This window comes from Manacus vitellinus, unplaced genomic scaffold (assembly GCF_001715985.3).
Source record: "Manacus vitellinus isolate BGI_N305 unplaced genomic scaffold, ASM171598v3 scaffold_51_pilon, whole genome shotgun sequence".
Taxonomy (NCBI): Eukaryota; Metazoa; Chordata; class Aves; order Passeriformes; family Pipridae; genus Manacus; species Manacus vitellinus.
Window position 1 is genome coordinate 2,384,660 of NW_021940620.1, and position 52,497 is coordinate 2,437,156.

At 40.6% G+C, this 52,497-nt stretch overlaps 3 protein-coding genes and 1 long non-coding RNA gene across 7 annotated transcripts; 3 read left to right on the forward strand and 1 right to left on the reverse strand.

Annotated features, from left to right (window-relative positions):
• Positions 1–4,398: 4,398 nt before the first annotated feature.
• Positions 4,399–22,977, forward strand: SEC24A (SEC24 homolog A, COPII coat complex component). Its single transcript, XM_008922182.4, has 23 exons — positions 4,399–4,918; positions 6,313–6,471; positions 8,037–8,114; positions 8,419–8,585; positions 9,140–9,312; positions 10,301–10,403; positions 11,164–11,290; positions 11,633–11,742; positions 12,142–12,254; positions 12,904–13,022; positions 13,656–13,711; positions 14,026–14,232; positions 14,511–14,631; positions 15,197–15,355; positions 15,855–16,028; positions 16,382–16,492; positions 16,890–17,065; positions 17,782–17,919; positions 18,590–18,694; positions 18,807–18,899; positions 19,418–19,521; positions 19,923–20,294; positions 20,444–22,977. The coding sequence occupies exons 1-22, from the start codon at positions 4,414–4,416 to the stop codon at positions 20,035–20,037; spliced, it is 3,213 nt and encodes a 1,070-aa protein (XP_008920430.3). The 5' UTR covers positions 4,399–4,413; the 3' UTR covers positions 20,038–20,294; positions 20,444–22,977.
• On the reverse strand, positions 16,095–23,996 carry LOC108641113. The gene is made up of 4 exons (XR_001921764.3): positions 23,046–23,996; positions 19,036–19,126; positions 16,697–17,118; positions 16,095–16,559 (listed from the first exon to the last, which is right to left on the reverse strand). It is a non-coding gene; the product is annotated as an uncharacterized LOC108641113 (long non-coding RNA).
• Positions 23,997–24,202: 206 nt separating this feature from the next.
• Positions 24,203–30,948, forward strand: CAMLG (calcium modulating ligand). Its single transcript, XM_008922174.3, is given in 6 exon segments — positions 24,203–24,301; positions 24,304–24,331; positions 24,334–24,375; positions 26,133–26,587; positions 27,417–27,482; positions 29,200–30,948. Coding segments are annotated over 6 exon segments (882 nt in total). The 3' UTR covers positions 29,392–30,948.
• A 309-nt stretch (positions 30,949–31,257) lies between these two features.
• On the forward strand, positions 31,258–48,973 carry DDX46 (DEAD-box helicase 46). Of its 4 annotated transcripts, none has more exons than XM_018081060.2 (24): positions 31,258–31,319; positions 32,219–32,404; positions 32,680–32,820; positions 33,712–33,829; positions 33,996–34,161; positions 34,464–34,615; positions 34,915–35,028; positions 35,238–35,403; positions 35,765–35,885; positions 36,227–36,402; positions 36,778–36,899; positions 37,653–37,731; positions 39,528–39,610; positions 40,453–40,617; positions 40,962–41,124; positions 41,954–42,147; positions 42,658–42,795; positions 43,435–43,584; positions 44,204–44,401; positions 44,973–45,191; positions 45,731–45,875; positions 46,510–46,583; positions 47,047–47,125; positions 48,042–48,973. In XM_018081060.2, the coding sequence occupies exons 1-23, from the start codon at positions 31,303–31,305 to the stop codon at positions 47,092–47,094; spliced, it is 3,135 nt and encodes a 1,044-aa protein (XP_017936549.2). In that variant the 5' UTR covers positions 31,258–31,302; the 3' UTR covers positions 47,095–47,125; positions 48,042–48,973. The 4 variants fall into 4 exon arrangements, with proteins under 4 accessions (XP_017936549.2, XP_017936547.2, XP_017936548.2 ...); XM_018081058.2 differs by lacking the exon at positions 48,042–48,973 and adding an exon at positions 47,215–48,033; XM_018081059.2 differs by lacking the exon at positions 48,042–48,973 and adding an exon at positions 47,230–48,033.
• The last annotated feature ends 3,524 nt before the right edge of the window (positions 48,974–52,497 follow it).

Sequence of the window (52,497 nt, forward strand, 5' to 3'; positions counted from 1 at the left end):
CGGTGCCGCGCGGGGTCCCCGCGGTGACAGCCCGGGGTTTGACCCTTGGAGCGGCGCTGTACGTGTGGCACCGCGGGTATCGCTGAGCTCAGCCTGCGCCACGGCCGGGCTCCCTTATCTTGTCCTTCCCGTAAAACCGGCGTTATCTGCTCCCCTGTGCTGCGAACTGGGAAGGTGCTAGTGACTTTCTTCCTCGCGAAATATACCTTTATAAAATTAAGATACTCAAGGTGAAACCGAACAGCTTATAGCCAGTGTTTTAAGCTAGAAATAAAGACGTACAAGGCCAGCCTTCTGTCTGTATCTGTTTTCGTTGTATGTGTGCAAATCTGTGCTGCTGTGTCTCCTGATTTCACACACACCCCCCACATCCTCTGCACTTGCTTCCTTAATTATACACTTGTGTGTCTCAGTAGCTCTGCTGCAGCATAAGCAACTCAGTTATAATGAGATCTTTTGATTTTTCTTTCCCCCCCCCCTTCCCAGCACGTTTATTGCTTTTCCTCAAAGTCATCAGCAAAATGACATTTCACAAATAACTGTGGAGTTGCCTCTGGGGCCAAGGCAGTGGGAAGTGTGGGAGAGCAGTGTGGGGAGAGAGGCTCTGTTCTGAGAGCTGATGGTCTGAGCAGAGCCTGCACAAAGGGAGCCTTAGCTAATGGAGTGACTGAGTGGGATGATTTACAGGCTGGCAGTGCTTTATGTTTGCTGATTTCCCTGGTGTCAGATTAAGCACATAATGAAAGTTCTGGAGAGGCAGTCGGAGAAAGAAGAATTTCAGGCTACTCAGCTGTCAGGTGCATGAAAAACAAAGAACTGAAATGTAGAGCTATGCAAATGCTAGGTAAAAGAGTCAGACAGTTGTTAGAGTATGTTAGAGGTAAGGTTTGGGTTGCTGGTCTTTCAAATAAATCAGATTGCTCAAGCATGGACGGCTCTTAGCACTGTTTAAGATACATATTGAGAAGGTGCTGTGATCCTTGACAGCTTTGTAAAACAGCGTTGAGAGTGCTGTAGTGGGGCTGGTCTGTGAGGAAAGAAGACTGTCAGCAGAATGATGGATTGTTATATGGCTGTCAGCCCTTCCTCTCAGCTTGTTGCTTGCTGAGCTGTTTGCAGGTAACTCCCTGCCTGTCCACCAAGGCAGTGAATTATCAGAGCAGCACCATGTGCTGACCAGGAAATTGTTTAGCAGGAGCATCGGGTTGCTTGGCAACAACCTTCCTCTCCTTCATTCCTGTTTGGCTTTTAACAGGGCCAGGATTCTGCTCTCATTTAACTGCAGGTTTCTAGCTTGCTTTCCAGTTGACAGATCTGAAGTGCAAACAAGAAGGAGGAACAATTCTTTTAGAACTGCTTTGCTCTTCTTATGTGGTATCTTAACATGGCATTTAATGAGGTGCTTTAGGAGGGTTTGGAAACCAGTGGGTTGGAGTCACTGGTGGTGACTGATCCCGTGGCATCTGTTGGGATGTAACTTTTCAGAGTGTTTATCCTTGCATCTCCCTGGAGGTTGGAAAGCTTGTGGCTGGTGAAAGTGATGTGCTAAAGAACTGGCTTGGAGTAGGGGGCAGTGAAATTGTGTGTGGCAGAAAATATGACTTGGATCCTGGCCTTCTTCATTAGTACTTTGACCATTTTATAAAACCACCAGCCAACATTCATATATGTTCTGGTGCCATTCCTGAGCTCTTAGAAATGTTAAATGACCTTCTGTTGCTCTAGAGGTGTCTTGTGCTGTTAAGTAGGTGGCCTTTCTTCTGTTACTAACTCATCTCTCTGGTCTCTTGAGTGTCTAGTGCAGGTGAAGTAGCTCTTCAGCCTACACAGAATTCCTTGTTTGTTCTTGGCTTCACAAAAACCAGCAGCACTTGAGGAAAGCTGGGGGGCCCAGATGCTCTTTGATGGGCCTCAGTAAAGAGGTCAGGTCAAGATGGGAGCCTGGCAGCAACAAACCAGCGAGTCCTGAGCAGTTTTTGTGTGCTGTGAAACCCTCTGTAGAGCAGTTTTGCCCCTCAGTGCTATTTCTTTAGCTTTGTTGGCAGCTTTATGCAGGCTTGTCTTGGAAACATGAACTACACGAGGGTATCGAGACATTTTGCCATCCTTCTGATTTTAAAAATTGAAATTTGAAACATTGTGCTGTGGTGAATTATATTTTTTTAGTAGTAGTAGTGGTAAGGTGCCATAGAAAATATCAAGTTGGTCAGCTTTGGGTATCACCTCACTTCTGTTTTATCCTCAAGCAGGAAAACAGTGCATAAGAGAGCAATCCAAGTACTCTTGATTCCTGTCTGGGCTACAGAGTTGTGCCTGAAGGTGAATAATCAAGTTAGGAAATTAATTAGTATTTGTTCTGTATTTTTCATACAGCTTATGGTAATGCTGTTGCATCAGTGTGTGTGAATGCAGACAGAAGGTTTGGCATCACATAAGAATTCTCCATCATTTTTAAAGTTAGTGAGTTTCATTGACAGTGGGGTTTGTAAATTGATTGTTGCAAACCCATCTGATACACTGCAGGGTAATTTTTGGAGGTGAGTCACAACAGCATTTTCATCTTTGTGAGCCACCACTGATTGTAGAGAATGACTGATTGCAAAGATTCGTGAGCAGCATTGTAAGGACAGTAGGTTATAACTGGATTTCCTAACTGAATCACAAATTGCATGTTGAAATTAATGGGTGGGGAATGGACGGTGTGTACTTTTGATGCACAAATAACAGAGGAGTGAGGATGAGATCATTAGCACTGTAGTAGTTAGTGTGGATCTGTGCAATATTCCCTGAATTACCACCTGTCTGTGACCCAGAGCCCAAGGCTTCCTAGGGATTGAGGAGCTGAATGACCAGTGCAGTGTTTGTCCTAACTGAGAATTTCAATGTATTCTGCATTTAGCTTAATTTATTGTTAGAATAGCCCGAGTTCAAAGTTGTTTTAACATGGAAATGTGAACTTGCTCACTTTTCAGAACTTAACTGGAATGTTTCAGTAGGAAACCAGCTGTCTTTGGTTTAATGTTAAATGAAATTCTGTGACTTCATTCTGGTGGCAGCTGTTTCCAGTACTCATATGATAGATATCTATATATCTATATATCTATATTCACTGTCCAAGCTAATATCTCTGACGTGTTTTTTTAAAATTTAAGAGTTGAATCCTGCAGGCATTTCTGGTCTGGAGAATTAAGTGCTTTTGTTTATCTAGGTTCAAAAAAATTGTTCAAATATTAACTAAATCTGGAAATCTGGAAAACATTACAGGGTTGCAAAGAAAAGAATCTTAACTCTGAGCCATAAAGAGGTTCTTTTCTGCTCTCACATGTATAACTGTGTGTGTGGAATGTCTCCAGTATTCAAGCTGTGTGTTTAGAGGACAAGGAGAGCCACAATGTGACTGGCTAAACAGAAAAATACAACATTGGGAAGAGTTTTGGTAATTTTGAAGGAGTCGTGGCTGGCTGGGCATGCAGTATCTAGTGCATTGTGCTCAGAAGGATTTCAGAGAATTTATAGCCTCTCTTCAGGATGTTTTTTTTGTGGCAATGGTATGGACAACCTGTAGTAGTACCTTTCTTGATGGAGCTCTTATTGCAGTGGAAATCTCGTGGGATTCTGTATCTCCGTGTTCCCCGGTAAAGCAGAAATCAGATGATGCCCTTGCCGGTGTTGGTTACTATTTGGAGAGTTATTAACCCTTTTTTCAATTTTTTTTCTTCAAATGAGTAAAACTCAGCAGAGCTATACCAACCCACAAATGCATAAAGAGCATCATTAACCTATCAAGTTTTATTTTCCTGACTGGTGAATTATTTTATGATAAACTTACCCTTCATTCCAAGTTGGTGACAGTAGGCCGCTCGCATGCGTATGAACAGTTCTCTTACTAAAATTAACTGCAGAAACTTTCATAGATTAACTCTGTCACTTGAGAAGTAGCGTGGTGACCTATGCTGGAGCTGGCTGGTGGTGTCTTTGTGGTAAGCTGAAGTTTAAGTAGATGTCAATCGTCATGTGAAATGGAGTTATTACGCAATGGATCTTCCGCTTTCGGTCTACTCATGTGCTGCTACCAGCTGTGTGAGAGTGCTCCTCTGTGGTCAGCTTGCTTTTGGGTGTTTCTGAAGATTCAAATGGTATCCTGGGTGAATTTCAGTCCAGGAGCACGAAATGCCTAGTGGTTGCAAGGCTACTGTAGAACAAAACAAAGATCTAAGTGTTGATAGCAAAATACTGCCAAATTCATGTCCCCTGTAGCAATACTTCTGTCACACCTGACTGTTTAAAGGAAAAATGGCCTGGAGACTCATAAAATCCCAAGGAAAACATCTCTTATTTTCAGAAGTGATGCACCACACTGACTTCCTAAAGAGTGTAGTTTTCTTTCTTGCAGGCCCTGTTCAGAACCAGCTGATGCATTCACCCGATGGCCAGGGATACAACCCTGCGGTTCCAGGACCGTACCCCCATCAGGCGCCGGTGAAGGTTCCTCCACATCAGTCTCCTGGACAGTATAACTATAGTGGCTCTCAGAATGTTCCTCAGTTAAACAATTATCAAGGACCTGGCCAGACTCTGAACAGACCCCCAGTGCCAGCTTTCTCCGGGTCACCAGTACCACAGACAGGTCCTGCTCCGCAAGTGCTGCCGCCGCCCGCGTTACAGAACTCAGCTGCTCTATCTTCTGCTGGAAGCTTTCCCCCTGGAGCCAGCCCACCGGTGCTTTCAAACTGGCAGTACAGCCAGCCTCCTGTGAGTCAGCCACTTGGGGCTCAAACAAGCCATTTGGCTCATGGGACAGGGACAGGGTCAGCTCAGCCACCGTCGTCGTTGTCAGGAAGTACAAATCCCCCAGGGAGTTACCAATATGCTGCTTCTCCGGGAGGTCCCCAGCTTCAGAACAGCTACATGAAGCCAGGTAACCATCCCCTCTGGATGTCTTAGCAATGTCCATTTCTCAGTGTCCTTTTAAAACAGAGGATAGAATTGACTCTGCAGTGGCACTTAGCTTGTGGAACAAGACTCAAAGCAGATACGCCCACTGGAAATACTGGGGTGCTTTCTTTGGTGTACAAATGGAAGTTCTGTGCACAGGTTGGGTGTTTCAATTGGCTGAAGCAGGTAACTCCTGAATGGTGTCTCATTGTTTTGGTACACTCTGTTTCTGTGACCTTCACCATTCCTTGGGGTGGCTCTTGGAGCATTAACATGTTTCAGTCCAGGACTTCACAGTTAAAAACTATAGTTCTGTTTAGTGAGCATGGTCTCCTTTTAGCATGGTTAGCTTTTCTGTAATCACTTGATTCAGGTTGTTTTCTGAGCAGCCTAAGTCAGGTTGATGCAAAAAATTGGAGCACAGCCTGGAAAGAAAACTGAAAAGCATTCTGTGCTGTCGAAATGAAAAGTTCAATGTAAAACTTCCTCCCTCCAAACTTGCAATTTTCACATTTGATGATAATTGTCAGTCTTTAGAAAGTACTCTAAAAGTATGAGACTTATTCCTGCTGCTTGACTGCTGGTATATGCAGTGGTAAAAGCTTTTCTAACACTAAATAGCTGTATTATGCAACTTGTGATTATTGTGGAAACATGGTTAATACTCAAGTTTCTCTTTGCCAAACTTCTGTCTGTTGTTACGGAGGTTTTTCTGACTGAGCATGCGAACAGGAATTAAGTACAGAAATATTTTCCATGTAAAAGCTAATAATTTTTCTTGTGAATTGTTTTTAGCCTCATTAGAGACTTTTCTTGATGCTAGTTTTTTTGTTATATGCCTGACTAATTTTGTTATGCTGTTCAAAATGTCCTAAGCTCACAAAATTTATGAAACTTTTTCTGGCACTGAATTGGAATAACCAGTTAGTACTCTGGAGTTAGTGAGGAAAATGGTGGGAGATTTTGGAAAGTGGCATATGAAATGAGAGCAAGTGTTTGGAATAATATCCATTCAGTGGTGAATCCTCCTCAGCGATTTCCCTGGTATTTTTTTGTAGAACAATGATCACTTTTAATTTAGCTCATTTGGTGATCACTCCAGACTCAGTTATGAAGTTTGAATGCTTTCTGTACCTCTTGAAATTCTTACCAACAATAGCAACAAAAAGCTGACAGATCAACAGCTACAGGAACCCAGCCTAAGAAACAACCTGAAGTTGTGAGACCTTCTACACACATTAAGGTTTATGTCTCTCATGCTGTTTATCCTCTGAATAAGAGGAATATTTAGAGTTCAGCCCGTGTGTTTTCCTAACAAAACTTAGGTGACTTTTTTCAACTGGGTTAAACTCTTCCTAAAGGTTAATTTCTTTACAGGATCTGCACCTCCACCAGTGACTCAGCCTTTAACTCCACTCCACCCTCCAAGGCCACCTTTAGGACCCCCACCAGTTGGAGGTCCACCAAGGCCACCAACAGCAGTAGCAGGACCCCCTAATGCACAGTCTCTGCTAAATTCAGCTGCAAATAGAGAAGGTAAGAAATCATCTGCTCTTTATGTTGAATTCCAACATGGCAATTTGCTGTAATAGGCAACCTTTGAAGTCAAGCACATTGTTCTATTAGGACTCAAATTGTAAAATTGGTACTAATACAGCTAATAATTCAATGTGAAAGGAGCAGGTAAGGACCTGGAAGGAAGTAAAATACTTCTTGTAGACAGATGTTAATAAAATTTTAAGAACTAAGTAATTTTCAAGTGCTGTTTAACATGGCCATGTCTCCCATGGTTAGTATTGTGTTTTTTCTTTGTTGTGTTCTAAAATGATAGTGAAATTCTGATTTCTCTGCACTCCTGACTGCTGTGGGGACAAAGTCTATGCATAATTTGCCATATTGTTTTTTCTGCAGGGAGAGCTAAAATGTGGACCCTGCAATCTCTTGGTAGCTGTATCTTATTCTTCCCCTCTGTGTAAAACCACTGAAACGCACATCTTGGATTTGTTCATTTTCTGAAGGAAGTTACTGCAGGCTGTTAAGTGTCAGCTGTTGAAGACAGATACCTGACTTTCTGTGTCTCCTGTGGGCCTTGCACAAACATGCCATTGTTTAGGAACTCCTCAGGGCTCTGTATCAGACAGACTGCAGCTGGATGGTATTTAGTGCCCATTCTAGATAGGGCCACGTGCTAGTCAGCAGCTTTATTTTTACATATATAGTTTGTTCTGTCAGAGCCGTTGGTTCCTTGCATGTTCAGATTGACAGTTTCTTGTGTGTGGTAGCTCTGTGAGTACAAGAATAGTAGATTCAGATTTAGCTTAATTTAGAATGTATTAAATGCATTAGAAACAGCTTTTGCTTAGAAAATATTTTCTTCATAATTAAGAAACATTTTCGTAGCCCTGGAGAAATAAAAATGTTTAGTCTAGGAAGCAGGTTGACTGCTGCATTCCTGCAAGATTCAGTGTATGATGTGAGTTCTTTTTATTGGGTCATCTTTGAAGATTTTAATGATAATAAAAATAATTTGAGAACCTACTTCTCCTTAGCGATAGATAATTGTGTTTGTATATTTAGACATGGTTAGCTTACCAAAAACTGTCCTTTAGGAGCACTCTCTCAATTTCAAGGTTTTCTTATCTCAGATGGAATTTCTGTCTTGACTGATATGTGACCATATCAGAACTGTTGCTGTTTGGTGACCAGTACTGGACCAAGTGTGTAAGTGAAGGGAATTTGGTGTTTCTGTGAATTATCAGTGGAAAAAGTTTGCAAGGGAACTCAGGACCTAAGCTGTCCCCTGACCCTTTACTGCATGGAAAGTTATGGCAAACACCTGATGGAAAGGAATCGCAGAAGGTGGTTGAACCTTGAAAAAAGATTGTGAGGTTTTATATATGTCCTTTGTTGAGGTCACAAAGGAAGGGTGAGAAAGAGGCCAAAGTGTTTATTTAATTCAGTTTTGTCCTGGGACAAAACCAAAGTAGATCCAAATTATGCTCACTTAAATATTCATCCAGCAAGTAAAATTGTTTTGCAGTTAACTCATTAAAACATCTTCATAACTTGTGAATTTTTTTTCTGATCCTTTTCCTTCAAAGGTGATGCTGCATCTGCTGCCAGTGATGGGTCTGTGGTGCAAAACAGCTACGATGCAATAGAAGGTGGTGGCCTCATGGGTAAGGCTTGGGGAGTAAAAAACAGTTGCTATTATCATGTAACTTCTAAGAGTCTGGGAAAGATAGAAGTTTAAGCATTTATGTATTTGGTTCAATGCCTGTGTTGAAGCTAAATATGAAATTTGAAGCATTGACAGTTAGCATGTCTTTGCCTGTAACACACAAAGCAGGTGAGAGCACTTTGCAAAATTGACAGTAGTTGTAATATTTACACTTAGAAACTAAAGCAGCTCTCCAGCTGTACTAATGCCCTGAGTAAGATACAGTTCCTCAACAATTAAGTCTTTGTCTGCTCTGCTTTCAGCAACTCCACATCATTCTCCTGCTGCCCCGAATCTTAAGATGAATAGAAGTGTTGGGTATTCTTACCCTGCCTTACCCCCAGGCTACCAACATCCTTCTCCTCCTGGAGCACCAGGAATGCACGGAGCTGCTTTGCAATATCCAGATGGATCAAAACATTTCCACCAGGTAAAGACTGTCTGGTTTTTATCTCAGTACTACCTGTGGGGTGTGTGTGGGTAAAGAAAAGGGATGATTGGTGTGTGTTGTACATCTCTAAGGTGCTGCTTCTGTGGTTCCCTGTTTAAGCACCATTTGTTCTAAGAGGATGGATGTAGCCTGAATTAATGCTTTTGCCAGTGCCTTTCTGAAGTGCCAGCTCTATATGAAGTGTTCTATCCTCACATCTGTTCAGGATGTTTCTTTCAGCTGCTTTTGGCTTGTTTCTCTTCCCTTGTGTTCTCATTGTCAGCTGAAGTATTTGGGGTTTTTTTGCTGAACTTTGAAAGCGACCTGAGCAACATTTCAAGAGCTTTGTAGCAAATGTAACAAATTTTTACCTCTGCTGTGTTACATGCCTAAGTCCAAGTTTGTGTAACAAGTAATATTCTAAATATATCAATACAATGGCAGTTAATACATGAACAAAACAAACTGAAAGGGAAATATGTTTACTTTTGAAATGAACTGTGGGTTTCAGCCAAATAATTGGTGTTAATTTCTGAATTTTTATTTGACTCTAGCCTGCCCTGGGCACTAATCACTTAACTGCATCAATGGGTGGCCTGAGTCTGCAGCAAGAAGGGTTAAGACCTGTGAATCTTCTTCAAGAAAGGAATATTCTTCCTACGACCCTCCTGAAGGCTCCTGTCCCAAACTTGCAAGAAGACATCCAGAAGCTCAACTGTAATCCTGAGTAAGATTGTCTGTTTGCTATAATTCATCAAAATAAATAGAAGTATAAATTTCTGCTTATAAACATAACTTTACAAACTATTTCCTTAACTCTGTGAGTAGGAAATATTGAAGTTGGGCTTCATTGTGTTAAGATAAAGGCAGTAAGTGGGTTTAACTTTGAAGTTGGGAAAATTATTTGTGTAGAAAGTATGAGGGAAAATATGTTGCTTGCAAGGCAGCTGTAGATAGGTGGAGTACAAAAACTTTATAGCTGGTAGTATGATTGAGAAAAGATATAAAATAGGAATTAAGTCATTCAAGCGAGGTACACCAAAAAGATTGTGAATGCAGAAATATGGGTGAGCTCTGTATTGAAAGTAACCTTTTAAAACAACAGAATAAATGAAATATCAGACAAAAGGCTGGCAGTTGGTTATTCAAGTCATGTCTCTGAGGAGACCAACCAAACTGTGTGTAGCCAGGTAGTCCTGCTTTGCAAATCTTTTTATGACAGAGGAAACAACAGTGCCTTTGGGACGCTGTTCATGCAAACAAGCTGGACTGGATTTGCAAACCTGCCATGCACATCTGCTCTTTGCAGAAACACCCGAGTGCTGAACCCTCAGAAAATGACTGTGGGGTTCTTTTTAGTTACTAAGTTTTAAAACAACTTTTTAAACTTTGCTGGTTCTGATTTATTCCAAAATGACACTTCATATATAAAGATTTGGTGCAACTTTGAACGTTGTTAGGCTTAACTTTGACTTGAGTGACTAAAATAACACTCAACTCGGTGTAAAGAGCATTTGTATAAAATAACATGAGAACTCAAAAGATGGTTTATGGGTCAAGCTCAGAGAAACAAAATGGTGTGACAGAGATAGAGAAGATCCTTTATCTGGAAATGGAAATTCACCATCACCACCTCTAGAAAAATATACTGTACTACTGAAATAATAATTTATTTTCTGAAAGCCTCTGAAAATAACCCTTTGTCCTCCATGTAGGTTGTTCCGCTGTACCCTGACTAACATTCCTCAAACTCAGGCCTTATTGAATAAAGCCAAACTTCCTTTGGGGCTCCTGCTTCATCCTTTCAAAGACTTATCGGTATGACAAATATTCAAAACTTTTAACTGCTGAAATATCAACTGTGCCTTTACCAGAGTCCAGAGTTGGACAGTGAATTATAAAACAAGGGCAGGTATCTTGGCCCAGAAAAATTACCATAGTAACTGACATTTCCCTGTTCCATCCAGATCACTGTAAATTTTCTAAATTATTTCTCCCTACCACTTCTTAATGAAAAAAACCAACTCTCAAACCTTAAAAAACCAAAAGTATAGAGACAGCACAGCCCTGGAACTGTGACAGAAGACAACACATCTAAATTCCAGTTTATCTTGTCACATATCAGTTGTAGTTATTGATTTCCTATACCAAACCTAGTACTAATCCTAAACTCAATTAAGACTTGACAAAGTTGAAGGGGTTTGGATGTCCTTGGATAGACAGAAGACTGTGAATTCAACAGTGCCTCTTTCAAACACTGTTGGGTTTTTTTACAATTTAATTAATTAGCTTTTCTGCCCCTGATTTTTGATCTATAGTGGGTGTAGGACTTGGTCTTAAACCATCATAAAATTCAAGACTTTAGAGGCTTGGAAAGGAAACCTACCCAATCAAATATGTTAGAGCTCAGTTCCTACCTGTTACACTAAGGAACTGTAGGGATGCTGTGAGGATGCAGAAGTGCTCCTTCCTTCCACAAGAGTGCTTTGAGCAGCTAGCCAGGAAGCAGAGTGTTGTTGGTGTAGATGAATAGCTGCAGTGTGGTGATGCTTTAAAACAGGAAGCTTCTCTCTTCCAGCAATTGCCAGTGGTCACTTCCAGTATTATCGTGAGATGCCGTTCCTGCCGGACCTACATTAACCCTTTTGTCAGCTTTCTAGACCAAAGGAGGTGGAAATGCAATTTGTGCTATAGAGTGAATGATGGTAGGTTTTAAATGTGCTTATTGATTTAAAGGGTTACAGTTCACCTTTCCCACCTTGGCCTTTGAGACTGTTACTTGTTGGCCAAGTCAGTGCTGGGGTTGTTGGAGTCCTGCTGGGGCTGTGAGTCCTGAGAAGTGTTTCCCAATGGCAGTGGTGTCACTAGAGAAGCACAGTAAGCCCAAGTGGTCCCCCAGAGTATCCTTTCAGGTGACAAAATAGCTGCCCTGCCTAGTGTAGTTCTCCAAGAAGTGTTGCCCAACAGCTACAAAAGATATATGTGTTTTAAAATGCAGCACAGCCAGTACCAGTGTGAAATACTAACATATAAACTTACCTGCATAGTTCCCGAAGAATTCCTGTATAATCCCGTGACAAGAGTTTATGGAGAACCTCATAAAAGACCCGAAGTCCAGAATGCTACTATTGAGTTTATGGCTCCATCTGAATACATGGTAAGGCTTTATTTATTTTTAGTTACTTTTAGTTAGTCTCTCCCTTTGCTTTGTTTTCAGAGGGAAGTCAGAAAAAACTTTGTTACAGAAGATGCTTTCCAGCTCAGTAGAACAGTTTTTGCTTCAAGTAGTGTATTAGAGAACTCTTAGGGTGAACTTCAGATAGTTCACTTCTAAACATTTATGATGTCAGAGTTGTTCTGTATTTAAATATGTAGGTATTTGTAGGTCTTCTGGAAGAAAACTGGAATTCTGTATTACCAAATGAGAGGCAGATGCATTCAGAAGTTCTAGCTGTCATCTGTGTGCTGTTTTAAGAGTTTAAACTTGCAGTGGAATGAACAAACCTAACGTAGTGAGTGTTATTTGAAAATTAAAGGTCATCTTTTCTTTGCTCAGCTGCGTCCACCTCAGCCACCCGTGTACCTCTTTGTGTTTGATGTCTCTCACAATGCAATTGAGACAGGATACTTGAATACAGTCTGCCAGACCTTGTTAGACAATCTTGACTTGTAAGTACTTTTTTTCTTAAAATCTCCTATTTTCATTCCTCTTAAGAAATTTGTAATAGACACCAACATGCCAGTCCTTCCTGTCTAGAAGAGATATATCCTGGTGTTGGCCAGTGGTGTGTTAAAATGGACCATAAAGCTGCAGTCTTTTTTCCCATCACAGCTGCACCAGTATAAAAGATAATTCTGAGGTGTGTTTTTCAGTCTGACTCTCCTATCTGCTTCAGCAATCCCCAAAAGAATATAAACGTCATGTTTATGAGATCTTTTGAACTGTATTTTTTAAAAGCTGAAATTTAGATAAGCATTTGCTGAAAGAAGTCATACAGCTAATAAACTTTTCATAAAATACATGCTCTTTGAACATATCTAAATGCTGCTTGGTATTTTGCAGTTTATTTCTCCCTTTTCCATTTCTGATTGCCCTCTTAAGGTTCCTGCATGTCTGCTAGGTGACTCTGCTATGAGCTACTTTTTTGTTGTTTGGTTTTTTTTTTAATCTCCACAATGACTTAGTCAAGCTTTTGCAGTGTAGCTGTGAAGCTACTTTGTAATAACCATGGAGAGATGCAGTGGATGTTTAAAAATAAAAAAAAAGCCTGCAGAAATGAAATTTCATCTTGTTGAACACCATATGTCTCATTTTCAGGCTTCCTGGGAACACTAGAACAAAAATAGGCTTCATAACATTTGACAGCACAATCCATTTCTACAGCCTTCAGGAAGGTCTCTCTCAGCCTCAGATGCTTATAGTTTCAGATATTGAAGGTATGCAGAAATAAATTCTGTGATTAGTATCTACTAATGACTGCCTGTTATGACAGCCTTTAAAAATATGTATATCTTGTGAGAGTTTGTAGGTCAGATCATTAATCTCTCTGGTAATGCCTTTAGGAGTAGCACATGTGTGTGTTCCTTTATGAAGTCATCTCCCTGATGTCTCCCTGAGCAGTGCTGGGGCTGCTCATGACTTGAAACGTGCAGCCAGCCTTCCTAACTCCTGGTTTAATTTGGACAATTATCTGGATTCCTCTTGAGGTCCCAAATACTGATGCTGGGTACATTTCTATAGATTTCCTGGTGACTGGTGCTTAGTGCTTGTCCTGCTGCCTTTCGTTTCGAGTCACCTTTCAGCATGTTGTGGGGCAGGGTGGAATGAACACTGGAATTATTTGCTCTGTGGTTTTACTTAATAGTCTTGATTATCCTTCAGCCCAGTTGATTGCTACTCTAACACAGCATTCTAGCCACAGGAATGTTTATGAGAAAAAAAAAGAAATCCACATAATTATGTTTACATGGGTTTATACACTGACACCTTGTGCTTTATTCAATGGTTGGCAAATACAGTCAGGGAAGTGTTCTTTAAAGATAACTGAAATACTTTTTTTTCCCTTCCAGATGTATTTATACCAATGCCAGAAAACTTATTAGTAAATTTAAATGAAAATAAAGAGGTAAGAGCTAAGAACTATCTTAAGTAACTAGTGACATAGTTTGGGATATGTTTGGTAATTCTTGGATTACTTAATGCTCTTGAACACCTACTGTTCAAATGCCAGGTTTGAGACAGAAAAGAGAGGTTTTATCTGTGTGACTGTAAACTTTGGCCAACTTCAAACAAGGCAGTACTTCAATTTTCTAGGACTTTTTCTTTACTACCTTAATATTAGAAGTGTTAATACACAGTTAGGTAGTTCAGCAATCAGCTCTAGAAAGAAGAAAACTCTAAAGACTCCAAAACTTAATATTTGTGTTTCCTCACTTGTAGCTAATTCAAGATCTGTTGAAGACCTTGCCACAGATGTTTACCAAGTCCCTGGAAACTCAGAGTGCTCTGGGGCCTGCATTACAGGCTGCCTTTAAACTGATGTCCCCCACTGGAGGTAGAATCACTGTCTTCCAGACACAGCTTCCCACTGTGGGAATGGGAGCACTGAAGCCACGAGAAGAGCCAAACCAAAGAGCAACTGCAAAGGTTAGGAAGGCAAAAAAGGTTGAGGGAACTGGCAGCCCTGTTCTGTGCATGTGGGTGGTTCTGGGATTGCCTGTTCCAGGTTAATTTTGTGGTTTTCTTGGTAGAAAGAACAAAAAAGCCAACGAGGCAATATAAACACATTAATTATCTGATTTTTTTTTTTTTTTAAGATATTGCTGTAATCAGTGATGGAGAATCAGTTATTTGTGCCCCTGAAAACAGGCAATAAATCTGTTTGATTTTCCTTTGTATTTTTTAATTCTGCCCTGTATTTACAGGACATACACCTGACACCATCGACTGATTTTTACAAGAAGTTAGCCTTGGACTGCTCAGGGCAACAGGTTGCAGTGGATTTATTTCTTCTTAGTGGGCAGTATTCTGACTTGGCTTCTCTAGGTAAGTCATATAAAGTTGTTGAGGGGTGTGTAACTCTTGTACTTTTGGCAAATGTTTAGTGTATATTAAAGTTTAGTGTATGAACCTGATTTGAACTAATCTAATGTGTCAAGATGCAAATTCATCCTTGCTGAGCAGTGACAGTGAATAGAATGATGTTTAGTTAGAATAGAAGTTACTTTCATATCCTCCCTTAGTGAGTCAGGATTTTTGTGATACTGCTATAAGTGGCTGAAATACTTTCCTCCTTTTTATGCCTTTTAACCATCAGTGTAATTGTCTTTAGAGTAAGTTTTATTATAATTATTTTCTTCTCCATTTAACTAAACTATCAAGTGACCAAGTACCTGCAATTTCAGGTCAGTGGAAAATTATTTCCCACCTGAAACTGCACACATACTTAAAGATATAGTTGTGTTATATCTGTGTCTCTGTATGCAGGTCTATAACTGTGCATCAGAGTGATTTGCAGTTTAATAATTAAAGGGAATATTGCATTCAGCTGGTATATTTAAAGGCTGCAGCAACTGTCTGCACTCTCCAATGTGTGCTGGTTTTGTTTCAGGTTGTATATCCAGGTATTCTGCAGGTAGTGTCTATTACTACCAGTCTTACCATCATAAACACAACCCTGTCCAGGTGGAGAAGTTGCAAAAGGAGCTGAAACGATATCTAACTAGAAAAATTGGGTTTGAGGCTGTCATGAGGATAAGATGCACAAAAGGTTTGAATTCACTTTCTTAGATTTTTGGGGCGGAGAGGGAAGTGGGTGTTTGCTGTTTTTTGGGAATGTTTTGATTGGTATTTTAGCTGATTTGTAAGCTTAAATGCTTAAAAGGTAGAGATTAGAAAAGTAAAATTCAATACCAGAGATCAGACAATTTATTAAAGACTGTATATTTTCTGGCATCTAAGTTCCATTTTACAATGGTTAAAACTGGAAATTTTGTTGGACTGCTATTTCAGCAAGGGACCTTTTATAATCTAGAGACTTTCTACTATGTGCATTGATTTGCCTTGCTAATTCCTGCTTTCTCTTAGGCTGTGTGGATTCTTTAGATTACTTGTGTGTTTGGGATATTTGCCTTTTCTGCAGATACTGTATTTCATTGAGAGGGAACATTCTGACACAGAGCCATCTACACTGGTGGCACGTGTGTAAACAGTGTCTGTATTTCACAGCTATGAAACCCAAACTGATTTAATACTTGCTTATCTTGCAGGGCTTTCCATCCATACTTTCCATGGGAACTTCTTTGTAAGATCCACAGACTTGTTGTCGTTACCCAATGTGAACCCAGACGCGGGATACGCCGTGCAAATGTCCGTGGAAGAGAGTCTGACTGATATGCAAGTTGTTTCTTTCCAGTCAGCTCTCCTGTACACGTCCAGCAAGGGTAAGATGTACAGGTGGTGTCACCTGCAGTGTTCACATGAGTCTTTGTGTCCATCTATCAGCTGCAGTTCAGCTGCAGTAACTTACTCAAACTGCTTAATTTAATATCAGGATCACAGCTTGGGTATGTCGTTGATATTGTTGCTTTTTTCAGACCGAGAAGTTTCTTGGGAAACATAGTTTTGGTCTGAAAATAAGTAGGCTTAACCCAGAAACTGAGAACTAATCATTTTAAGGGCTATTGAAAATGGCCTGATTCACCATCTGTATGATAAACTAGGTTGGGCAAACAGTGGCATTTTAGTATTTCATAAAACAAGTATGTTGGGAGACAACAGTTTTCTTTTCCTGCAGGTGAAAGACGAATTCGTGTGCACACCATGTGCTTACCTGTGGTGACCACACTGAGTGATGTGTACCTGGGGGCAGACGTGCAGGCCATCACTGGGCTCTTGGCCAACATGGGTAAGTGTGCTCAGAGCCTGTGTGGGTATGCATGGATCCCATCCTTAAACCTCTGAGCAATAATCCTCTAGGAGAAGAAAAAAAAAAAGAAAAATCTTTTAGAAGAAAATATTCCCACTTTCTAAGAGTACTTTCTAAGTAGAAAGCCTAAGAGTATTGTTTTTAATGCTTAGCTTAAGTATCAGTAGAGCTGTGTGTAGTCACCTGGACTTAGGCTTAGTCTGGTGCATCATCACAGGCCCCTGGCTTTTTTTCTGAATCACTTCCTCTGGAATGCAGTGAAAGCTTGTTGGGATGCATCAAAGTATACAATAAAGTGAGAAGAGTTAACGTACGTGACTGTATTCCTGCCAAGGGAGGAAAAGGCTCTTACTTGAGCTCTGTGCTCTGTTTTTAGCTGTGGACAGATCAGTGTCTGCCACGCTGAGCGATGCTCGGGACGCCCTGGTGAACGCCGTGATCGACTCCTTGTCCGCTTACCGGTCATCGGTGCTGAGCATCCAGCAGCCCGGGCTCACTGCCCCCCACTCCCTGCGCCTCTTCCCACTGTACATCCTGGCACTCTTGAAACAGGTAAGAGGGTGATTGTTTGGCAGGTCAGCTCCAAGTAGAAGGACAGTTCTTCGCTGGAGAATGATTCAGTTCAGAAGTGTATGTAAAACCAAAAGTATAAATGTATTTGTTAATTGAATTTCTGTGAACTCATACTAGAAGTAATTTTAAATGTTGGACAAACTGGCTTTCTCTTTTAGAGAGAACTTTTGGATTCATACCTCTTGATTAGGAATTAACCAGCATGTTCACACCGAGCTTGTTCATTTAAAAGACTTTATAAGTATGTTACCCAATCAAGTGGGAGGAGTGAGCCCTTGTTTAATTTATAGCTGTTGTTTTGTCCCAAGAGACCAGGACTATCTCTTTCTTGTAAATCCAGACCTAAGATTCTGAACATTGGAGCCAATTGTTACCTGCTCCAATGTTAATTAAGTTCCATCAAGTAGCATTTTTAAGGTGTATGTTAGAGAGACACGTTGCAGGATGATTTCATCTCAGCTGTAGTGGATTGATGGTGCTGGGTCATGGTTAATTCTAGAATCCAGAAATGAGAATTGTATGATTTGTATGTGAAACATTGAAGAGAATATAAAATAGCAGCAGTAAAATACCATAAGAAAATACTTGCTGCACATCTCTACGACTTAAGCTGGAAATAAGCAATAGATGGTGTGTGAAATTCAGCTTCTCTGGCTTTGCTTTAATGGTTAAACTAAATGCCTGACTGTTTGCAGAAAGCATTTCAAACTGGGACGAACACACGTCTGGATGAACGGATCTTCACCATGTGTCAAGTGAAAAACCAGCCCCTTGTTTACCTCATGCTCATGACACATCCCAGTCTGTACAGAGTCGATACCCTCACAGATGAGGTGAGTCTTTGCACTGCTACGTGATCTGTCTGTTTGATGGCAAAGACTTGTATGATGTGAAAATAAATTTGTGTTAAGAAGCTCCCAAGTTTCCCACATTAAAGCTGCGTAGCTAAAATGTAATGTTTCATATTCTCCCACTTGTTGCATTTATGCATTTGTTGTTTGGGACTGGATTGATGAATTCTGGAGAGAAGCTGTGCTCTGGCTATGGATGGATGAGGAAGGTTTTTCCCTAACTTTTTTAACTTTTTGCCTTGTGTCATTATCTTGCACTATAAATCACATGCATATAAAGACATCATAACATGCTTTAACCTTTTGTTGCTCTGTAGCTTCCTTTATTTAAAAATGTCAAGCACTTCTGTGAACAGTGAATGTTTATGTAAAACCCTGAATAATTTTAGAAATCACATCTTTCATAGATAACAAATCTGACATTCCAGTTCTAGAACTAATTAACCAAGATGTTGATTAAATACCCCCTCTCTAAATAAAACATTGGGATTTATTAGTAAATTATGCACTTGAAGTATGACTTAAGTTAAACTGAGAAAAAGGGCCCAGCTTCAGTATTCAGTGTAATACATCCTACTGTCATTTAACCTTCTGTTCTGTTTTGTTGCATCAAGATGTGAACTGCTGGTTTTCTTCTTGCTTCTTCTTTTAGGGGGCTCTTAACATAAATGACAGAACTATACCTCAGCCACCCCTTCTCCAGCTGTCAGTGGAGAAGCTGAGCAGGGATGGTGCTTACCTTATGGATGCTGGCTCTGTAAGTTGGGTAGAGATGGAGATTTTAAAAAGTATCCAAAGTTACTTTATGAGAACACTGCTGGGGTGTGTTTTGTGCTGGACTAATGTTGCTATTGATGGGTATCTTTCAGGTGATGTTTCTGTGGGTCGGGAAGAACTGTGGGCAGGGTTTTATCAGCCAAGTCCTTGGAGTTCCAAATTATGGCTCAATACCACAGAATATGGTACGTGCTTGCTTTGCTGAACACCAGCCTTACAGTGCTGCCAGAATGTTTTCATGAGAACTAAAATACCACTACTCAAATATTAGCCCTCTAGTTACATAAATCCAGATTCAAGGAAAGAAATAATTGCTGTTACCTCTTGGGGTTTCTCCAGGCTGAAACTTTATAGAATATATTCCCATGAAAACGCAGTAAGAAGAGGCTGACAGTGATTGAGTTTCTCAGACCTGTGGGAGCAGATCAAGAACACTTGCAAACAGTGAGCACAGTGGGTTAGTGGGTATCCTTATCTGCAGTAAAACAGGCATCAATCACAGCTCAGTCATCATCATTCTGATAGCTAATTGCTGATAGCAGTTTAGTGCTCTTCACTGTTTGAAGCCCTTTCAAAGAAGACAGAACTGAAACTATACATCACAAAACCTATCTGTCTGGGTTTTCTTTATGCCCAATTAGTTCATTCTGCTGTTTTTCTGAAAAATATCCTGTTTGTTTTAATGAAACCCTTTGCCTTTTAGACACATCTCCCAGAACTTGAAACTGCAGAATCCATCAGAACACGAGCTTTTGTTTCTTGGCTGAGAGAACAGAGACCTTTCTTTCCTATACTATATATAATAAAGTAAGTGGGGTTTAAGTTGTTGTGCTTCTTCAGGAACCTGTTAACAATACATATTTGGATATCATATACTGAACTTCCTTAATGGAAGTTTTAATGATGGTGTGTGCTGTTCCTGACAGATTTGACAACAGATATGACTTGTTGTGAGTTGTCTTAAATTAGAATTTCCACAGACTATAAAAGACTAAATGTCACAGAACAATCTTTAGGTAATGTCATATAAATGAAGTAAATGCTGGTAAGTGCTCTTACTAGGATTAATCACTATTAGGGGCTCTTTGGGATGCACTTTTCATATGTCCTTAAGCTCTTGAAATGTTTTGCCTGTAACTTTATCAATGTATTGCACTGTAGCTCTTGGCAAATGTTTATTTCACTCAAACACTATTTTCATTTTTAAGGGATGAGAGTCCATTGAAATCAAGTTTTCTGCAAAATATGATTGAAGACAGAACAGAATCAGCCTTATCATACTATGAATTCCTCCTTCATATACAGCAGCAAGTGAATAAATGAAACACTGGCCTTTGGCTCACTTCTTTAAGGAAAGATTTTGCAGTAAAGAATGATTGTGCTTGTAATATCTTCATTAATTCTGTGGCCTGAGGCAGTTGATGAGAAGTTCTCACTGTGATTTCAACGAACTAAAGCAAATAAAGGACCACATCTGAGAATCAAATGTGCAACTACATAAATATTGTACCTTAAAAAAAAAAATCAAACTGTTGGAACCGGTTGAGCACCTTTAATTTGCTGCAAATCGTGTTTTTACTGTAAGTAGTTGCAGCATGAAGTACATTTACAAAGGCAATACTGAAAAGGTGAAATACATTTTGTAAAATAAAGAGTTCTTTGTTGTTCAAAATGTATATTTCTGTAACTTTTTGCCTTTTTTTTTTTTTTTTTTTTTTTTTGCTGCTAGATATAAAACCTCACAATACTGATCATGATTTGCAGGGAAATTCTTTCTAAGTGCATCCAGTGATTACAGACAGAGCATCTCAATGTTCAACTTAATGCTTAAAGTAGCAATGAAACAAGTGTTCATTGTGAAATGAACAAATACTTACGGAGTGTAGAATCCAGTGCTTGGATTTGGATTATGGCTAATAGGACTAAAGGTAAGCTTAACCTGGACGAGATGGCTGAATTCATAAAGCTTTTAATAAGTCAGTATTCTAATTTAAAAACTGGGGAGGAGTGGGCCCTACATGAGGTGGCTGAGTCAGCAGCAAGAGTAGACTTGGTAGATGGCAAGCTTTGCTTTTCTTCAGTAGAAGGAATAATTTTAATTTCAGTTTGTGGGAGGGGAAGGGCAAGGAAGGTTATCTCAGATTTATTGTTTGGGTTTACGTTCAGTAGACTTTTGGCTGTTGTTTACGGGAACTGAATGTTGGGCCCCTCAGATCTGGTGTTTGTGTGGCAGCGCTTGGGGCCGAATGTTTAGAGACAACACTGAACGTTCTGATGTTAAAACAGGAAATTATTTCTCCAAGAACAAAATTATTATATCGCATTTGAAGATTCGTGTATCATTGCAGACATGCCTGAGGTTGTCAAAGAAGGGGTTTTTTACTGTAGCTGTGTGATGAGCCCAGGTCCAAAGCCAGTGTGCACCAAACAAAAGCTTTAAATATACTCTCAGATCCTGCCAGAGCTGCAGATTGAAGCTGACATCAGACTTGAATCGAAAATTTATATACAAAAAGTATTTAAATAACTTTATAGAAGTGTATTGATAGTTGTTCTGTTTTGAAGATTAGGCTATCATTGATAGCTGCCAACATAGAGTATTTAACTTGCTGTATCTCTATGCCTATGGAAGTGTTGTCTATGGAGAAATCTTGGTTTGCTTTTTTGTTTAAGAGTGTAAACTTAAAGGTCTTGCAAAACCAGCTTCCTGGGGCAAGTAACTTGAAGAGGTTGTACACTTGTAAGTGGTCAAACGTACTGTGCTTAGTTCACTTACATTTGGTGACACAAATGTCAGTGGGGTCAACATTTGGGTCAGCATTTGCTCCCATTTCAGGCTGTAGCTGCACGTGATTGTCAGGAGTTGCCTTACTTCAGGGGAGGAGTTCCTTGGGGGAAATTGTCCTTGTGGCTTGAGCACAAGAAGCTAAAGTTCAGAACAATGACTAAAATAGCATGGAAAGCCTATTATAGAACCAATTTAAGCTTCCCTGTCTGCTGCCTCCGTAGCAAACAGGAATATATTTACTTGAACAGCTTTTCAGAGAATTGCACAGTTTCTAGTCATAGTGAAGAGGTTTTTTAAGTTTTGACAGTCTGATTTTTTTTTTCCAGGGGGGAAAGGGTTCTCTTCATTTAAATCATAAATGGAACCTCTGCACTTGCATAGGTTCTGACTGAAACCTTGTGTTTTGGGTATATTATCACCCAGATGTTGAAAACCATCCTTACATCTAACAGCCCACCCGAAGTCTGTTTGTTACTATGACTGTATTTTGCTACTATATCCCTTATTTTTTTTAAGAAACATAAATGTTGGAGGTGGCCTCATTGCTTTATGTACACCAGACTAATGGCTGAAGATGTCTGTCTTTGTGGCAATTAACAACTTTGAATTGCAGTCCCTAAGTTTGACAGAGCAAAACATGATAAATGAGTCCGATGAACCCTCTTGGAGTTCTCTTCTCTTTGGAAGAAATTCTGTATTAATTTATTCCCTAGCAGTGGGGAAGGCCTGCTGGTTCACTTGTACTGCTGTAAGGGCAACACAGGGCAGATGGACACACACTACCTAGGATTTCTCATTTTTACATAACGTTGAAAAATGAGAACACTGAAGATGAACTGCAAAAGTAGGCAAGAGTGGCTCTGGTACTTAGATCTCAGCATGACAACTCTCCCACTGCAAATGTGTGGTAGAGGTGTGTCTGTTTTTCTAGTTGAACACTTTTGTTTAAGCTATTTCTGTATTTGACACATTAGTGTTCAGCGAACAACATTGTTACCATCCATTTTACTTTGCTTTCATTATCGTTTTTAATTTAATATATTTGAGTCTAAGTCCACATAGACTGTGTTGCAATAACTAGAATGATTCACTTTTATTTAGAATTAATTTCTTAACAGATTTTAATCAAAGATGCAGAATGGCTTTTAAGTTAAGGGACCATTAAATGTGATTTTAAGGTTCTGTTTACTATTATGGATGTAATCCTTATAGTAAATTTTATTTTGTAAAGTAGTGTATAATATTGTAATATTAAACCTTTGTTTTCTGAACTCAAACATTTGATCTTCAGTATGAAGTTATAAATCTCCCCCCTTCTGAATTTGAGACAGGATTTACTTGTCCTCCTTTTTACAGTTTGTAATTTTCACTGTTTTATTCCTGTAAAAAGTCATTTGTAACACATGCAAATGCTTATTTTATCTGTGCTAATTTATCAGATTTGGCTACTCAATAAAATTAATTGAAAGAACTCATGCAAGTCCATCACTCCTTTCTTATAAATAAAAATAGAGTAATGTATTTGATTAAGTGAGATAAATACCATGCATCAATCAAGAAGTTGGTCTCAGGAGCTGACAGTGATGGTTGGAATTTAGCCTTCAGCAGCATTCCAAGATGGTGATCAATTTTCTTGTAGGTGATCCTGTATCTTCATTTAACATCCCATTCTTTCAGCACCTTTTTGTAAAAGTCATTTCCATTTTACGCTTGCCAATTCTTTTATGGGCTGTTGTCACCGCTGCTTCTGGTTCATCGTGGATGAGTTAATGCATGAGCTTGGTAGTCAGATCTCTGTATTAAACTCTGTTTGAATACAGAATTCTGTCATTCAGTGTTGTTGAAATATTAATTGGACTTGTCAGCACTGGGTTTTTTTTCCCCAGTACACATCCCCCTGTCCTGCTGCTGCTGAGCTCCACCACTCCGGCTGTGGCTCTGGGCTTTGGAACCCTCAGTGTGGGATCTCCTCTTCCTACTTGAGGTGTCTGGGCCGTTAAGGAGCAAAGTCGTTTGGTGTCGAGGATGTGGAGGGCAATTATGTGAAGTACCGATGGAAATGATCCCTGTCCCCGCTCCTTCAGTTTGGCTCTCGGGTGCTGTCGCCCAGTGGTTGTCTGTGGCAGTGTTCAGGGAGAGGAAGAATTAATGTGGTACAGCTTTATCACCTGTCACACAAGAAGAGGTGTGATGGACTTTTAGTGTGCATAAACATGAATATTATGCGTCTTGCTAGAAAAAACTGAATGCACTCCGAGTCCTGTAATGTCACAGCAATTCTGGAATCCTGGAGCGTTCCTCGTGTGTTGGTTTTTGCTCAGTGTGCACAGTCAGTCCGCAGCGGTGCGGCGGCAGATTGGGGTGTTCCCCTGAGTGTGCTGCACGCTTGTGTGCGCTGCACAGCCCCTGCCCAGCCTGAGGGTGCCCCGTCATCCCGTCCCCTCAGCGCCGCCATCGCCCCTTCCCGCCCTCACAGCCCTGTGACGTCACCTCCGAGGCCGCGCCCGCCATCTTTAGTGCAGGCGCCGCGCCGTTAGAGAGCGCGGGGAGCGGGACTGTCCCCCAGCGCGTCCCGCCTTTCTTCTTTGCCCTTACCTAAATGGCGGGCTCGCTTCAGAGGGCGGGCAGGGCGGTTGCCCGCGCCTGCGCGGGCGCGGGATGCGAGGGGCGGGCGCGGTGCCGGGCCCTGGAGGAGCGGGGATGGCGGACAGCGGGTGCGGGCGCCGGCTTGCCACACCGCAGGGTCCCCCCGCGGGGCATCTCGGCGTCCCAGCGCCGCCGCCGAGGCTGCGCCGCAGGGGAAGCTGCTCATGAACTCAGAGCACGAGCGCATAACCGCATCATGGGCTTCCACCGGCCCGCGGCCGGCAAGGGTGAGCTGGGTGGCGGGGGTGGTGTGAGGGCTCCGCGCGGGGCTGCGGGGACGCCTCGGTCTCCTCTCGCCCTGAGCGCTGCCCGCGCTCCCCTCGCGGGCAGGAGCGGTGGCGACAGGGCCCGCTGGCTCCCCAGGGTCCCTCAGTGCCGCCTGCCCTCGCAGGGATGCCCTGAGAGCAGCGCGACCTCCGAGGGACCCGCCCTCGGGTAAGATCCGTGTGTCACCGGAACCTCGGGTCTTGGGGCTGTCCCTGGTCATTTTACTGCAAGTGGGTTTTCTTAGCTAAAGAAAGGGTGACCCTCCCCTGCAAGTGGTTTTTTTTTTAGTTAGAGAAAGGATGAGCCTCCCCCAGGTTTCCAGTCACTTACTCCTGGCTTTCGTAGCTGGGTTTTTATAGCTGTCAGTTGTCTCCTGTTTGGGTAATGACCAGGCGTTGGGCATTTGTGGTTGGCATGCAGAATTTTCTTGCAGAATCATAGGTAGGTCGTTTATATTTCTCCACATGCTTCAAGAGGGCTGACCATCTTGTCAGGAAAGAATCAATGTGATTTAACACTGAGAAGTTCTTCTTAAGCTCTCTGGTAGGACCAGACCTGTTGTGTCTCTTGGTTTGGCTTTTGTTCTCTGCCATCACCTCTCTTGCTCTAAGATGGGTCTTGAGGTTTCATACAGAGCAGATTAACACTGCTCTGCCGCTGGCAATAGAAGACAAGCCAAATTGTTGGAAATGATACAACTTTTCTAATTTTTAATAGCTTTAATTAGCCTTTTGTTAGTTTTTTTAATTAATCATACATGCTGTGTTAGGCCTTAAATCACTTTTAGCCAGCGTTTAGCAGAAAGTTGTCATAAGCTACTTTTGTGGGAACGCAGCTTGGGAAAAGTACCAAAACTGTAAGTTTTGTTAAAAGTTAACCTTGAAATACTTCAATGAACAAAGCCTGGGAGAGAGAAAGATGTATTGTTGAAGCTGGACATCTGGAACCCAAGATTTATGAACTGCAAGGGCGTTTTGCAGAAATCAGCAGATGAAGAAGAGTAACAAAGACGCCATAGATGTGATACAAAGTCCCTTCTGAGAGAAAAAGATACTAGAAAGACTGAAGATATGAACTAATTATCATAAAAAGCGAGAAATTAATGCCCAATAGAAGGCAGAATATTAACTAAAGAGAATTATGTAATTAAGAACCAATGAGCATTGATTTGTTTGCTAAAAATGTAAAAATAGGTAGAAAAATTATTTATTGGGTCTGTGTGGGGACTGAAATCTGTCTTACACCTCTGGCTAGAAATGAAGTAATACCTTGCTTTCTAACACTAAAAAGACAGTGTTAGAGAGTTTTATGTATCCTGGCAATTTTGGAGTATTTGGCAGCAGAGATACACTTCTGTTGCCTGCTCATTTGTCAGGTTTCAATGCTCTCCTGGGTGATTCACCTTCTGCAGATCTTTGTCTTTTGTTTTATGTTGCTCTGTGCATTTGGAACAAGGTCTTTCCTCCTGTGCAGGCAGTGCTGTTGCTTAGGGAAGTGCAGTGTTTTAATTTCTCCACTGCTGACCAACAGCTTCACCTTGTGGCCTGCGTTGCCCAGCTGCCTGTCCCGTGTCTGTCTGTGAAGCAGTGCCCTCTTTAGTCCTTTCTTTTCACTTGGGAAGCAGAGACATCAAACCAGGACGCCAATCCAGTTTGGCCAAAGTGTTGTTCCACGTACCTGCTGTGTGTAACTGCGTGTTTCTGTTTCTCTCCTTCAGATGACGACAGTCACACAGAGTCAAAGCTGCAGCACGAGCAGGATAAATCCAACTCCCTCCCCATTCCTTCGGTTTCCAAGCGAATCGTGCTTGGAGATTCCGTGTGCAGTGTGCCAGGCTCTGCTGACCACGCAGGGAGCCTGGCAGAGCTCCGGGGGGACAAGGACTTGTTCAGCAAAGCCCCCGAGCTGGTCACCGAGGGCACAGGGGAGCTCCGCCACCGGCACCGGGGTGATCTGCCCCCTGAGGCTGCACCACGGCCACCCAGACACGGGCTGGAGCAGTACCTGTCCAGATTTGACGAGGCTCTGAAGCTGAGGAACCAGCTGATGAGTGAGAAGCCGAGCCAGGAGAACGGGAGTGCCGGGGAGGAGTTTGACTCTTTCCGCATTTTCCGATTGGTGGGATGTGCTCTGCTCGCCGTCGTGGTCAGGGCTTTTGTGTGCAAGTACCTGGTGAGTTCAGGGGAACAGTCCTGCTCTGCAAATTTATTGTGAAATACCCTTCATCTGGGGCTGAAGTCTGTTGGTAGTGACCCAGTTGGGAACTTCAGACACACTACATTTCCACACAGCCACTGTGTAACCACTGAGAGCAGCACGTGTTTGGTCTGTAGTGGTTGAGCACAGATGCACTGGAGTAGTTGTTGCAGTTTAAGTCTCTTGCAAATTTATTCCCTTCTTTGTGAGCATATGAGTCAGCTGCTCCCCTAGTTTGGAGTGTACAAAAGAATAATAGAGTAAGAATAGTGTCCCCGTCCCTGGAAATATTTGATGCCAGGTTGGACAGGGCTTGGAGCAACCTAGTCTAGTGGAAGGTGTCCCTGCCCTTCAGGGGGTTGGAATGAGATGGTCTTTAAGGTCCTTCCAACCCCAATCATTCTGTGATTCTAGGAACAGTAAAGTTGTCCCAAGATAAGTAGATCCTACTCATTTATCAGTCTGAGAAAAGTAATTCTCAGTATTCCTGGTGCCTGCCAGAACAGCACAGAGATGTGTGGCAGGCACAACCTGCCACCTCCTGGATCCCTGGGCTCAGTTTCACTCACTGCTGCTCCCTTCTGTGATTTCAGGGTTTTAGGCTCAAAATAGGGCAGAACCTTATTTTTGTCATGTAACTTGTCTCCTGAGGTTTGTAGTATTCAAGAATACTGTTGCTGTGTTCCACAAATTATTTTTTACCTACTAGTTTTCTTTTATGACTTAGGAAGCATTACATTTCTGTGTTTCTTAGCTGTTACTTCTGACCAAGTTAATTTTTGTATATTCTGTTCTGTTTCTTCAGTCAATATTTGCACCATTTCTTACTCTACAACTCGCTTACATGGGACTGTCCAAGTACTTTCCAAAGGTAATTTTCTTTTTTTCAGAATTAGATTAATTTGAAGTGTTTTAAATTTAAATTTGTGTTTAGATTGTATTAGGACCAACACATGTGAAGTATTCTTCTCTTGTTTTAACCTGTAGAGTTGTATTACCAATGCTGATAGTTTATACTAATTTTTAATCTTTCCAGATTTAGTCCAAATCTTTTTTTACAGTTTCTGTGAAAACACGGACTAGCAGCTTGTTTAGCTGTAGCCTAATTAAAAGCATCTGACCAGGAAATCCAGGTAGTTCTTTCATGTCTTCAGGAAATTTGCTTTTCTCCTAGACCACGCTCTTCTCTGGTTACTGTTTGCTCTGTCAGCAGCTGTTCTGCATGTAATAGCTGGATGAAATTTGTGAGTGTGTTTGCTAAAGAATGAGGCAGAACATGGGTTTTAAGAGCTCTGCATTCCCTTGCTGGTATCAGGTTGAATGGCAGCTTGAAATGAGACATTTATTTGTGTGTGAAACTTGCTGCTCATTAGCTAGATTTGCTCTATCACTTGATTCGTATATTTACACCAGGCAATTGTGCTGAAGTATTTGTTAGGTTGATGATTTTGTCAGGTTTGTGCTGCAAAGTGGGATTGAATGATGTTCAATCTATAGTTAAAAGGGAAAATTTACATTTTAAAAGGAATAATACATTACCTGTAGGAAATCAGAATAAATCAGCAGTTCTTTTGTAGTTAAGTATATCGTAATAGTCACTCTAAGCTGATGTGTCACAACACAAAACAGTAGAATTAGCCTTAGATTTGCACCAGCTCATCAGCTACATCTTCTTGATCTTGTTTCTGCTGTATTTAAAATCAGCTCTTCAGTTTCAGAATTTAAAGAGGTGTTTCCTTTCCACAACGTGCTTTTACTGCACTTCATTGCATGAGGTCAATCTGTTAGTTAGCCTTCATTTTTCTCTCAAGAAACATAGAAATGTTCTTGAAAGCTTAATTTAGATTGGATTAAATTAAGATATCCAGCCAATATCATCAAATTACCAGAATTTTCAGCCACTGTCACCTTTTCCTGCCTGTCAGACTTCGTATTCTTGGGATTCCTCATCTCAAGGATGGAACATCTTTCAGAAGGTTTTGGGAGATTTTTGAGTTCAGAGGATGAAACTTCCAAATTAAGTTGTACTAAAATAGAAACAGTTGGGTTTTCAATTCTAAATAATTTTTCTGTTAGAAAACTAACAGTATTTATGGGGCTTGGAGCAACCTGGTCTAGTGGAAGGTGTCCCTGCCCATGGCAGGGGGTTGGAATGAGATGAGCTTTAAGGTCCCTTCCAACCCAAAGCTTTCTGTGTTCTATTTTTTGCCAAGTAGTGTAATGAGATTAATCCAGTTCTGCCAGTGGACCTGCCAGGCTTGGCTTCTTACACCCAGATTGCCCCTGTCTGGGAATCTTCCCAGTCCTGCACAGCCCCACCTCTCAGCCTGCTTGGAGGCAGAATATCCAGGATCAATTTTCTCTGCTGTTCTCCAGCCTCTCACTCAGCTCCGGGGGATCCAGCACAGCAGGAATCTGTGTCTGGGATAAGTGCTGTGAATCCTCCAGTGTGTCTGGAGAGAATCAATCCAAACCTGCTGCTCTTACCAATGAATTTGGAATGTGTGAAATAGGCACAACATTGGTGACATGTAAAGCAGAACTGGATTAGGAGGACTAACATGATACTGTGTTTTTATCCCTTTTAGTGTGAGAAGAAGGTGAAAACGACAGTCCTGACTGCTGCTCTCCTGCTGTCTGGGATCCCTGCAGAAGTGATCAGTCGCTCCATGGACACCTACAGCAAAATGGGAGATGTTTTCACAGACCTCTGTGTCTATTTCTTTACTTTTATCTTTTGCCATGAACTTACTTTGGTTTTTGGCTCTGAAGTACCATAATGGCTGTACAATTCCACACAGCAGCTACACTAAACCTCTCTGGACTGTGTTTCTTAAATGTCTGACACTGTGCAGACAGGTCTAAACCTTCACTAAAATTCCTACCTGTTGAAATGCTTGAAAGGAGCCTTAAATCCAGTCATTTTGGGAAAGGAAGAGCAGGGTCCCAGACTGCCAGTTGTATTGGTTCAGTTTATTTAAATACTGTGTCTGCATATTACAAATGTGAAGACTAGGGTGCAAGTGTCAGTGGATGATTTATTTGCTTTAGTTAGATGATGCCCCTCTCAACTTCCTTCATAAATATTTACAAAGCTGCCTTTGTTCTTTTCAGTGAGAACAAGAAGAGAGTTCCCTTCAGCAGAAGCATATATATGTGTATATCCTGTATGACTGTATCTAACCAGACCTGCTCATTTTGTGGTGTTCCCATTTTTTTAAAGAAAGCTCTAAATAAAAGAAATCCCTGTACTCTGTTCAAATGTTCAAGGTCAGAATGTTGAACCAAGTAGCTGCTTCTGGAGAATGTTGGTGAAACTTGCCACTTTGTTGTTATGATCCTTGCCTTGCTATACCTTATTTGTTGTGATTGTAATTAATTTCATTTGATGATGATTGTGGAAAAGAGCTAAGCAAAATCAATAACAAGAAAATCCTGGTGCTTACAAATGTCATTAATCAAAAAAAATAAGAAGAAACAAAATTAATCTCACCTGTTTATGAGTTTTCAGCAACCTAATCCTAGTGCAGCTCATCCTTGTGCTTTCTGATGCCTTTTCTTTATATTAACAGTTCATCTCATGAGGGAGTTGTATATATTGGCACCCAACCTGCAGTATCAAATCTTTGCTCTAGTGTTTGTAAAACTTACCAGGGAAACTGTTTTATTTTCAATCTCTTATGAATTTTGCACAGTGGGAGGAAGGAAGTGTCATTCCAAATAGTCCACTTAAATGGTGATAATCTCTAAAAATCTTTATTGAAGGTAAATTTGGTAGTTTCTTCATCTTGTAGTTTTCTGTTTAGAATCTGGACTTTTAGGAGATCTAGGCCGATGTCTTTTTTAGCACAGTAAAACACCTATTTAACTTGGTATTTGTCTGCAGAAATTTTTTTAGGGAGCAGAAGTGTTTGATTATAACCCCTCTAAAGCGAATGCCCTGCACTCTGCCTGTCATTTTCTGTTAAAGCTGTAATTCTAGTGCCTCGTTTCTGACTCCTGAATTAGATACATGTTTGTTTGTGGCCTGAAAACAAGAATCTTACATTTTGATTTGACTATTTTTGTGTTTGTTTTTTTTTTTTTTAACATTATGTTACAGTGAGTATTATGTTACAGATGTACAGGGCTGCAGAAGATTCTGACTTTTGTCTATGAGCACAGATACTGATTCAGAAGCTTTAAATTTGTTTATACTAGACAGGAATTTCAGCAAATGGAAATTAAGGTTGAGATATGTAAATAACGAGTTTGCTCCGAAGTTACACGTGTCCCGATTCTCTATTTATATGCCCAAACGTGATACAAATAAATTGCAAAAACACCGTGTACCAAGACCTGCATCAAGCAATGGATGTTTAATCATAATTTTAACACTAATCAGCTCCACACCGTGGGGTGAGCGGGCAGAGCTCCAGGAGGGGCTGGATGGAGAAACGGCCATCAAGAAGCCCCTTTTGACCAAGAAGCGAATCGCTTTTATTCTGCTCATGCCCATAATTCTATTTACCGTGCCTTTCCCGCCGGTTGTTCCTCCCAGAGCCCTCTCCCCCTCCCGGCTCTGTCCGCCGTCCGCTGTCTCTGCGCCCTCCGGCCGCGGGGCGCTGCGGGGCGGGCGGAAGGGCGGCGCTGGCGCGGGCGGGCCGGGCGGCGCGGGATGCGGCCGCCGTGTAGCGGGAGCGGCCGCCGCCATGGGCCGCGAGTCCAGGTGATGGGAGCGGGGGCGGCATCGCGGGCTCTGCCCCCGCCCGGGAGCGCGGCTCGCCCGGGGAGCGCGGCGCGGGGACGGGCACGAGCGGGAACAAAGGCGGGCGCGGGCGCTGAGGGCGCCGAGGCGGGGCCGGGCCCGGCGCCGGTCTGAGGGCAGCGCCGGGTCCGCGGGCGCTCCGGACGGGGCGGAGGGGGGCCGCGGGGACGGCGCTGGGTGGGCCCGAGCTGTCCCGAGCCTCCCCCCCGCGGCCTTCGCGGGCTTGCTCTAAAGAGGCGTGATTCGCCACGTAGCGCTTCGAACGTGGGTTAGACGTTTCCCTTGTGCTTCTTGAGTTCCTGCAGGGTCACGCACGTTTTGCCCGATCGCAGCCGGTATAAACACCTGGTGGGCGCTGTGGCCAGCCCGGCAGTGATGTGAGCGTGTGCTCCGGCTGGTCTGGAGCTGCTCACACCGCTCAGGCTTTGCACCGACCCCACAACGTGCCGGTGCTGTCGGGCACGTCTCTGTTTCCCAGTTTGATCAAACCATCGGATTTTAACTCCAGAGCTGCCACAGCAGCCCCCGCACGCGGTCGTCAGTGCCCTGGCACAGCCCCCAGACCCGTAATGGGGGTTTACACCGACAGAGGCAGATGAGTTGAAATTTTACCAACCGGCTTGAACTCAAATTAGTGATTCAGTGCAGAGCTGGGCACTCCCAGAGATCCATCTAATTAGCTCCAAATGAGCTGGGGCAGCGGTGGGTGGGACAGGACACTGTTACAAATGTTTAGAAATTTAAAAGCTCTGAGGAATTAAGATAATTTTTTTTTTGCTTGTTCACCTAAATATGATCAATATCCTTTAAGTGCAGATGGTTTTTGTGCTGACATTCATCTCTCTGAATTTGTGTCTCAGGCATTATCGGAAGCGCTCCGCGTCCCGTGGGCGCTCCGGGAGCCGCTCCAGGAGTCGTTCCCCGTCGGACAAAAGGGGCAAACGTGAGGACAGGCGCTCCAGGAGCAGGGATCGGGATCGCAGGCGGGAGAGGTCCCGCAGCAGGGACAAGAGAAGGTCCCGATCGCGGGACAGAAAGCGCCAAAGGTAGGACATGAGTTCCAGTCGAAGTAGATCAAAGTGCCTGTCAGCTGGATATTGATGTTCTTCCCTCTCATCAGGCACTTTGCTGATGGTTGTATAGATTTCACTGTGCTCAAGGCTTTTTGCTTATTAAATCCTTTCTAGCTGCTGGTGCTGGAGTCTGTAAGTTCTTAGTGGTCTTGATGATTGGTGGGTTCCTTTTACAGCCTGTTCCTCAATAGCAGACTAAAGTCATATGTGATCACGGGCTAAATAAATACAATTTTGTTCCCTGTCAGACGCTCGAGGAGCAGAGAAAGGGAACGGAGCCGAGAGAGAAGACGCTCCCGGAGCCGGGAGAGGAGGCGCTCGAGGAGCAGGAGTAGAGGGAGACGGTCTCGATCCTCCAGTCCAAGCAAGAACAGGAAAACAGAGAACAGGTATTCTTGTGTTCCTGGCTCTAGAAATGTGTGAAAACTGCAGGTTTTGGTCCTTTCAATGTATGTTAATGGAGTCTTCAGACATAATTGCAGGCAGTGTTATAATTGTGCTCTACTGTAAAATGGTGGGAAGTCCATAAGTGGGAAGTCTGTACACAGAATAAGCAGGTTGGTGGTACTCTAGAAATAGTGAGAAGCTGGAATCACAAAACCTTTTGGAATAAGTGTGTGTTCTGTATTAGAATAACCCAAAGAAAAAGGTGTAAAGAGGTTTAATTGGCTAAAGTGAATTTTAAATTTATTGTCGTAAGTTAGCACATATTTGGTTTAGGTGCATTTTTCTCCTTTAAATTGGAAGCAAGTTGGGGTAATAAAAGCTGTGATAAGTGGGTTTTGTATTCACTGCAAGTCTGCATGTTACATTTGTGTTAAATAAGTAGTTTTTCCCAGGGAGAGGTGTTTTTGTGTTTCAGTACCATATGCTCAGGGGAGTGTTCACACTTTCATGGCAAGATGCCAGATCACTTTACCTTTCTCTAGAAATTCCACAATTTTAGTATCTCCTTTCTAAATGCTGACTTCAAGGAGGTGTAAAATAAACTGCAGAACCACTCACGTGTCAATTGTAAGTGTTCTGGAAATGAAGTCTGTGAAGAAATGAGAAGAACAGAGCCAAAGCACATAATAAGCAATGGATTCTACATTTCTGGTAGTTAGAGGAAATAGTTCCATGACATGGAAAGATTGTCTGGGAAGCAGTGTGTTTTGTGAGGTGTTTGAAAACATAAACCTGTACTGGTTGTTCACATTTCTGTTTCTGTCCAGCACATGTGTATCCTCCCCCTGAGAAAAGCTGTAAGTTTCTAAGAAACCTCTGCTCTTATCTTTCAGATCAAGATCTAAAGAAAAGACAGAAGGAGTAGAAGTTTCCAAAGAAAAGAAAAAAGACAAGGATGACAAGGAAGAAGAGAAGGATAAAGATGCTACCACAAATGCTGTGGCCACTGAGGTAGAGACTTTTAACACTTACAAGTTTAAAAGATAAAGAATTTAAACCAGGGAGTTTGTGGATGTCCAGTCTTCTACAGCATGCTCATGCAATGGTTATATTTGTTTGAAGAAGCACAGACTAAAGTCAGTGGCCATTAATTTTCACTGGTTGGTTTTTATCACAGAATTTTGATCAGAACAAACTTGAAGAAGAAATGAGAAAACGAAAGGAAAGGGTGGAGAAATGGAGGGAAGAACAACGCAAGAAGGCAATGGAAAACATAGGAGAGCTGAAAAAAGAAATTGAAGAGATGAAGCAGGGGAAAAAATGGAGTTTAGAAGATGATGATGGTATTTTAACCTTTTATATATAGCAGAATGCTTTTATTCCTAATAATATTTTTTTACATTATCTTTAAAGCATTAAATTATTCTTCAGAATGTAAACTGTAAAATAACAAAGCCTAAATCTGGTCATGCCTTCAAATGGTTTAAGATACATTTTTGATTAAACAACTGGAGAGATTTCTATGAAGAAAAATTAGATAGTAATAACACTGAACTGTAATTATTTGGGTAGACAAATAATTTGGCACATGTGAGCACTTTTGTGTTTCCCTGTATTTTATCCTCATCTTTCTTGCTCATATCAGATGATGAAGAGGAAACTGCAGAAGGAGAAAAAGAAGGCAATGAAGTTGAAGATGAAGAGTTAGATCCTTTGGATGCTTATATGGAAGAAGTAAAAGAAGAGGTCAAAAAGTTCAATATGAGAAGTGTGAAAGGTGGAGGTGGGAGTGAAAAGGTAAAATCACCAGTTGAGATTTCTAATTTTTCAAAGATAACTTTGTGTTTTAGTAGCAAAATGGGGAGAAATGCAAAAAAGCATGAAGTTAGATGCACTTAAAGCCTGTTTACTTTAAATTTAATTTCCTGGTGTTTTTATGAAGCTGTTTTCTCAAGCATTATTCTGATAAAATTTCACTGAGGGAAGTGGAAAAAAAGCTCAGCATAATGCCTTCAGAAGTACAAATATTCTATATGTTTTATGAGTATGGGGGTTTTTTTATGTAAAATGTAGTAACTTTCTTAACTGTTTTGTAGAAGTCTGGACCAACTGTTACCAAGGTGGTAACCGTGGTGACAACCAAAAAGGCAGCTGCAGAGTCAGAAAAGAAGAAAGGGGAGCTCATGGAGAATGACCAAGATGCAATGGAGGTAATGGACATGTCTTGTATTTCTACTGTGAAAACACAACGTGCCTCTCCTTTACTTCCTGAGGTTGTGTGTGGGCCTGAAGGGATGTTAAGGGTGTGGGCACGTGGCTGTCTAGCACAGGGAGGAGTACCTGTTTCTAAATAAAGTTCATGTGTAAATGAAAAACCATTCCTTCATACTGATGTACTCACAAATGGTGATCTCCACAGTATTCCTCAGAGGAGGAGGAGGTGGATCTTCAGACTGCCCTGACTGGCTATCAGACCAAGCAGAGAAAGCTGCTGGAACCAGTGGATCATGGAAAGATAGAATATGAACCTTTCAGGAAAAACTTCTACGTTGAAGTACCAGAACTGGCAAAAATGACTCCAGAAGGTAAAGACAAACACAACCAGCACACCTTGGGTACTGTTAAAGAAAAAAATGGTGGATTTCAAAGGAGCAGCAGATGGGTTTGGAATATAAAGAACATTTGAAGCAACTTGGTATAGAAGAATATTGAATCAGTTGCATCACTGTTGTTGATACTTATAATTATTGATGAGGCTTTGATTGGAGGATAATTTACGTGAGTCCTTTCCACCTGCCTCCTGTGTTTACATGTAACAAGCAAAAAACTTTTTCTGGTGGTGATAAAATTAGTATTTCATGTTAAGGGACGAAGCAAGAATTTTTTAATCAAGGTAGTAGAGAAGTGTCAGGTTTGACTCTATTGTAATGCAAACTCTTATTTCAGAGGTGAATGTGTACAGGCTGGAGTTGGAGGGAATTACAGTCAAGGGAAAAGGCTGCCCCAAACCAATAAAAACCTGGGTACAGTGTGGTATTTCCATGAAGATTCTCACTGCCCTCAAAAAGTAAGGAAGCATTTTGTGAACTATATTATGCTTGGTTTTGCTCACCGTGTTCTATGTTCATGAGAAAAACCTTTTTCTTTGTTGCATAATGCCACATGTCCATGTTTGTATATAGTCATCAGAGTGTTTATCACTCAGTGTTGAGTAATTGTTATTAACTATTCTCTGCCATTTGTATCATGGTTTTGCTGCTCATTTTAATTATTTTTTTGAATGGCTCTGATATGTATATATATTATATATAAATATGAATATGCAGAAAAATTTTACATGACTTGGTGATTCACATCTGTCAAATCCTATTTTGTTCTTTAAATACCTTTTTTTTTCCTTTCTTTAAGACATGGCTATGAAAAGCCCACTCCCATTCAGACCCAGGCTATCCCAGCAATCATGAATGGACGGGATTTGATTGGCATTGCTAAAACAGGAAGTGGAAAAACCATTGCATTTCTGTTGCCCATGTTCAGACACATTATGGATCAGAGAGCATTAGAAGAAGGAGAAGGTCCCATAGGTACAAAGATTTTGTTTTCAAAGTCACTGTTTAAATGAATACAACCTCAAGTATATGCTTTAGATGGTCTTCAGTTCTTCTCTTGGTTATAGGGAGAAGTGCTTACTACTGTCCATTAATTAGTATCTTTTTTTTAGTTAATGCTGTCTCATGTTTCAAGAGGACTCCCATGTCCATGTGAGACCTTACTTTGATTTTGGCACTTGGACCAGAATTCCACCCCATTCTCTTATTGTCTTATCTTTTTCTTGAAATTACATTCTTTAAAATAGGAAGTAAATTGCTGTAAACATCATTACAAAAGATTAATTTTTATTGTGTACATTGCAACAGCACCTGTGTTACAGTGTATGATGAAAGTGCTTTGCTTTTCAGCTGTCATTATGACACCCACTCGTGAGTTGGCTTTGCAGATTACCAAGGAGTGCAAGAAGTTCTCAAAGACACTTGGGCTTCGAGTTGTCTGTGTTTATGGAGGAACAGGAATCAGTGAACAGGTACACAAAACACATACCTTCCTTGTCAAAGAATTCTTGGACTTTATTAGTTAATGTTACTTTTGCAGTGAATTTAGATCCTTTCTCTCTCCCATAAATCCAGGACATTTGCAGCCTTCATTATGGACTTTCTCTGTGGCAATGGTAGTAAAGCATTTTCAAGTAACTTAGCCTTAAACATACTGATTTTGAAAATTCTCAGATATGATCCTTAAAAGTTTCAGACTTTCTTTTGATGTATATATTGAGCATGGCAGTAACAGTTAGTGGGATGTGATTGTTTGAAAGGGAAGCTATATTTTTGAGAGTTCCCCTCAAGATAACAAAAGCCAGAAAATGGTAACGTTGGTTTATTGCATTATCAAATGCTGCATGTTAGAGTAATTTAGATATTAATTTCAAGGGTTTCCACACCCCCACCCCACCCACCTGCTTATGGAAACAGGAGGAGTATCCATCTGTGATGGAACATGGTGTATTTAATATAATTTGTCCCTGCTAGAACACATAATATTTCTTACAGGCTCTTAACTGTATAGAAATCATATCCCCATTATAACTCTTTCAGGTGGTAACTTAGGCTGTCAGAGGTGACTCTTCTGGGAAGCCAAGTTTTCCAAAGACTTAAAGAAATTGCTGAGTAAAATCTTTATTACAGAATTGGTTTTCTTTTTTACAAGGTGATCCATGTTTAAAAAAAACAAATCACAAAGCAAAAAATTAATTAGTTTGTTTACTGTGTTTTAAAATCAGATAGCTGAACTCAAAAGAGGTGCTGAAATTATTGTTTGCACACCTGGACGTATGATTGACATGTTAGCAGCTAACAATGGTGAGTAGAAAACCTTTTCCTATGGAGAATTTTTTGTATTTGTTGTGTAATTCTTACAAATTCAAAAGATCATGTATTTTGATAAATGGTCTTATGGAATTTTCTTATATCTCTTCAGGCTGCACTATCTAGCTATTGAGAATATATAGCACTAATAATAGGTTTAAGCATATATTGGTTTGACTCTTTTTGGGAGGACAGGAAATACTACATTCTTGGAGAGTTTCTGAGAATGTTTATCATTGCTAAACTTAAAATGTGCTGGTCCAAATTTTTGAACTCCGAGTCCCTTAGGTAAAGGTTATATAACAGTTGGTTATTTTGTCTGCCCGTTGATCTGTTATTGTGTAAGTGTAGCTCAGCAGTTTCCCACTTTTACATAAGAGCATCTGACTCTGCCTTTATCTGTTGGTTTTAAAAAACAGAGAAGCCCTCCCTAAAAACCTGCTCAAAAGTAAGAGAACTGACCTTATATCAGATATTCACATTTATTAAACTGAGCCACTGCAGCTTTAAGAGGTTTTGTCCTAGTGTAACCATTGCATGCTTATTAGATAAAGTTTTATTATTAAATTATTCCACATCAAAACCTCTACTAAACTGTTGACATTATTTAACTTCTGTGGAAAAAGTACCTTCAAGACATATAGAACTGGGCTTCCAAGACTTAAATCGTCAAAGGTAGGTACATTAATGCTGTTCCCAAGTAATTTTACCAAGTTATTATTTGGGGATGAAAATGTTAAGATGTTAAATAGATATGTAGATTTTAAGAAATATTTATTTTGTTCCCTAAGTATGAATTCCATATCCTAAAAAATGCAGCGCTAAATGTCTTTAAAATAATGTGAGGATTCAGCTACAATTTGCTGAAGCTGAGAGGACCAAATTCTACTGTAGTTTGATAGGCACAAGTCTGAGTGATAGTTGTAGAAAATGTGACAAATCTGTTCCATTCTGAGAGCATTTGACAGTGTCACTCCACAACTGTGTGGAACTAAATGCGTTTATATCATTTGAGAGTAGGATTCTTAAATCCTTGAGTTAAATCCTTCTCATGAAAGGGAATCTCTTAGCTGTTTGTTTGGGAAGGGTGCTAATTATCCTGTCCATCATAATTCAAAATGTCCACCGATCCACAACTTATTGTATTTCCAGCTGTCCCAGAGTTTGGGGTGGTTCTTGATTTTAAATTCAGTAGTGTTACTGGGTAGGTTTTACTCTTTATATATTCATTTTGAAAGGACTGCTTACTCTGTTTTATGCATATTATTAGCAGTGATCTAGAACTAGTATGCTTATCCTCCAATAGTTACTCCTAGCTCCAAGGAAGCATTACAGATTGTGTATAAAGGAGTTTTCTGAGGCTGCAGCAGTTAGCACTGGGCTTTGCCTTCCACACATGCGCTGTAATCTCTAATATGTTCTTTTCTAGGTGCCGCTGTCAGATACTGGCTGATGTGGCTCCTTGCTTCAGCTCAGTCTTAGTTTTATGATGTGTTTTGGCGAGGGCAGTTTTCTGAATTTTACAGGTTCTTCTGGCCCTATGATGGTATGCAAGAGAAGAGTTTGACAAAATAAAAGGGCCTTGTGCATACTTACCCATTTGCCAGAATGTATGTGTGATTAAAGTGTGAACATTAAAATTCACGTTTAGTGAATTTTTTAAAAAATTAATTAATGTCTGTGTTAGAAGATAGCGAGACTATGTAACATTTAAAAAAAAAATATTCCTGAGGGAAACCAGATTTCCATTTGATTTTGTTTCCCATGTGTTTTTTCCTCTCCTTTCACAGGTCGGGTGACAAACCTCCGTAGAGTCACGTACGTTGTGCTTGATGAAGCAGACAGAATGTTTGACATGGGCTTTGAGCCTCAGGTAACTCAGGACAGGAGTGATGTGGCCACAAGATGCTGTTTTCCACTTGAAGGATTTCGCAGTGCTGCATTATTCTTACACTGCCAGTGGGTGTTCAAAAAGATGTGCTGCTGCACTTGGACAGCAGTTTAAACTGACTCTGTTATTTCTATTATCCTCACATCTATTATCCCATTACTGTAACATCATATATTATCCTCACATCTACAAGGTGTCCCTGCCCATGGCAGAGTTGGAACTGGATGATCCCTTCCAACCCAAACTGTTCTGTGATTCTATGTTTTGCTTTCAATAAGCTCTTGTATAGCTTAGATTTTTCTGTAATGTACAGGGTTTTTACATCCACATTTCTAATACTTGTGGCCATGTTGTAGCCCTGTGTAATCCCTTGATACAGGTGTTGTGTTAGCACTTATAAAATCTTTGGTGTCTCTTGGCAATGTCATGCAAGAGACAGGAACAGAATGTTGGAAATGCTGGTGACAAATCACTTACTGGGAGCTTTGGGCATCCTGGACTCTTTCAGTTGCTATAGGCTATGTTGTTCTCCAAAAGTGGGAACATTCCTTTATTTCTCTCTTGAGCTGTAGGGTTTCTGCTGCATTTCCTAAGATTCCTGCTGGGCTGTTGTCAGATTGTGTATTGGCACCCAACTTCCTTTTGAATCCAGCAAGTTTTCCTGTCTTCCAATGCCAGCAGCTCAATCCCACGAGGAAATCTGTAAAGACTGCTTTGTAGTCTGTGTAGTGCAGATATCACCTAACCCTGAAGCTGAGAGCTCTGTGTGTGTGAAGTTCAATCCCAGCACTTGGATACTAACAGGGAACGTTCTCCTCACGCAGGTTATGCGCATTGTAGACAACGTCAGGCCTGACCGTCAGACTGTCATGTTCTCTGCTACCTTCCCCAGAGCTATGGAGGCCCTGGCTCGGAGGATCCTCAGTAAACCCATTGAGGTGCAGGTTGGAGGCAGGAGTGTTGTCTGTTCTGATGTGGAGCAGCACGTTGTGAGTATCACACACCTGCCTTGCCTGTCTTCTCGTTTGCTTGTTCCCAGCAATATTGAATATAAACCAATATACCCACAGGGCTTTCATTTTATGAAGTTTAGTGATCTCATTAAACATGAACTCAGGATAAGTGAACACCCTGGTGTGCAAATGCAATGTGATCACTTTTTTTGTGAACCTGGTTTATATAGCCCTAAACAGCAGTTTGGCACTAACTGTGGAAACAGCCTGAAAAGGTCATCTCCTGTTCCGGTTTTTATTTTTATGCACCCTGAATGTGTTTAATGACACCAGATACAATTTATACTCTTTCTCCTTTGCTTTTTTATTTCTTTTTCCAGATTGTTATAGAAGAGGAGAACAAGTTTCTGAAGTTGCTGGAGCTGCTGGGACACTATCAGGAGAAAGGCTCCGTTATCATATTCGTAGATAAACAAGAACACGCTGATGGGTTGTTGAAAGATTTAATGAGAGCCTCTTACCCTTGCTTGTCTCTTCATGGAGGTAATCTGCAAATTTAAGGATTTATATTTGCTGCTCCAAACTAAAATGTTGGTATTCAGTAGCCAGAATTACTTAGGTCCTGTGTAATACCAATTACTATTTCTTCCTAAGCTGGTTTTGCTTTGTAATTGGGGAGGATAATTGTCTCTTAATTTGAAATAGACAGGATAGTTTTCTGTAATTACAAGTCATTGCTCCCTGTGAGATGTCATCAGATGCCAAATCTTATGTCTGTGCAACAGGACTATTACTGAGAGTTTACACCTCTTGAATATTGCTGAATGCCATTGGGGAGTATTATATGAAATTTTTATTTGAGATTCACAGTAATAGCAGCTGTTGCTTTACTTTTCTGCTATCAAGTAGTAATACAACAGCAAGAGGAGAAAAATCTCATTAGAATATTGTCCATCCCAGAACATCTTAAAACTTTCTATGTATAATGCTCTAAAAAAGCACAATCACAGTAAGTACAAAGAGGGAAAAATATTCCCCTTCTTCTGAAATTTCTGTTGCCTTTAGAGACCAATGCCTTCAGATGAGGTCTCAACTGAATATAAGTCATCAAATAGAAAATCATATCAAAAAACCTTTTGAGTATTCTGGTAAGGGGAAAACATCTTTTGGCAGCTGAAAAATGAAAAGTTTTCTTATTCTTGATAATAGAGATTTATTATTCTGGCTTCTGCATTTTGCCTGTGAATCTGTTGAAATTTTGTTTGCTTATGCTTTTGGTTGTTCGAAGTTGGAGGGTGTTTTGACCTGTGTATAAATTCTTTTGGCTTAAAGCAGAGCTTAATAATCAGCTGATCTGTCTGGTTTCTGGCAGGTATTGATCAGTATGACAGGGACAGCATCATCAATGATTTCAAGAATGGAACCTGCAAACTTCTGGTGGCCACATCTGTCGCAGCAAGAGGTTTGGATGTTAAACAGCTGATGCTGGTGGTCAACTACAGCTGCCCCAACCATTATGAGGATTATGTGCACCGAGCAGGCCGCACCGGACGGGCTGGCAATAAAGTAGGTATTACAGTGGTCTGGTTTGGTTAGTACTGACATTTCTCCCTTCTTTATTGCTTGATCAAGTTGTTCCCAAAGGATAGTTATTGGTGGAAAGAGTGTTTTCCTTTAATTATATTCTGAATTTTAGCACTGTGAAACTTGGAACTTACATGTCCTGATGTACGAGTGTTCTTTTAAATCCCATTTGTGGCTGAAACTTTGGATGTTTTTCACTGTTGGAAATGTGCCCTACTAAATTGATAGGATTTTCATTTTTCAAGCTTTTAACCATGACAAAATTGATTGAAAGGAAAGATTTCAGCATCTACCATCTTTGGGTGTTACCTCTGTATCAGCTCCCTGGGAAATCACATTATTCATTCTACATTTCCACTAAAAAAAGTTATTACTGACTATCATGGTTACTTTCACTGACCAGAACAACAGCATCTGTGCAAGGGTGCTTCAATAAATTTAAAGTGTCTTTAGAGCTTTTTCTTAATTGTCTTTTAAATTAACGTTGCCCAGGGCTATGCATACACATTCATTACTGAGGATCAGGCACGGTATGCTGGTGATATCATTAAAGCTTTGGAATTGTCCGGGAATCCAATTCCTCCTGATTTGGAGAAGCTCTGGGCTGACTTCAAAGACCAGCAGAAGGCTGTGAGTAATTCTTTATTCTGCAGTGGGCTTTGGTCTGGGTTTAATGTGTGTTTTGTGCACGTGGGTCCAGTTGACCAGGGTACAAACATGGGTCATCTCACTGGCTTCCCTGGGGACACGGGTGTGCCTGGCTAAGTGTGTGAGTGTCTTCAAGACTGGAGTCTTGAGGATCATTTACAGGACTGAGAATTTAAATATTGTCAGCTGATGTGTGATAGAGAAACACCTACGGTATAAGGGGCACTTGGACTTTTATACATACCAGATAATGAAGCTCTTTCACAGAATCTGTGTGATTATTTTTAGAGCTCTCACCATCAGAGGGTCTTGCTCATGCTACGAAGAGTGACTTTGGAATTTTTCTGATTTAAAAACTGGAGGGTTTTTTATACTGCATTTGAAAAGCATTTAAAATGTATATTTACAGAAAATCCCAATAGAGTATTTGTCTCTGTCTGCTGAATTAACGTCGCTTTTTATTACACTTCAGTGTAAAATGCAGTTTTTAAATTTGAAGAGCTTTTTGAATGTCTTAGGATTTGCTTTTTAAAAAACTTCAAAATTATTTGTGTAGTCTTTTAACTATCAGAACTGGGATTTTAAACTTCTCAGTATGAAAATATGTGTTTTTATTTTCAGGAGGGAAAGTTGATCAAAAAAAGCAGTGGATTCTCTGGCAAAGGCTTTAAATTTGATGAAACAGAACAAGCTTTGGCTAATGAAAGAAAGAAGCTACAAAAAGCAGCTCTTGGCCTGCAGGATTCAGATGATGAAGATACAGCTGTTGATGTAAGCACCTGGAAACAGGATTTAAGTTGCTTAAGGATTTTCAATACATTTGGGTTTTTTCTCCAGTAGATTACAGAACACATTTTGTTACTCTGTGACCTGTGTTACCAACTTTGTTAAATTCCATGGGTAGATCTGTAAGTATTCTTCGGTATAAAGAGACACAGCTATGAAGATCAAGATCTTCAAAGTCTCTTTCCAACTTTTTGGTATTTTACTATGTGTAGTTATTTAAATGTCAGATATAAATTATTTTATTTGTGATGTTAATCTCGCATAAATGAAACAGAACAATTGTCCTCAATTGCAAACATTTTTTTTCTGTGCAGTGTTTTAAAGACATTCATAGTACCCTTTTCTATTTCTAAACCATCTTAGGTTCCTTTCCTAATGTTTGTTGGACACCTTTTTGTGACCTTGCAAGTAAACACTGTGTTCAGACTTTTTCCTGATGATTAGATCATCTGTTCCTTTTGTTGAGTTGTAGTTTTGGACAGTGTTCTACCATTTATACAAGAATAATATCTTTAAAAGCATGTAAACTAAATGCCCCTTTCTTTAGGATGGTGGGATTATTTAGTGGTAAATGCAATGATCTAATAATTGTTATTTTCTTTAGATTGATGAACAAATCGAGAGCATGTTCAATTCAAAGAAAAGAGTAAAAGACATGGCAGCACCAGGAACTTCAAATGCTCCAACACCATCGGCTGGGAATGCAGAAAAACTGGAAATTGCTAAAAGATTGGCTTTGAGAATCAATGCCCAGAAGAATCTTGGGGCAGAGGCACAAGTAATGGTCCCCTTCCACTTCAAGGTCAGTCTCTTTACAGACCAATTTTTTTTCCTTTTTTTTAATAAAGGTTATTCACTTCTGTGTTCTGTGGCTGCCATTTTATTTAGTGTGTCTGCACACTGGTAACTTGCTGCTTTATTTATCTCATTTGTGCTGGGCTAACTCACTTATAGGATTTGTAAGTGAGCTAATATGATAAGACCTTGGTACAGAACTGTAAATGCTTTATCTGCCCTGGCAAAGAGTTAGTTCATTACTAATAACACTACACAGTTAGGTTTGTTGGCTTTGGCAGAGCTGCAGAACATCTTCCTCTGCTGAAACCTGTGAGATACAAATGGATTGAGGTTAATGTGTTCGGGAATGTCCAAAGATATTTTAAGATGAAGATACAAAGGATCTGTGAAATCTTTTCTATGCAGGTGTGAGGGGAGTTGTTTAGAGGAAGGAAAGAAGAACAGGAGGAGTCTAGAGAGTGTATTTGTTATGTAGACAATTATATTACATAGAGATCTTTAATGAAACCCTTGCTGGTTTATATAGAATTTTTTTTTTGCTACTTTGTGCTCAACACGGACCTGTGTTTTTACAGGATGTGATGCAGCAGGCTACAAATGCTATCCTGAGAGGAGGCACAATTCAAGCTCCTACTGTGTCTGCCAAGACCATTGCAGAGCAACTGGCTGAAAAAATCAATGCCAAGCTCAATTACGTACCCATAGAGAAGCAGGAAGAAGAAAAACAGGATGGAGGACAAAATGAATCCTTTAAGAGATATGAAGAAGAATTGGAGATCAATGACTTCCCACAGGCAAGTAACCATTTTGCTGTAATCAAGTGTAAATGACCATTATTTAACAAAACCTCTCTTTGTAGCTTAAATATGATTACACCAATAAAATATTTTGTCTGTATTTCTGATCATACCTATTGAAATAACTACATTATCTGTGATTACTTCTCAGCTTGTATATACACAGTGCTTTGGACTTATTCCAGAGAGTATCAGAAAAACAAGCATTCCTTATCAGACAGAAGTCTTTTTACCTTCTGCCACTGACTTCTCTTGTATCCAAATCTCTAACACTGCCTGGTGATTTTTGTAAAGGCTATACTGCTATGACTGATACAGCTCTTTGTTCTTTTTTAGTACTTGAGTATTTTTGCCATTCAGAATATTGCTGCTCTGACCTACCTCATCTGTTACACTGAGGATTTATGTTTCACAGTATTGAGCACAAATTCCCTGTATTTATATTTGAGGTTCTGCTCAGATTGGCAGAACTAAGGGATTGCCATTTTGTGTGGTGCCTTTCTCCTTGCTGATCCTGCCATATCCTTGCCTTGCAGACTGCCAGATGGAAAGTTACCTCCAAAGAAGCACTGCAGAGAATCAGTGAATATTCTGAAGCTGCTATTACAATCAGGGGAACTTACTTCCCTCCAGGCAAAGAACCCAAGGAAGGAGAAAGAAAGATTTATTTGGCTATAGAAAGTAAGTATTCTTTTAATAAATGTTGCCATTAAAGCTACGAGTCTGATTTTCAAATTAGACATGGCATCTCTGTAGTCAGTGTTTGGATACTGAGTTACAGACCACTGTATTTATTTTGCAATTACTAAAAAACCACTTGTTTATCTTCCTGCACTTTGTCATATGATCTGTGGGGATCACAGAGATGCTTCTCCTCACCTGCCACAGAACAACAGCAAACATGTATGGAATCAGTTTGGAGGAGAGGGAAAGAAAAGAGTAAAAAAAAAATAGAATAAGCACAGAGAGGTCTGTGCCAGCGTGAAATAAGGAAGAAAATAGAATTCTGTGGGTTTAAACTGTTAAAGGTATAAGAAATTGCATCAACTGCTACAAAGAAAACTTTGCAAATGTCGTGGTGGTTGAGTAGAATTTTTCTCAAAGAAATGTCTAATCCTGTGTATTTCTGAAAAGTATCATTTATGACTGTTTTAAGTATCTACCTTAAAACAGAACACAGTGGAGCTGTGGCAGACTAGAGTGCTCTTCAGCTGAGGATATTCAGCAAGTTTTGCTGTTCTTCTGAGAAGAGCCAGCAATGTAGGCCTCACATACAGAAAGTGTTTATGATTATAATACATATTTTTGTCTTCAGGTGCCAATGAACTGGCTGTACAGAAAGCAAAGGCAGAAATCACACGACTTATAAAAGAGGAGCTCATCAGATTGGTGAGTCAAATATCCAGAATGCCAAGGGAAAATGCCTTAATTTGTGCTTTTTAGGATTGACTTGTGCAAATGTTTGTGCTCTGGCGTATGTTTTTATTCGTGTCAGGGACTGGGACCTACAGATCTCAAACACCCCTTTTCATTGAGCAGCCTCAAAATCTGTGGCTGTGTTTAATCAGCCAGAACACGGCTGTTATCCAGCCAGCAGATGGAGATAACACATTGACAGAGCTTTTTGAATGAAGACCCCTCAAAGAGTTGGGTCCCAAGAAATTTCCTAATTTCAGCACCTTCAGGCAGGGGAGAGGAGAATTATTCCTCTCAATTTAATATTTTACATGTGTCGAGAGATCTGTTTTGCTGTAGCTTTGCAGCATACCCAACTGCTAATCTAGTGGGGGTTTATTGCAATTCATTGTCCATTTTCACTTTTAACTGTGATTCTCCTCTCCTTTATTTGCAGCAAAATTCTTACCAACCAACCAACAAAGGAAGATACAAAGTTCTATGAGTATTTGGAGTTCTCTGTCTGTCAGCAGCTGGTGCGTGAAACTTTGTGGCTTCTGTTGTTTTTGCTGTTTACATTGCTTATTGTAAATTAAGAATTTTTTTTTTTTTATTTTGTCCTGAGGACGTTTTTTAACAGAAAATTGATCCTTGCTGAAACATCTTAATTCTCTCCACTGAAGTTATCAGTCTTAAAGCAGACCAGTTTGGGCGGAACGTGATTTAATTTAAAAGTGCATTTTATATACTTTTCATCAGAAGGAATATTAAATAAACAGATTTTAATTTTTATGACAGACAGTATGCTGTTAAGTAAATTAAACAGTGTTGGGATTTGTGTTGGGAATTGTTAGAATGTACCTGCTTCATTTTGTTGGGATGGTTCATGCCATATCAATTTATACTGGAAAAATGATAAAACACCAAAATAAAGGCAGGATTTTTCTCCTGATCCATAGATCTCTCTGGCTGGTTCCACACACATTACTTCCCTGTACAAATGTCCCCCTAAGGTCAGAGAGTCTTGCAATGATTAAAGAATCTTATGCAGAAATACTTGAGGTCTTGTTTTAAGATCTTCTTATCCCTCTCATGTCCCATTTTGTCTTTCTCATACATACTAAAATAACTCTCTGGGTTTTTTGTAAAGTGAAATGTTTTGTAGTATGACCGTAGTTTTCCTGTTTTTTTCTAAACATGAGAATTTTAGGAGTTGATTTTTTTTTTCTTCCTTCTGTGACATAAGAATGAAAGCCTGATTAAGTTTAAAAAGAAATTTGCAGGAAAAAGAGAGAAACCTCTTTTTTAATGAAATACAACTTTGTCACTCTTTTATAGTGTTCTTATATATATGTTTAATGTGATTATTCCCCTGGGATTGTCATCTTTATTGCTGTTAGGACGTGGCTTTAAGTAAAAATGAATAATGATATTTATGAATGAATTCCACAGATATTGACTATCATTGCAGTCAATAAGCTACTGGGACAGGCAAGACCTTTCTTTTTGAGGTCTCATCCCCATAAGCATTAGTATTCGTGGTGGACAGTACTTGTCTGGAGAAGAAGCAGTAGCAATTTGAATTGTCTCATTCTAGCAGCTGCAAGACTTTCAAGATGATGATTTTCGAAAGGACTTTTGTAGAAAGCTTTTCTTAACTGACACATGGAGAAGAAATGTGTCATTTTAAACCAGCTGTGTATATACTGCTTTAACCCTGGTGAAGACAAATCATACAATCTGCATCGTGGCTGTATAAATTCACAGCTTCTCTTTCCAGACTTCAGGTAATTCAAGTGACTCTTTCTGCCTACAGCTGTCTGTAACCCTGTCAGTGCACCTTATCTGCAATATAGGAAAGGAAAGGAATGATTATACCAGCTTTACAGTCTACATTTAGGATGAGAACACCCCTAATGTAGTACTTGCCAATATTAATACATGGAGTAGAGCAAGAGGAGCAGCACACACAGTAGCACTTCTCAAAACTTAAAATAGAAAGCTCAAACTAAAGCCCTGTGATGCCCTTTAGATACATCAGGTTTCCTTCCCTTAAGAGCTGGGGTTTGATGTGTTTCATACCACTTGTTCTTTGAATTGTCTTAACTTTTAGACAGTGTCCCTTCCCAGAAGAGCGACAGATTTTGGTGTATTTAATGAAGAGCACTTGCAAGTTTGGACAGCCTGACACTTCTTTAAAAATCTTGTTTCAAAATGTTCATACATATATTGGTATCTCCTAAAAAAAGCATGGTGGAGACATTTTTGTTGAATTTCAGAGATGCAACAATGTATAATCTTTAACTTCCTGGGGTTTTTAAATGCAATGTCAATATTCTTATGTTTTTTAAATTCCAGCAAAAATAAAAAATAATTTCAATGTATATTTTTCAGAAACTGTCTTTCTGAATAGCTCCTCTGTTTTCTGCACTTGCACTGCTTGTGTGTTTTTTCCTCAGACAGTTAGACTGTTTGGAGTAGGGTGATGTGAACAGCAGTTTGTGCTTTTGTTTTTCTTCTGGAAATGGGACAAAGCTCACACTCAGTTAAGAAAGTCACAGTGAAGATCTTTGGATACATGAAAGCAGGAGGAAAATGCATATAAGCCAGAGGAAAAGAAACTCTCAAATTAACGAATACACAGGGAAAAAGTAGTGGAAACAAGATGAGAATAGAAGTTTGGAGGAGATACAACAAAGTGATGAAAAACACTATATTTAGTTCTTCACAAGTGTGTCCATGGATATAGACAAGATCTTTGTAAACATCCCAGTTTGGCAGCTCTCCAGGGAATCTGCCCTGGTTGGCTTCCTGTTGTCAGAAGAGCACAGGGATGCTGTATTTGTTGGGTTTTTTTCTTTTCAAATATACATAAGCAGAGCTTGTTCTGTCCCCTGCCCCAGGTGATCCACTGCCAGCTTTCAAGGTTGCTTTACTCTTTCAGTGTGTGAGTAAACAGTGGTATTTTGGGTGGATAAGTGATATGGGTATTTGGTACTGGGTCCTGAATGAGCTCTTGGTTGCATGTCACAGCAATGTGATAGGAGGGAGAGCGAGACCCCTGATCACAGCTCCTTCATCCATGTGCAAGTGGCCCACCAGGGATGCACACAGCAATAATCCCCACCACGCTGTGAAGGGTTAATTCCCTACCTAGGAAAACAGGAGAGACTAAATCCAGTGTTTTGTGGGGGGGAGAAAATCCACAGCAAGATGAAAAGTGCCTGCAATTGCAATTCAGAATTTTATACTCCCTGAACTACCTGGTACGTTGTTGCCACCCTTTGTTTCATTAAACAGGCAGCTCAAGGCCTACTTTGCTGTTAGGTTTTATGCTATAAAAGTTGTAACCAAAATGTAATGAGTGTAGATCACCAGCCAGGCATGTTCCGTAGCTTTTCCCTGTGCTGGCTGTCGGAGATTTTACTTGCACACTTAAAGCAGTGCAATCTATTTAAATGTGCATTTGGCTGCTAATTGAATAAAAGATTCAGAGGCTCAAAGTGCCATCTGTAGGGGCTTTTATGCCTCAAGTCTTCCAAGTGGAAGACAGAAAAAAATAAAGATTTATTTAAGCAAAGTTTTGCTGAAATTCTGCAATTGAAACAGCCGAATATAAAACAAACCCCAAAGGCTGGATTGGGGATCTTCCTAAAATAAGAAAAAGAATGCTGGAGTTGAGGGAGCACTTTGGTATTTCAGTCCTTCAGGCTTGTGTACAGTTGTAAGAAGTGGTTACTTCAGCAAAACTATTGACAGGGTTGGAGACAGGTACCTGTGTCTGTGAGGGTGGAGACTTGCCAGAGATAGTTTTTAGCTTTCTGCTGTGGGCATAACACTGTCAGTGGCTGTTGAACCCCACCTTGCCGAGAACCTAAATTGGCTGGAGAGGCGGTTCCCAGGGTGAAGGTGGTGTAAAACCAGCCCTTGGTGGTGTAAAACCAGCCCTTGCCAGCGAGTTCCCGTGAGGGTCCCGCGCAGCCCCTCCGCTCCCCCGAGCGTGGGCGCCGGGCCCTGTGCGCGTTCTGGCCTCCTCACGTGATGCCCCAGGAATGCACTTTCCTTTGATTATTTTCCTTGACCCAGATCTCTTCCAAATATGGTCTCAGCTTAAACAAGTTTGTGTTCCTAGAGCTCGGGCGTTTGCAGAATAAATCCTGGCTTCCAGCTAACTGTGCTGTATGGAGGAGTGGAGGCGGAGAGCAGCCTAAAAATGCGAAGATAAAAGGGGCACAGCTGGACTCAAATTTGTCCCAAAATGTACATTTTGTACAATGTTTATACAGTGCTAGGCAGGAAGATTTGTTTTCATAGTTTTAGCTACAGTGGAAACAATTGTTTTTAAATAAATGACCATTAGGCTGAGTGATTGCCACCCAAACATTGCTTCTCTGAGACTTCTCATCTGAAACAGATTTAAATATTTTTCTTTCGTCAAACTGAGAGATACAAAATTGTCAAGCTGACCAACTAACATCTCAGAACTGACTACGAAATTATTAATCACCTACTGTGGAGTGAGCATATGATTAAGTTATTTTATACTTTGGCCATTCTAAGTACGAAGTTCGTCATCACAAACGTTTCTCAAAGCAATAAATACCACTGGGCAACTGCTCTGAAATAAACTGCCCAGCAAGGAAAATGTTACACTGCAAGTTAAGATTAAGGGTTTTCATTAAAACCTACATTTTTTTTGCCTGTATGAGTTAGCGAGGATACCAAAAAGGTATCGAACTGAACTGTTCTTCCTTGGCAGCAACATTTCCAACAGGAGTTTAAACAGCAGAAAGATGAGCTTTGTAAATAAACTGAATCATTTGCTAAATTAAGCTAAATAAATGCTGCTTTTCCCTGCTGCTTTCTTATATTGCAAGTGAGGATTCCTGCATGTGTTAGGAAGCACTGGCAAAAATATGAAACATCATCTTGGCAGGATGTTTCACAGCAATTTTCGACCTGAATAACTCCAAGTACTGTAGAAATGGAATATCACAGTGTTGGAATACAGTAGTTGGCTCCCCAAACAACAGCAGGAGAGGAAAATAGTTAGAAAAACAGAATTAGCCATTTGTAAAAGCTGCAGATTCTTTTCTTTTCTTGGTCTTTTTTTGCTTTTATTTTCCGAAACCTCATCTGAATAACACAGAACATCTTTCAGGCTCTCTCGTATGTCAGTGATTTAAGGACTGATATGTTCATTTAGATCCTGTGGTTTGAAGATGTGTTGTTGCTGAATGTCAGTGGCCCAAGGGTGCTAACAGAGGGCAGGAAGGCATAAGGATAAAAAAATGTATTGGTCCCAGCCCTCCACAAAGCAGGCTGTCAGGTTGTTTCACGAAAACTTGACCTTGGGGACAAAATGTTACATGGTGAAATGTGTTGGGCACTTAAAATTCCTGTTTCTATGGGATCTCTTTGGAAACAGTTGAAGTTGCTGTTCCCGCTTGAAGGTATGAAGTGTCATTTATAGTGCTATTGCAATACTGAACTCTTCAGAACATGGGGGAAACAGAGCAAAATATTTAACAACCAAAATGAGAAATATTTAATGTCCCACACTGTAAGACGCCAGGGGCTGATGGTCTGTGCATGGACCCAACCCTGTGTGAGCTGTGTTGGAAATGGTGCCGTTCTCACTGCAAAGTCATCAGGGAAAGAGAACTAATTTAATACATTAATCTAATAGTCCTAAAGCTGAACTATTCCGTAATGCGCTCTGTGTGCGGTGGAGGTGGTGGAGTTACCATCCCAGGTGTCTAAGGAAGGACTGGACGTGGCACTCCATGCCATGGTCTAGTTGACATGGTTGTGTTGGGTCATGGGTTGGACTCGATGATCTCAGATTGATTAGGTTGATTGCTTAGATTGAATCTGATCGATTAGATTGACTCTGATTGACTTTGTG

What these genes read in the sequence shown, in the direction of transcription:
- SEC24A (XM_008922182.4), top strand. Translation starts at nt 4,414, where the DNA reads ATGCATTCACCCGATGGCCAGGGATACAACCCTGCGGTTCCAGGACCG. An exon ending in ATCCTTTCAAAGACTTATCG is followed by an intron (nt 10,404 to 11,163) that starts GTATGACAAATA and finishes TCTCTCTTCCAG; the next exon opens with CAATTGCCAGTGGTCACTTC. An exon ending in TTGTTAGACAATCTTGACTT is followed by an intron (nt 12,255 to 12,903) that starts GTAAGTACTTTT and finishes TCTCATTTTCAG; the next exon opens with GCTTCCTGGGAACACTAGAA.
- DDX46 (XM_018081060.2), top strand. An exon ending in AGATCAATGACTTCCCACAG is followed by an intron (nt 45,192 to 45,730) that starts GCAAGTAACCAT and finishes CTTGCCTTGCAG; the next exon opens with ACTGCCAGATGGAAAGTTAC. An exon ending in AAGAGGAGCTCATCAGATTG is followed by an intron (nt 46,584 to 47,046) that starts GTGAGTCAAATA and finishes CTTTATTTGCAG; the next exon opens with CAAAATTCTTACCAACCAAC.